Below are 72,089 nucleotides of genomic sequence, written 5' to 3'. Positions count from 1 at the left end.
TTTGATATGTGAAGTGAAAAAAAGTCCAAAGCATGCAGCATTAACGTGTTCAATCTTCAAGGTGTTTGATTGACAAATGGCTGTGACAGATGGATAGAGTAAAGAATCACCACCAATGCAAAACACTTTTTATTTTGTATTGTAAAATATCAAGAATATTCTGAGCCAATCAGAGTGCTCCTTCCGCATTTGCCGAATATTCGCAATTATTTTGTATTGTAAAATATCAAGAATATTCTGAGCCAATCAGAGTGCTCCTTCCGCATTTGCCGAATATTCGCAATTATTTTGTATTGTAAAATATCACGAATATTCTGAGCCAATCAGAGTGCTCCTACAGCATTTGTCGAAATTGCGCAATAAATATCGCATTCGCATGTTGCGATATTTCGATAAAATATCACGAATATTCTGAGCCAATCAGAGCGCTCCTCCAGCATTTCTCGAAAAATCGCAATTATTTTCGCATTCGCAATAGCGAAAAAATCGCAATCATTTAATTTCGATAAAATATCACGAATATTCGAATTTAGCGAATATATCTCGAATATTCGAATATATATTCGAGATATATCGCGAAATCGAATATGGCATATTCTGCTCAACACTAATTTGTACCCATTGTACAATGTCTTATAGGTTATTGCAGCAACTGCCTGAGTTATAGGTGAATATTAGCCATGGGTATGCCAATGGAGGTGCAATATAATACAGTTCATGATTTGGGAATTGTTGAGTACATCCTAGGCTTAGTATTTTCTATATAAAATGATACTTGTAATGTACCATAGGTTGTTTAGATAAAGTTGTTGGGGTAATAAACATTAAATAATTCAAGATCAGCTAAAAAGTATAACCTAAAAAAAAGTATTGTGTTTGTATCAAAACATCAGGGAAAGAACAGTAAGTGCACTGATGCATAGTAAACACCCCTAAGGAGGGGGAACTCAAAAAGAGGCACCAGACCAGAAAAATAAAAAATAAATGGAAAGGGTGGGCGGTATAGGTCTCTCTAAGGTGCTGCTCTCCTCTCGAACTTGACTCAAAGGCCTCATATTAGTATATTCAGAGCTCTATTTACTTTGTCAAAGATATGAGGTAAAATCCATAAAGTACCTGAAATAGAGCCCTGTGGACCATTGAAACTTTCTACCTTATCTTTTTTTTTATCCGTTAGGGCGGCCTGCGATTGCGGTCGGCAAAGGCTTGTAAACAGGGCATTCTCCTCTTCTGCCTAGTGACTTGTCACTGATCTACTGCTCCCTGTGATCGGGAACAGTGATCAGTGACATGTCACTGGTAGCTCCTCCCCCTAACAGTTAGAATCACTCCCTAGGACACACTTAACCCCTTCAGCGCCACCTAGTGGTTAACCCCTTTACTGCCAGTGTCATTTTTACAGTAATCAGTGCATTTTTATAGCACTAATCGCTGTAAAAATTACAATAATCCCAAAAATGTGTCAAAAGTGTCCGATGTGTCCGCCATAAAGTCACAGTCATGATAAAAATCACAGATCGCCGTCATCACTAGTAAAAAAAATAATAATAAAAATGCCATAAAACTATCCCCTATTTTGTAGGCGCTATAACTTTTGCGCAAACCAATCAATATACGTTTATTGTGATTTTTTTAACCAAAAATATGTAGAAGAATACATATCGGCCTAAGCTGAGAAAAAAATTTCTTTAAAAAAAAAATTGGGGATATTTATTATAGCAAAAAGTACAAAATATTGCTTTTTTTCTCAAAATTGTCGCTGTATTTTTGTTTATAGCGCAAAAAATAAAAACCACAGAGGTGATCAAATACCACCAAAAGAAAGCTCTATTTGTGGGGAAAAAAAGACGTCCATTTTGTTTGGTAGCCACGTCACGCTTCATTGTCAGTTAAAGCGACGCAGTGCCGAATCACAAAACGTGGCCTGGTCTTTGGCGAGCCAACTGGTCTGGGGCTTAAGTTGTTATAGTTGCTTGAGTATCCCACAGTTACCCTGCACCCATCCAAATTCGAATACCCCTAGACTGATTACTGAGCCAAAAGAGTGACTTTGACCGTGTGCCTAGCTGTGGGTGCAACTACTGGGAGAGAGCCTAGGCACCTTATCAGTGGGCTCCTATGGGGGTGAGCACTACATGATGCACCCGGCAAATATTGAGAAATAGAAAGTGATGGGTATGTGGTAAATGTACAGTTGTGAGCTGCTGATCTAGATGAATCCTGATTGTTTTCTATAGACGGACAGCCACTGGAACAAATGGCATTCATGCAGATTTGAGTGGCAAATTCAGATTGAGGAATTGAGTGGGTGGTGGTCTTTGTCCATGTCTACACTTCCTTCACTTTTTGGGCAATGACAAAGAACGATTTCTCGACATCTACAAGATCCTTTGCAGTTTTCCTCTCCACATTGTCGTACTGTAAAATTTTGAAGCCTCCATCAGTTAAAGCCTTCTTTACAAAATCCTCATCATGTGTCAAGAGATGGTATTTGTGCTCCCCAGTGGTAAAAAAAGTCACGTTGATATCACCATAGATCATGAGATATCCTCCCAGCTTAATGTAGGAGGAGAACGTCTTTAGGTAAGCCTCGTGGTCTTTGCTGAAGGCTTGTAGTGCCCACATGCTGAGGAGACAGTCAGCTTTCGGCAATACCAGTGACCCTGTGGGCTTTTCTTCTGTGAAGTCACATTTACTGACGTGTGCCAGTTTAGCTCTTAACATTTCCTCTCTGGCTTGCCAGCTATCCCTGAAAAATAAAATCAGTAATAACATCATCATAAAAATCATTAAAGTAGAACTCTGGGCAAAACTTTTATTTTCATTTTGGATAGAGCCATCTGTGTTTCATTGCAGAGATTTTCCTTCACTTTGTGGCCCATAGCCAAACAGGAAGTGAGAGGAATTTCCTGCAAATTAATTGGTCACCAGGTCACCAGAACTAGTGTCCCTATTGGAAGATTCCCCCTCTCTTACCTTTCTGGGGACAACCCAAAATTTGGGATTTTCTTTTACTTTCACTTTTAATGATAATGGTAAATAGGACAAATAGAGAGGACGAATCTCCCTAATGGGGGCACAGACATAAATAAAAACGCCAATTACAGCGTTGCCGCTGTGTCTAAGCGCTGATAATGGTTGTCATTATTACCCAACTCAATGGTACTCATTTTACCGACCTCAGAAGGATGAAAGGCTGAGTGGACCCCGCCGGGATCGAACCTGCAACCCTTGGGACACAGGCAATCACAGACTGCTGCAAAAGAGGCATGCATGTATTTTATTGTAATTTTATGTGATAGACCAACACAAAGTGGCACATAATTGTAATGTGTAAGGGAAATAAAAAAACGTTTTTCATTTTTTTTTTTTTTTACAAATAAATATGTGAAAAGTGTGGCGTGCATTTGTATTCAGCCTCCTTTACTCTGATACCCCTGACTAAAATCTAGGGGAACCAATTGCCTCCAGAAGTCACCTAATTAGTAAATATAGTCCACCTGTGTACAATTTAATCCTTGCTTAAATACAACTGTCCTGTGAAGCCCTCAGAGGTTTGTTAGAGAACCGTAGTAAACAAACAGCATCATGAAGGCCAAGGAACACACCAGACAGGTCAGGAATAAAGTTGTGGAAAAGTTAGGCCCCATACACACGAGAGGATTTATCCGCGAATACGGTCCAGCGGACCGTTTCCGCGGATAAATCCTCTCGAGGATTTCTGCGGATTTTCATGCGATGGAGTGTACTCACCATCGCATTGAAATCCGCGCCGAAATCCTCTGGCGATGACGTGTCTTGCCGTCGCCGCGATTATGACGCGGCGACGCTGTCATATAAGGAATTCCACGCATGCGTCGAATCATTACAACGCATGCGGGGGATCCCTTCGGACGGATGGATCCGGTGAGTCTATACAGACCAGCGGATCCATCCGTTGGGATGGATTCCAGCAGATAGATTTGTTTAGCATGTCAGCAAATATTTTATCTGCTGGAATCCATCCCAGGGGATAAATATCCGCGGAAACAGATCCGCTGGAGTGTACACACCATAGGATCTATCCGCTGAAACCCATTCGCTGGGATTTTTCAGCGGATGGATTCTATCGTGTGTATGGGGCCTTAGGGTTAGGGTATAGAAAAAAATATTCCAAGCTTTGAATGTCTCACGGCGCACTGTTCAATCCAGCATCCGAAAATGGAAAGAGCATGACACAACTGCAAACCTACCAAGACATGGCCGTCCACCTAAACTGACAGGCCGGGCAAGAAGAGCATTAATAAGAGAAGCAGCCAAGAGGCCCATGGTAACTCTGGAGGAGCTGCAGAGATCCACAGCTCAGGTGGGAGAATCTGTCCACAGGACAACTATCAGTCGTGCTCTCCACAAATCTGCCCTTTATGGAAGAGTGGTGTAGCACCCTGGTGTTTAGGCAGGATTTCTCCTAAATTTACCTTCCAGGTGTAGTTACCTTGGCTCATTGTTAGGGATCAATTGATTTCTCCCCAAGTCTGGAATTGCTGCAATTTTCTCTTCTGTCGCTAGGTGGCCGGGTGCCTGGTGCCACTAGGTCCGAGAAGGGCAATGCAAGGTCAGATTAGGAGTATATGGGGTATCTCAGGCAATGGGCAGGGGTTTTCCTAAATCCCTTGGCCTGCTGGGAGAACCTAGATATTTGGGTGGAGTCAGGTAATCGGGATTCTGCCCAACCTGGACGGCTGTCTGGGTGGACGTGTGTTGCATTGCCTGGGCGGCTAGGCTGGAGTTTGGGCCTATCCCGGGCACATCTGGCTGCTAGGCTGTCTGAGGGCCTATCCAGAAGAAAAAGAGCAGCACAGGGTTGGGATTGTGGCTGGCACTACAACCAGAATTGACGGATCTGCAAGTCGGAGAACCTGTCATGGTCAAAGGTAGAGGGGAAGCTGTTGCCACTAAGGGACCAACCACCTTATTACCAGGGACCACAGTGAGTCGCTGAAGAAAGTACCAGAGCAGTATTTTCACCAATCGTGGACGGTGAAGAGTCAGGAAACTTCAGCAGGTGTCAAGCCAGGGACCCAGCCACCGGAGGTGATGCTTGCAGAGCATCCTTGTGTGTCAAGCCAGGGACTGGCAGGCCAGTGGGGTGAAGCTTGAGAAGTATCTGGAGTCAGGGCCGATCCGCCCTATAGGCTCACTATGCAAGCCGCTTAGGGCTCTGCAAAGCTGCGGAGGGCCCCCCAAATTACTAGAGGCCCTGCCTGGTGAGAAGTCATTTTTGGCCCCTCATCACGCTTCTCAACTTGCTGGCTGCATGGGAGAAGAGGTAAGAAGTCAGCACCCCCCCACTTCTCACTTTAATGTAAGATGCCATTTCTGACAGCAGAACAGCCCCTCCCTCGCTTCTCAACTTTAATCTTTAATGTGACATGACACTGCCGGCAGCACACCCCGCCCCCCCCCCCCCTCGCTTCTCAACTTTAATGAGACATGTCATTTTGCTTAGGGCCACAAGGAGATCAGGATCGGCACTGTCTGGAGTGACAAGCTAGGGACCCAGCAGGGAAGCAGGGATGATGCTTGAGGAAGATACTGAAAATGAGGATTGAAAAAGCTCGGAGCATCTGGTGGCAGTGCATCAGCAAGTCTAGTGAGAGAGATCAGGAGCTCAGTTGAATAAAGACCTAAAAGGAGTGATTGTAGGGGAAGTGAAGGAACTGTTACAATTTGCGTTAGAAACTGTTAGGGGCTGTTGCCATAGGAGACAGCAAATCCTGCACATGCAGATGTGGCGTCTTGCTGGATGCTTCCCTGCATGGCTGTCTACCTGTAGAAGTCTCAAATGACATTTCAACTACCTAAGGGTGTCCTGGCCCTAACCCTCTCTCCCAAAGTTCTGTTTAAGAGAAATAAAATATTTTTTTTCATTCAAGAAGTGTCTGGCGCCCATGAATCTAACTTGCATTACACGCACCATGCCTCACAACCCATCATATACAGAAGGATGTCAGCTATTGCTGGCCCTGGAGGTTCTCATTAGACTGAAGGAGGTCGAAGACCTTGCTCAAGCAGCAAGAGGAAAGCCATTATTGAAAGAAAGCCAATTGCAGTTTGTGAGAAACCATGTGGGGGACACAACAAACATGTGGAAGAAGGTGCTTTGGTTAGATGAGACGAGAATTGGTTTTGGCCTAAACGCAAAACGCTATGTGTGACAGAAAACTAACACTGCACATCACCCTGATCACACCATCCCCACCGTGAAACATGGTGGTGGCAGCATCATGTTGTAGGGATGCTTTTGTTCAGCTGGGACATGGAAGCTGGTCAGAGTTGATGGGAAGATGGATGAAGCCAAATACAGGGCAATCTTAGAAGAAAAGCTGTTAAAATCTGCAAAAAGACTTGAGACTGGGGTGGAGGTTCACCTTCCAGAAGTACAACAACCCTAAACATACAGCCGGAGCTACAGTGGAATGGTTTAGATCAAAGCATATTCATGTGTTAGAATGGCCCAGTCAAAGTCAAGACCGAAATCCAATTCAGAATCTGTGGCAAGACTTGAAAATTGCTGTTCACAGAAGCTCTCCATCCAATCTGACAGGGCTTGAGATATTTTGCAAAGAAGAATGGGCAAAAATGTCACTCTCTAGATGTGCCAAGCTGGTAGAGACATCCCCAAAAAAAGACTTGCAGCTGTAATTGCAGTGAAAGGCGGTTCTACAAAGTATTGACTCAGAGGGGCTGAATACAAATGCACTCCACACTTTTCACATATTTATTTGTAAAAAAAATTGAAAACCATTTATCATTTTCCTTCCACTTCACAATTTTGTGTCACTTTGTGTTGGTCCATCACATAAAATTCCAATAAAATAGATTTAAGTTTTTGGATATAACATGACAAAATGTGGAAAATGTAAAGGGGTATGAATACTTTTTCAAGGCACTGTATTCTTCTCCATCCATCCAAAACTAAAAAAAAAAGTGTTGCCTTTAGTTATACTTTAACTGCATTAACATTATCAATATATCGTATATACTTGAGTATAAGCCGAGTTTTTCAGCCCTTTTTAGGGCTGAAAATACCCCTCTCGGCTTATACATGAGTCAGTGTACCTTGGGCGTCCATTTTTTAAAACTCGCAGCTTCCTCCTGGTCCCGTCCCTTTCCGTGATAAGCGTTTGACACTGTGTTCAGTGTTCCGCCTATCGAGGACCTTCTCTTGCCTGAGGATGAAAGAACGTCCATGATTGGCGGAACACTGAACTTAGTGTCTAATGGGAAACTGAGTCAGAGAATGAAAGAATGTTCATGATAGGCGGAACACTGAACACAGTATCAAACGCCTATCACGGGACGGGACCAGGAGGAAGCCGCGAGTTTTAAAAAATGGACGCCCGCAGCGCAGCCTGTCAAGAATTTCAGGTATGCTGCAATGGGCACAGTGAGGATGGGCACAGCAGTGAGGATGGGCACAGTAAGGTAATGGGCACAGTGAGGTTGCAATGGGCACAGTGAGACGTGCAGGTAAAGGACCTGGCCCCTTTTTGCGATTCGGCACTGCGTTGCTTTAACTGAAATTTGAGCGGTCATGCGACGTGGCTCTTAAACAAAATGGAGGTCCTTTTTTTCCCACAAATAGAACTTTCTTTTGGTGGTATTTGATCACCTCTGCGGTTTTTATTTTTTGCTCTATAAACAAAAAAACAATTTTGAAAAAAATTCAATATTTTTGACTTTTCGCTATAATAAATATTCCCAAAAAAGATATAAAAAAAAAACATTTTTTTCCCTCAGTTTAGGCCGATATGTATTCTTCTACATATTTTTGGTTAAAAAATCGCAATAAGCGATTATTGATTGGTTTGTGCAATAGTGAATAGTTTTATGGCATTTTTATTAATATTTTTTTTTTTTTTTTTTTACTACTAATGGCGACGATCAGTGATTTGTTTCGTGACTGTGACATTTTGGTGGACACATCGGACACTTTTGACACATTTTTGGGACCATTGTCATTTTCACTGCGAAAAGTGCTATAAAAATGCACTGTGAAAATGACACTGGCAGTGAAGGGGTTAACCAGGAGGGGGCGCTGAAGGGGTCAAGTGTGCCCTAAGAGAGTGATTACTACTGTGGGTGGGGCGTGGCTGTGCGTGTGATGTCACTGATCGTTGTTCCCTAACACAGGGAACAGACGATCAGTCACAGCCACACTAGGAAGAACGGGGAAGGTTTGTTTACACTCACCTCTCCCCGTTCTTCCTTTCTGTGACCCGATCGCGGGACACCGGCGGCAATCGGATCCATGGGTTCCACGGGCGTGGCCAAGGAGAACAGGACCAGGTCGCGAGCGCGCGCCGACCCACGGCTGGGCTCTTAAAGGCGACGTACAGGTACGTGCCTGTGCCCAGCCGTGCCCTTCTGCCGACGTATATCGGCGTGAAGCGGTCTTTAAGTGGTTAAAGTGATACTAAAGTCTTGTTTTTTTTTCTTTCCAAATGACAAACATGTTATAATTACCTGCTCTGTGTAGTGGTTTTGCACAGAGCAGCCCAGATCCTCCTCTTCTCGGGTCGCTCGCTGGCACTCCTGGCCCCTCCCTCCTGTCGAGTGTCCCCACAGAAAACAGCTTGCTATGGGGGCACCCGAGCCAATCCACAGCAGCCTGTGTCCATTCAGACACGGAGCCGCGGATCTGCCCCATCTCTCTCCTGATTGGCTTACTGACTTTGATTGACAGCAGCGGGAGCCAATGGCGCCACTGCTGTGTCTTAGCCAATCAGGAGAAAGAGTCCTGGATGGCTGAGGCACTCGTGCAACATTGCTGAAGAGAGATGGGGCTTAGGTAAGTATTAGGGGGGGCTGGTGCGCAGGGGTCAAGTCCTGGGGAAAAAAGTGTGGGAACTCCCACCCAAGATCCACTCCCCCACCAAAAAAAAATAAAAAATTATACCCTCATATGCATAATTACTAAAACGCAATTTTTTTTTTTTTTAAGCAAGTTCTTTCTAAATCCTGCGATAACTCGAGGCAGATCTCTGCAAAGTCTCCTGGGAACAATGCCAAAAGCTCCCAGGAGACATTGAGGAAGTGATGGAATACCCGCACACTACCCGATGAATCCATATACAGGAAGCGGCCAGTAACATAAAGGATTACTAAGGTTCGCCTGCCCCTGACAGTGACTCGAGCTGGGCATCGCTGCTTAGTGAAGAATCGGCTCGGCTGCTCTAGTCCTACAAAGGGAACTGCGTTCCTGCTGTGAAAAAAGTGCAGGAACTCTGTTCCCACGCGTTCCCGCGGGACTTGAGCCCTGCTGGGGCGGCTACTACATACAGAAGGTTTTTTTTATCTTAATACATAGAATGCAGTAAGATAAAAAAAAAAATATCTGCCTTTACAACCACTTTAAATCCAACAAAATGTTACTTTAGATAAATACAGTGCAGAGAATGGATTTCCCCTTTTTGGAAGTGTAAGAATACAATGACTGTCCTAAGCTCTGCCTTTGCAAAGTACTACGATTCCTGATCTGTGTTTAAAATGCATTGGGTTCGGCATCTGCTGCAGGTGCCAGTACATCGTTAACGGCTCCCCAAACACAAATCACAAACGCAGTGCGTTTGCCTGTACCCAATCACAGGGTATCACAGTTCCTGTGTAATTCAGTTGTGCACAAAGCAAACTCCATAAAGTCATGGATGAGCGAGTTTGGCATGGACAGAACATCTTTAGGGTAAATTATAGCAGGGACTACTCATCCAACAGGCTTTCTCATCCAACATCAGTGCCTGACCTCACAAATGCGCTTCTGGAAGAATGGTCAAACATTCCCATAGACACACTCCTAAACCTTGTGGACAGCCTTCCCAGAAGAGTTGAAGCTGTTATAGCTGAAAAGGGGGGCCAACTCAATATTGAACCCTACGGACTAATAGCTGGATTCATAGAGAGAGTTACATTGGCGTATCAGTAGATACGCCGTCGTAACTCTGAATCTACGCCGGCGTTAATTTAAGCGTATTCTGGAAACCAGATACGCTTAAATTAGGCTAAGATACGAGCGGCGTAAGTCTCCTACACCGTCGTATCTTAAAGTGTAATTTTTAGGCTGGCCGCTAGGTGGTGCTTCCATTGAGTTCTGCGTAGAATATGTAAATGACTAGATACGCCGATTCACGAACGTACGTGCGCCCGTCGCAGTAAAGATACGCCGTTTCCGTAAGAGATACGCCGCGTAAAGATAAAGCTGCCCCCTAGGAGGCGTAGTCAATGTTAAGTATGGCCGTCGTTCCAGCGTCGAAATTTGAAAATTTTACGTTGTTTGCGTAAGTCGTCTGTGAATAGGGCTGGACGTAATTTACGTTCACGTCGAAAACCAATACGTCCTTGCGGCGTACTTTGGAGCAATGCACACTGGGATATGTACACGGACGGCGCATGCGCCGTTCGTAAAAAACGTCAATCACGTCGGGTCACGAGTAATTTACATAAAACACGCCCCCCATCCTCATTTGAATTAGGCTCGCTTACGCCGGCCACATTTACGCTACGCCGCCGTAAGTTAGGAGGCAAGTACTTTGTGAATACAGGGCCATATTCTGAGTAAGGATACGATGGAGTATCTCAGGATACTCCATCGTATCTCTCTTTTTTGGCCCGTGTATCTATGCGACTGATTCTTAGAATCATTTTCGCATAGATACACTTAAGATCCGCCATGTGTAAGTCACTTACACTGTCGGATCTTAAATGTAATTACTCCGCCCGCCGCTAGATGGCGTTTACGTTCAGGTCTCATTTGTTTATGCAAATGAGCCTGATACGCCGATTCCCGAACGAATTTGCGTCGCGTAACCGTCGCTAACGTCGTTTGCGTAAGCGTAAACTTACCCCTGCTATATGAGGGGTAAGTTTACGCAAGTCCCACGTAGGCCATGTTAAGTATGGCGTCGGGTCCGCGTCGTGTTTTTCCGTCGGCTACGTCGTTTCCCTAAGTCGTTCTTGAATACGACTTTACGTCAATGACGCACACGTCAGCGTCATTGACGTTTTACGCCGAGAACTGGAGCATGCGCACTGGGCTATTTTAAGCCCGGCGCATGCGCAGTTCGTTAGAATCGGGGGCGCGCTTAATTTAAATAGAAGCCGCCCCTTGGAGATACGCGTGGCTATGCCGGGGCATTTACACTCCGCCGCCCCAAACTACGGAGCAAGTGTTTGGGGAATACAGCACTTGCTCCTGTAGGTTGGGGCGGCGGAGTGTAAATGGCTTACGCGCCGCCCGCGGGAAATCTAGGAGAATATGGCCCACAGTACTTGCCTCTCTGACTTAAGGCGGCGTAGCGTAAATACGATACGATACGCCGCCTTAAAGATGCGGCGCTCTACTTGAATCTGGCCATAAGACTGAAATGCCGTTAAAGTTTATGTGAGTGTAAAGACAGGTGTCCCAATACTTTTGGCAGTATAGTGTAGATGGATGAGTGTGTTTGCTTTGAATATTAAAAATGAATTAAGTAGTGTTTTTGGTTTGTGGTGCTCAGATGCAGGGTAGTTCTGTAAACCGTTAATAAAAAATGACTAATAAATGAGGTTTGATACAAAACCTGCTGTCGGTTATCTCCTTCATAACCTTTGAGACGTGTGACCAATCATGGGCATCTGGTTGTTTATGTAACAATTTCTCCAGTTCCTTGACACAAGCATCATTCATTTCTAGAACAGTAATTTCTTCCAAGAACTCGCATATTGCTGCCAGGTGATGGATGGTGGGGCCAAGGCTAACGTCAATCAAATGTTTCCCTTTAACCAAACCTATAAAGAGAGATCAATGCATGAATTACATTTGTAAAATGACCTAAAAATATGTAAAACGTATTTCTGTGAAATCCTTCATTAGCAACAAAACCTCCATTGTCAAAGAAATGAATAAGACAGCGGTGTCTCAGATAAAGAGTCATATAAAATGGCTACGACCAGTGTCCAAAGCTTGTATAAACAGGGTGGGGTTCCACTATAATGTCTAGCAGAGGGTCAGGTCAGGGCCATCTTTAAGGCAGGGCAAAAAGGGCAGCCAGCCTGGGCCCTGTCAGTGTTGTGGGGCCCAAAGAAGCTGCCTCATACTTGTCAACTATCCCAGTTTAAATTCCCTTGTCCCTTGAAGATTTAGTCCTGTGCTTTGTCCTGATATCTCAGTGTGAAGTGCTGCTACAAATGCTGTCCAGCTCTGCCCTATTGTTGTGTACAAATGACTCACCTGCAGACCCTGTGTTTACATATAAACAACTTCCATTCATATGTAAATAACAACAGCATACATATGTAAATAACTGGAACATTCATATGTAAATAACTGGAACATTCATATGTAAATAACGGGTGCATTCATATGTAAATAACGGGAACATTCATATGTAAATAACAGGGACATTCATATGTAAATAACAGGAACCTTCATATGTAAATAACGGATGCATTCATATGTAAATAACAGGAACATTCATATGTAAATAACAGGAACATTCATATGTAAATAACAGGAACATTCATATGTAAATAACAGGAACATTCATATGTAAATAACGGGTGCATTCATATGTAAATAACGGATGCATTCATATGTAAATAACGGGAACATTCATATGTAAATAACAGGTGCATTCATATGTAAATAACATGAACATTCATATGTAAATAACGGGTGCATTCATATGTAAATAACAGGAACATTCATATGTAAATAACGGATGCATTCATATGTAAATAACATGAACATTCATATGTAAATAACGGGTGCATTCATATGTAAATAACGGGTGCATTCATATGTAAATAACAGGGACATTCATATGTAAATAACGGGTGCATTCATATGTAAATAACAGGGACATTCATATGTAAATAACAGGAACATTCATATGTAAATAACAGGAACATTCATATGTAAATAACGGATGCATTCATATGTAAATAACAGGAACATTCATATGTAAATAACGGATGCATTCATATGTAAATAACGGATGCATTCATATGTAAATAACGGGTGCATTCATATGTAAATAACATGAACATTCATATGTAAATAACGGATGCATTCATATGTAAATAACGGGTGCATTCATATGTAAATAACATGAACATTCATATGTAAATAACGGATGCATTCATATGTAAATAACAGGAACATTCATATGTAAATAACGGATGCATTCATATGTAAATAACGGATGCATTCATATGTAAATAACGGATGCATTCATATGTAAATAACATGAACATTCATATGTAAATAACAGGAACATTCATATGTAAATAACAGGAACATTCATATGTAAATAACGAGTGCATTCATATGTAAATAACAGGAACATTCATATGTAAATAACAGGAACATTCATATGTAAATAACGGATGCATTCATATGTAAATAACAGGAACATTCATATGTAAATAACGAGTGCATTCATATGTAAATAACAGGAACATTCATATGTAAATAACAGGAACATTCATATGTAAATAACTGGAACATTCATATGTAAATAACGGGAGCATTCATATGTAAATAACAACAGCATACATATGTGAATAGCTGAGGCCATTCATATGTACATCATGTCCCTCTGCAGTAAAGAGATGATGTGCTGTAACCTCTAACAACCAATCAGTGAGCAGTTTTACTGTACAGTAATCTCTAGATCAATCAACAAGAAGAAATCATGTGCTGTAACCTCTAGCAACTAATCAGTGAGCCGTAATGTGTGCTGTAACCTCTAGCAACCAGTCAGTAAGTAGGAACAAACATTTTCTCTGGACAGCCGCACTCTGAACAAATTGTAGCCTTTTATTAATAGAAGGACAGCACTACAAGTCACAGCAAAATAAAAACTGACGCGTTTCGCACTGAAACTAGTGCTTAGACCAGGGGTATGCAATTAGCGGACCTCCAGCTGTTGTAAAACTACAAGTCCCATCATGCTTTTGCCTCTGTGTGTCAGGCTTGTGGCTGTCAGAGTCCCTCTATGCCTCATGGGAATTGTAGTTCTGCAACAGCTGGAGGTCCGCTAATTGCATATCCCTGGCTTAGACTAAGCACTAGTTTCAGCATGAAACGCGTCAGCAGTCAGGTTTTATTTTATTTTGCTGTGACTTGTAGTGCTGTCCTTCTTTTAATAAAGGCTACAATTTTTTCAGAGTGCGGCTGTCCAGAGACAATCTTTGTTCCTGCTTTGCTAAGTGCATTGCCTGCACCCGAGTTGTCTGCATCGTCGGATATTCATCTGGGTTCCCACCTGGAGCGGCTACTCCCCTTTTCCCCAACCAGTCAGTAAGTGGTAATGATATGCTGTAACCTCTGGCAACCAATTACAATTACTGCCTGATCTGATACAGTAAACTCTATAGAATTCTATCCCCTATTTTGTAGTCACTATAACTTTTGCGCAAACCAATCACTATACGCTTATTGCTATTTTTTTTTTTACCAAAAATATGTAGAATACATATCGGCCTAAACTGAGAAAAAAAAAATATATATTTTTTAAAAAAATGGGATATTTATTATAGCAAAAAGTAAAAAAAAATGTGTTTTTTTTTCAAAATGTTCGCTCTTTTTTTGTTTATAGCGCCAAAAAATAAAAACCGCAGAGGTGATCAAATACCACTAAAAGAGATCTCTATTTGTGGGAAAAAAAGGATGTCAATTTTGTTTGGGAGCCACGTCGTAGTGCTGAAAGCTGAAATTTTCGCCTGGGCAGGAAGGGGGTATATGTGCCCAGTAAGCAAGTGGTTAACAACAACACGTATACAACATACAGTACATGCAGGCAGATCTATTTAAAACACATACCTGACTTAAAAGCCTTGTGAAGAGCGGTCATAATAAATTCACTGCTCGCATAAAAAAGCAGGTTTGGAGTTCTTGGTGAGAAGTAGGTTTCCAGTAGAGTTTTTGGATCAAGCAAGTGATCAGAGTAAAGTTTTTTGGTGGTGGACTTCATGGTGGTGGACTCCATTCCTTGTATCTTCTCTGATAGATAACTTTAGCAGTTAGGATCACTGGAACTGCTGTAAACGGTTCAGCGGCTCTTATATTCCAAGATGACACAACAGAGTCTATGACACACGGAGCACATGAAAAGGATCAGTGTGTAAAACTGGAAGAAAGAAACCTCCATCTTTTATATATTTTCAGTTCCAATAAAGTCTATAGATCAGGGGTGGGCAATTATTTTTTCGATGGGGCCACATGAGAAACTAAAAATATTTTGGAGGGCCGGGCCAAAAGGCTAAACTCAATACTGCATAAAACCAATTGTATTTCTTTATAAAAAGCAGTAAATATCATTGTTGGACAACTGGTACGAGTACTTGTTATAGTTAACCAGGGCCGGAGTGGGACTCATTTTCAGCCCTGGAGTTTAATGCCTTAGACCAGCCCACTTTTGTTCACGACATTACGCTTAGGAGTGCGTTACGTACAGAGTGCGTGGTTCAGGAGTGCATTACGTACAGAGTGCGTGGTTCAGGAGTGCGTTACGTACAGAGTGCGTGGTTCAGGAGTGCGTTACGTACAGAGTGCGTGGTTCAGGAGTGCGTTACGTACAGAGTGCGTGGTTCAGGAGTGCGTTACGTACAGAGTGCGTGGTTCAGGAGTGCGTTACGTACAGAGTGCGTGGTTCAGGATTGCCTTACATGCAGAGTGAAGGGTTCAGGTTTGCTTATGTACAGCATGGAGGTGTGCATAAATCACAGGCCAGTTTATAACTTCCCTGTACCAAGCTCTGTCCCCAAATTTCTGACCCCCCCCCCCCCCCCAGTGCAGAGCGCCCCTCTCTCTCTTTTCCCAACCTTTCTCCTCCTCCCTGTCTAGTGCACAGCAGAAGAGAAGGACTGTACCTTACCTTACCCCATGTCAGGCTGCCGGCGCAGGCTTCGGGAGATGCTGGAGTGTGCATACCCCATCCAGGGGCGTTGCTAGGTGGCAATGTCCTACATACACTGACACATCAGGAGGCTTAGCAGCCGAGGAGGAGAGAAGGAGAGGAGAGCCGCTAAGCAGGGAGCAGGGATTTGGCGTGGCGAGAGTGAGAGAGGGGGGGTCAGAGTGAGAGAGGGGGGGTCAGAGTGAGAGAGGGGGGGTCATAGTGAGAGAGGGGGGGTCATAGTAAGAGAGGGAGGTCAGAGTAAGAGAGGGAGGTCAGAGTAAGAGAGCGGGGGGGTGAGAGTGAGAGAGGGGGGGTGAGAGTGAGAGAGGGGGGGTCAGAGTGAGAGAGGGGGGTCAGACTGAGAGAGGGGGCGTCAGACTGAGAGGGGGGGTCAGAGTGAGAGAGGGGGGGTCAGAGTGAGAGTCAAAGAGAAAGGGGGGGTCACAGGCAGAGAGAGGGAGCAGGGTCTGGTCGGTGAACATGCTCACTGGTTCATTCAGCAGTCAGTGTGGATGTTTGTTTTTAATCTTCCCGCCCACCTCCCCTTCTTCACCGACGAGCACACAGGAGGGACGGGACTCAGGAGAAGTGAAACACTCACACTGAAGCTCAAGCTGTTTGGGACTTGGGAGATTGGATGGAGCACACATGAGGGGCGGGACTTGGGAGAACGGAGAGTGATTGGTGGACACTGGACAGTGAGTACACATAGCAGAGCGCCCTGCTGGAGGGGGGGCCAGGTGATTTCTGAAGACATATAGAGCAGAGAGCTGCACGAGGGGGGGCTTTTCTTGTTCTGCACCACGGTCCCTGCTCGGCACTCGGGGCTCGTAATAGAACACTACATGTCTGAGCGAACCCCTAACGACGCACCTGACCCCGCCCCTCCTTCTCTGACGCCCACATTAAGCGTCCGGTGATTGGCCAGACCGGGTGCATGTCATACCAGAGGCGGAGCCTTCGCCTCTGGTATGACATGCACCCGGTCTGGCCAATCACCGGCCGTTTAATGCGGGCGTCAGTCGCTCCCTCCCCCTGGCCAAGTACGTGTACGCCCCATGTATGTAGCGTAAGTGCAACGCTACAGGTCGCCGCGCCGGGGGCTAAATTATAAGGGAGCCGGAAGCCGGCCCGCAACCCGACCAGCCGGCGCCAGCTACTACATTGCCGTAACTAGCGCTCCGCCCGGGGGCCGGATTAAAAGGTCAGCCGGGCCGTAGTTTGCCCAGGTCTGCTATAGATGGACGAAGTCCATCCTCTTACATAATCAGCTTGGCCCAAAAGACTTTTAAAGTGGTGCCAATCCTGTTTTGAGGACTGAGTGTTATTTTCATCTTCTCATTTTTATTCATTCCATAAAATTTGAGATTTTCCTAGCTTGTGATGGAAAATATTGATTATATGATGACAGGAGGCGAGTATCTTGTGCATTAATCTTCCTTTATTAATGCTCACAGCAGAATACATTTCTACTAACTTAATGTAAAAAACTTTTTAAAACAGAGTACCCCCTCAGTAGTCCATACAATCCTCTAACCACGCCCCTAATAGTGACCCCATAAAAGGGGCTGTCTGTGAGTGTTCCTCCTCTTTCTTGATGCGATAATCTTCATATAAAAAATGGTACCAGAAAGAAGGATCGGAGCGTGTCCTTGGAGCGAAGACCGGCCGGTCGACCTCTGAATGACTTCCAACGGGAAGTGCACCACCAACCATGACCCAACAGGGGTTTCAGGAACAATGAATCCAAAACGAGGATTTTCAAGCGAGCTGCATTCCAACGAGGAGGCAGAGTTCAATCATTCTCCAAACCGGATTACCCGTCTGTAAGTCCCAGATCGGCCTTCAGTAACCTGCGAAAAGTGAAAACAATCGTAATAGGGAGGGTCGGGAGGGAAGATACTCGCCTCCTGTCATCATATAATCAATATTTTCCGTCACAAGCTAGGAAAATCTCAAATTATATATCAGACAGGAGGCTCATATCTTGTGCAAGTTCAAAGCTCAAATTTTACATATACAGATATGATTAAAACACAAGTCATAAATCTAAGGGAGGACCGATAGGGAGATATGGTCCTGAGGTCTGAAATAGAATTGACGGAACGTGGTCTCGGAAGACCAATCCGCCGCTCTCAAGAGATCAGAGAGAGAGCCTCCTGAAGTGACTACTTTAGTAGCCATGGCGCCCCTGGTGGAGTGAGCTCCGAACAGGGTAACGTCGATCCCCGCCATCTCCATGGCGGTTCTCACCCATCGTGCCAGGGAGGCAGACGAGACAGGAAGGTGGGGATTGACATAGGATATAAGGAGTTGAGAAGAACCCGCAGGGCGTAAATTAGCCGTGAGGGATTCGTATGTCTGAAGACACCGAACGACACAGAGGAGGGGGTGAGCAGGAAAAGAAGGATAGAAGACTGAGTGAATACCAGTCTTGGTCCTGCGCACAATGGAAAATTCAATGCCGTGTGGCGAAAATTGTCTTCTGGAGATGTCAAGAGCTCTAACATCTGACACCCTCTTAATGGAAATTAGACAAAGAAGGACCGTCAATTTCATAGATAAAAGTCTCAGGGATAGGTCCGAATTGTCCCCCCAACTGGCGAACATATCAAGTACCTTGGAAACATCCCAGGTCACTTGGTATCTAGGCCTAGGGGGACGTTGAAATTTTATGCCTCGTAACAGCCGGCATACCAAAGGATGTCTGCCAACCGGTAAGGAATCCACGGGGCAATGATAGGCTGAAATAGCTGAGCGATAGATGTTAATAGAACTGTATGCCCTGCCGGATTCGAAAGACTCTGCCAGGTAATTAGCTACTAGCGAAACAGGGGCCTGTATGGGATCAACCTGTCGTTGATCACACCAACGAACCCAGAGTCCCCAGGCTGATCGATATGCCGATCTAGTCCCGGGGGCCCAGGCCAGGGTGAGGAGATTCTGAGCCGAGACTGAAAGGCCTCTATCTGTGGTCGGGATCCCGAGACTAGCCACGCTAGAAGTGGCAGGTTGTTCTCCAGAACCATGGGGTGAGGATCCCCGGTCGGATTGGTGAGGAGGTGAGGGGAGTAGGGAATCAGTCTGGGAAAGTCTATAGTCATTCCCAGTAGCAGAGGAAACCATGGTTGGGTCGGCCACCATGGAGTAACTAAGACCACTGTCGCTCCCAGGTTGGTTATCCGTAGGAGAAGTCTGGGGATTATTTGAAAGGGGGGGAACGCGTAGTGCGTCCCCTCTGGCCAAGGTTGGCGGAGAGCGTCCACCGCATGTGCCTCCGGATCTGGCCTCGAGCTGAAGAAACGAGGTAGCTGGCGATTGAGGCGTGAGGCAAAGAGATCGAAAGATAGCGGACCCCAAAGTTGTTGCAAGTGAAGAAAAATTGATCGATCCAGCTTCCAATCGCTGGAATCCCGGAGATATCGAGAATTCCAGTCGGCTACCGAATTGGATACCCCCGGGATGTATTCCGCTATAGGGGTAATGTCGTGAGATAGGCAGAAGTGCCAGAAGTCTCTCGCGATGTATGCCAACGTCTTGGATTTGGTGCCTCCCAGTCGATTGACATATTGCACCGCTGCCACATTGTCCATGCGAAATAGAATACAGCATGTGGACGTATGAGGCATAAAACTCTTGACGGCGAACAGAGCTGCCAAAAGTTCCAGTGCATTGATATGCAGGGAGGTTTCCGTAGCGGACCACGTCCCTCCTGTGGAGGACGTCCCGCACCGGGCACCCCAGCCCCTGCGACTGGCGTCTGATTCTATCACGACGTCCGGGGAGGGGTTGAAGATGGTCTTGCCGTTCCATTCCACGGCATTATGAAGCCACCATCTCAGTTCCTCGATAGTCTCTTGACATAGGGGAATCTCGTCTGAATACCTGAGGCCTTGTCTCAGGTGCATAATTTTGAGCCGTTGGAGGGCTCTGTAATGTAGTGGGGCCGGGAAGATGGCCTGGATGGAGGCCGCGAGCAGGCCCACCAACCGTGCTAGAGTGCGGAGGGATAGAAAACCTCTGTTCAGTGCTGCTCGAATCTCTTTGCGGATGAGCGTTTTGTTTTGGGTAGACTGAGGGTTGACTGGACGGTGTCTACCGTAAAGCCCAGGAACTCTATTTGTTGGGCTGGGGTTAGACTGGACTTTTCGTAGTTGATTACGAAGCCCAGTTCTTGGAGTAGGGAAATTGTCCAAGACATGTGTAGGAGGGCCTGATTTCGGGAATAGGCCATGATGAGGATGTCGTCGAGATAGATAATCAGACAAACTCCTCTGCTCCTCAAAGCTGCCACCACTGGTTTCATAAGTTTGGTAAAACACCATGGGGCCGACGACAGGCCGAACGGAAGGCAAGTGAACTGCCACATTCTGCCTTTCCATGGGAAGCGAAGTAAATGTTGTGAGTCGGGGTGTATGGGAACCGTAAGATATGCATCTTTTAGGTCCACCTTCACCAGCCAATCGCTGGGGTGGAGAAGGTCTCGGAGGAAGTGGATGCCTTCCATCTTGAAATGCCGGTATTCGACATATTGGTTCAAGCCCCTCAGGTTTATTACCGGGCGGAAGCCTCCCCCTTTCTTGCTTACTAGAAACAGGTTGCTTATGAAACCTGGGGAAGAGGGATCTACTTCCATAATTGCCCGTTTTGTGACCAGATCTTGAATCTCTTTGTCTATGAGGCGTTCTTTTTGCTTTGCAAACCGAATGGGTGGGGGAATCATATTGAGGATCGGTGGGAATTGCAGGTCTATGACAAACCCCGTGACGGAGTGTAGGATCCATGCGTCTGCCGTAATCGCAGACCAATTTTGGGAAAAATACTTCAGACGTCCCCCCACGGGAGTGTAATTGAGTGTGGTGTAAGGTATGCTCACCGGTAGGAGGTCGGGATCGTGGATAGCCGCGTCCACCACGTCCGCGCCAGGGTCTGCCTCGAGGAGGAAAGAACGGTGCAGGTTGTGCCATCGGGGTGGCATAGGACGGAGCCTGGTACTGATATTGGGCAGGGGATCTGCCCTGTGGCCTGAAGAAGGTAGAGCGGCCGGCAGAACGGCCTCTATTTCTGCCGGCCCTGTTAAAAACCTTGTTGGTTCCCGTTTTTCTTAGGGAATTCTGGGCCTTATCCAGACTGGAGAACAGTCCAACAAATGTATTAATATCCTTGATGACCATGTCACCAAAGAGCATGCCTTCGGCTGCCGGGCCGGGCTCGGACTCCGCCAGGTGGGATAACTGGGGGTCTAAACGCATAAGGATCGACCTGCGTCTTTCTACTGAGCATGCCGTGTTGGCGGTGCCAGCCAGGCACAGGGCTCTCTGTGCCCAACCTCTAAGCTGTGGAAGGTCAACTGGTTGCCCAGAAGCCACAGCCTGCTCTGAGAGGTTGAGTATTTTGGTTAACGGGCCCATCAGGTCCAGGACGCGGTCCTGTATGGCTCGGAAGGACCGTTCAATGCCCTTCTTTTGAAATTTTCCTGTTTTTAACAGGTATTTTGTTAAAACCGGATCCACTTCCGGGGTGGCTACCACTTTTTTGGGAATGGAGGGTCTGGGGCATTCGGCCCTCAATTTATTGCGGCTACCCTTGTCTAAGGACTTTCTTGCCCATAGTTCCACGTATTGTGAAACGTGCGGTAAAGGAGTCCACTCTCCAGAACGCGGGTGTGTTATGGCGTCTGGGTGGAAGAAGGGTTCCCCGAGGGCGTCCAGGAGGACTTTGTCCTGCGTGGCAGGATTGGCTGCTGTATTAAGAGCCGTAGCCCCAGCATCTTGAATATCTGAATCGGAGTCAGATCCGTCCGATCCCTCTAAAGGGTCGGCAGAGTCCTCCTCAGAGGAATCCACGTAAGAGTCAGGTTTTGCTCTTCTGGTGGCATTAAGTCCCTTTTTCTGGGTCTCCCTGAGGTTCAGGGGTCGAGATGTATCTGATTGATGCTGGGGTTGGTAGACCGTGGTGGGTGCTACCTGTAACAGATTATTTACTTCCCCTGCCGGGGATTCATGGACCGCAAGGGTGTGCTTCCTTTTTTGTAAGGATTTTCCCTTCTTAGTGGGCGGTTCACCGCACTGAAGCGGGATAGGTGCAACATCCGTGGGTTGTAGTGCCCAGGGGGATGGGGTAGTGGAGGCTAGGGCAGCCTGAATAGACATTTGTATGATGTCCTGGAGTTGGGAGGCACTCAGGGTGTGTGAGGTGCCTGTGGTTTGTATTTCCCCACTGGGGTTCAGTGGATTGGTATCAGACATCTTGACAAGTGACCCTTAAGGCAGTACACTAGAGCAATAAATTTTAGATTAGTTGCTCAGACTGGTAAGTATATATATATTTTGATTCTCTGTTAATTATGGGTATTTCAATGAAGGTATTTAAATTAAGGTGACTGAGGCTAGCCAGCGCTGGGAAGTATCTATTCTCAGGGAAAATCCACTGTACTTAGCTGTTTGGGGAACAGTGTAAGCAGGCTCCTGTCCTATCCTCTCCGTAGGCTCCGAGTGGCTACAGAGAAGAGGGGAGCCTCAGAACTGCAGCGGCCCGAGAACGAAGTCTCGCGAGATTTCGTCCGGTGCGCGCTGATTGGTTGAGCGGCGCACGAGGGCGGAGCCGCCCCCTAAGAGCGCGCGAGTGTCGTGAGGGAGAAGAGGACACTAATGGCGCTGTGCCAGGTATGTCAGCTGTGCAGGATGTCGGGAGGAGACGCGCTCCCGACACCTTGCTGACTGAGTGCCGCGCTGTACAATACAAATAGAATCCGTTGAACAGCGAATGTACAGCAAAAACAGTTAAAGATACAGGCACAGTAAAAATCCTGGAACACAGGACAGACTGAAAAAAACATGTATAATCTATACCAATATCAGAAGAGATTATATATAATAAGGGAAACACATATATATATATATGCAAATCATTAACATAGGAAAAAACAGGAGAGAATCTCTCTAGTAGTCCTATAAAACAAGAAACACACTAATAATGAGTACTTATCTGATCTGTGAGCAGAAAGAAAGAGGAGGAACACTCACAGACAGCCCCTTTTATGGGGTCACTATTAGGGGCGTGGTTAGAGGATTGTATGGACTACTGAGGGGGTACTCTGTTTTAAAACGTTTTTTACATTAAGTTAGTAGAAATGTATTCTGCTGTGAGCATTAATAAAGGAAGATTAATGCACAAGATATGAGCCTCCTGTCTGATATATAATCTTTAGTGATACATCTTTGAAGTCTGGAGCCAGTTCTGGGCATGCAGCCGACATTTGTTAAAAATTACATTTTATAATTTTATAATTTAGTAAAGCTACACAAGTTAAAGTAACCCAAAATAGTTGTGGTTTAAAGGAATCTCTTTATGAAAGAAACATGGAGCCAGCTATTCCTTTTTCTATAATAATCTAGATGCCTGTTTTTTATGTTTGCCATATGGTAACGCTGTATCCTGGCCTAGGCCGACAAGGCCCAGGTCTAGGGCAGCACTTTGCAGGAGAGCAGCACAAAAAGAGTCCCCACCGGCTGGCGCTACACTGTTAGTGTAGCGCCAGTCTTATGGGGCAGACTGGGCTGAAAGGCAAATTAGTCTAGCACCCCCATAAAGCGGCCGCACTGCTTCCGGTATGCGGGTGGCTGGTGTTCCGCAAATGTGTGGGGGGGGGGGGTGCAGCTTCTAATTTTGACTGTTCAATCATTCTGGACCACAAACCTTCCTCACTGTGCTATATGTTTTCTGCTGTACCATTGGCATGGTTATATCTTCTTAGTCCTCTCCATAAAATTATCAGAAATTTGTGCTTAGAGTAGAACTATAGGCAACACACATTTTTTTCTTTGTGGATAGAGTAAGGGAGGGTTATAGCTCCTATCAGTTTATTTTTTACCATCCCCATCCCATTGCAGAGATTTCCCTTCACTTCCTGCCCCATAGCCAAACAGGAAGTGAGAGGAAATCTATGCAAATCCCCCCCAGGCCCTTAGAACTAGTGTACCCTCTCGAAAAGTTCAGGGCGGGTCTTAAACAGCAAGGGGTGTGGCCTTGACAGGAAGGGGTGGGTCATATCTAAATTAGGGGGTGCACGAGTTTAGTCAGGCCTAGGGCAGCACAAAACCTAAATACACTACTGCAATATGGGTTTGATACTATGCGTGTCTAAACCGATACAAGTATACGCATAAGGACTTTTGACTACTTGGTATCTCCTGTTCTGCATACTTCTGTATTAGGGGAACACAAACTTGTGAATCTGCCTGGGTTTGATTTGCTGGGGGTACATTGAATCCTGTTTGAAATTAGTCAAATCCGAACTTAGCAGTGACACCCATCGTAATCTAGGGGAGCAAATTCTGATACTGATCTGACCATTTTTAAGGCTAATGGGCAAGCTATTGCCAGAGAAGCTCATGGGGGAGATGGACGCTCCCACATGGGGATATTTAACAAAAAAAATTTTTTGATGCAAGTTTAAGGATGGCATGGAAAAAACAGCAATTCTTTAAGACTCCTTTCACACTGAAGGCATTTTTCAGGCGCTTTAGAGCTAAAAATAGCGCCTGAAAAATGCCTCATCTGCAGTCCCAGTGTGAAAGCCAGAGTGCTTTCACATTGGGGCGCTGCGATGGCAGAACATTAAAAAAAGTCATGCAAGCAGCATCTTTGGGGCACTTTAAGAGCGGTGTATACACCACTCCTAAAGCGCCCCTGTCCATTGAAATCAATGGGCGGCAGCGGCGCTTTGCGGGGGAGCTTTTAACCCTTTATTCGGCCACTACGGGGGGTTAAAAGCGACCCGTTAGTGGCCAAAAAACTCCTCTAAAATTGCAGTAAAGCGCCGCTAAAACTGACGGTGCTTTACCGCCAACGCGGCCACGCTGTCAGTGTGAAAGGGCTCTTAATTGCATGCTTGGCATATGTCCCGATACCGAGCATTTGCACGAGAACTTGTACTCGTGCAAATGCTGGCGATGCCCTGTCTGATACTTGTCTATTGACAAGAGAGCGGAGGGCGAAGAGCAGGGCGGAGAGTGGGCGGGGGCGGAGAGCAGGGCGGAGAGCAGAGCAGTCCTCAGGCAGGTAATAAGCGGCTGTAATAAGTTCTTACTGTCCTCTCTCATGTCGTGCTGTTCCCGGAGGCACCTCCCCTCCTCTCCTCTCGTTGTATGCTTGTGACATCATCTGAGATGGACGAGAGGAGAGGAGGGGCCGCCAGGGAATAGCGCAACATGATAGAGGATAGTAAGGACTTATTACAGATGTGAGCCGCTTCCTGCGCTACTCTGCTTTTAAAGGAAACTGAAAGGAAAGTGTGCCCTGCTGTGCCCAGTACCCTAGTGCCCTGCTATGCCTAGTACCCTGATGTGCACAGTACCCCATGCCCTGCCTAGTACCCTGCTGTGCCCTGTGCCCTGCTGTGCCCAGTAGCCAGTACCCTGTGTCATGCCTAGTACCATGATGTGCCCAGTACCCTGTGCCCTGCCATGCCTAGTACCCTGATGTGCCCAGTATCCTGTGCCCTGCCATGCCTAGTACCCTGATTCGCCCAATACCCTGTGCCTTGCCATGCCTAGTACCCTGATGTGCCCAGTATCCTGTGCCCTGCCATGCCTAGTACCCTGTTGTGCCCAGTGCCCTGCCGTGCCCAGTACCCTGATGTGCCCAGTACCCTGTGACCTGCTGTGCCCAGTACCTTGATGTGCCCAGTGCCCTGCCATGCCTAGAACCCTGATGTGCCCTGCCATGCCTAGTACCCTGATTCGCCCAGTACCCTGTGCCCTGCCGTGCTCAGTACCCCAATGTGCCCAGTACCCTGTGCCCTGCCTAGTACCCTGATGTGCCCAGTGCCCTGCTGTGCCCAGTACCCTGTGCCCAGTACCCTGATGTGCCCCACATCCTGTGCCCAGTACTCTGATGTGCAACCATACCCTGTGCCCAGTACCCTGATGTGCCCTGTGACCTGCCCAAGTACCCTGATGTGCCCAGTACCCCACTGTGCCCTGTGCCCTGATGTGCCCAGTACCCTGATGTGCCCAGTACCCTGTGCCCTGCACCCTGATGTGCACCATACCATGTGCCCAGTATCCTTATGTGCCCCATACCCTGTGCCCAGTAACCTGATGTGCACCATACCCTGTGCCCAGTACCCTGATGTGCTCTGTGACCTGCCGTTCCCAAGTACCCTGATGAGTACTTGTACTCGCGCAAATGCTGCCGATGCCCTGTCCGATAATTCTCTATTGACAAGAGAGCGCCGGGCGGAGTGTGGGCGGGGGGTGGAGAGCAGGGCGGAGAACAGAGCAGTCCTCTGTACCCCGCTGTGCTCTGTGCCCTGATGAGACATGCACAATTGCACAGCAGACTTCCTTCCTCACTTGTTAGGATTTACGATCCAATGCTTGTTGCTTGTCTTTCTGCTGGTCGTGGTCACCCCGGAATTTTTGCTCCCTCTCTAATGTTTTTCGCTATCTGACTGTAAAGGGGCATTCTTCCCACTGACCACCAATGTAAGAGACATCCTTCCCACTGACCACCAATGTAAGAGACATCCTTCCCACTGACCACCAATGTAAGAGACATCCTTCCCACTGACCACCAATGTAAGAGACATCCTTCCCACTGACCACCAATGTAAGAGACATCCTTCCCACTGACCACCAATGTAAGAGACATCCTTCCCACTGACCACCAATGTAAGAGACATCCTTCCCACTGACCACCAATGTAAGAGACATTCCTAAATTTGAAAACTGTCACATGACATTAAAAAAAAGTATCGGTAATCTGTATCGGCGAGTACATGAAAAAAAGTATTGGTACTTGCAGGGCCGGCCTTAGGTGTTCAGGCGCCCTGTGCGAGCTAATCCTGTGGCGCCCCCCATCTTCACCCCTCGTCCCCTGGTCACCTAAACTGACTTACCTTTCGGTGGACGGTGCGGATTTTCATTTAAAAATGGCGCCGCCCGGCGCTTAGACGCCACTGCGCATGCGCCGTCTGCCCGAAAATAGCCGAGCGTTTTCTGGCTTTCCCGTGCAACGGCAATGCATGCCGGCAGCAGCCATTTTTTTCAGGTGCCACAACTGATGCATTGCTCTTTACCCAGTCCCAAGGCAGGGGGACCTGGCAGTGCGCAGGGAGACCTGGCAGCGCCTGCTGCTGTGACTCATTGGAGTCAGACTCATGTAATGATCATGTGAGTAACTGACTGCGACTCACATTCTGCAAGCTGTGATGGCTGCACGGCGCCCCTGTTGCCCATGGCGCCCTGTGCGGCCACACAGCTCGCACACCCCAAAGGCCGGCCCTGGGTACTTGTACTCGGTCCTAAAAAAGTGATATCGGGACAACCCTAGATTGCAGGCAGGCATGGGCCCTATAACCACCCTAATTTAAGGAAGGCCAAAATTATGAAAAAAGTGGTAAAAATTCTGAAGAGACATTTTGGGGTGAAAAGATCGAAGGAGCAGCTGAGGGAGCCGGAACAGTTAAGGAGCATTAAGAGAATGCTTGAAAAAAGTAAGTATTTCTCCGCTGTCCCTATCATTATTGTTTTTCTGAACTTTCATGTTGCTCCATGTTGTTTCTTTTGAATATAGGACCTTAGAAAATTACGGTAATTTCAGACACATTGTTCGGCCACTACATACAATGTTTTATGAAGATACAGGGTTAAAAATATTTTAATATGCCTGTTTATATTCAAGAAATATTTTTACATTGGTGTCTAGCTGATGTGTTTGTAACTAGAATTAAAATCAAAATTACATCAGTCTAAAGGAGAGGACACTCATCTGCACTCAAGAGCAGGGCTGTCTTAATGAGAGGGCACACCTGGGCACTGCCTGGGGGCCCCAGCTGCATGGGGGGCCCCTGCCCTTTCCCCAAAGCAGCTGGTCCTTGAGCCCGGGCTGCCCCGAAATTGGGGCAGCCCAGGCTGCCCCTCTACATCCCAGTTATCCCCCAGCACTCTGACCCCTCTACACCCTAGATATCCCCTACCTTCTACCTACTTGATTTCTGTTTACATGCACTGTCTCTATTGTAGGGGCCCCAGAGCATTACTTTGCCCAGGGGCCCATGATGCTATTAAGACGGCCCTGCTCAAGAGCACTAGTGTGGGCCACCAGAACAACCTTTTTAGGGTGACCCACACAGGTGCTCCTGTGCATTTTTGGGGTGTCTACATGTGTGAAACGTGCCCCAAAAAGGTGAGTAGTCAAGATTTGTGTTTGCAAAAATCATGGCTTCTGCTTGTAACTGCCCAAACAGACACTTGTACCCCACTTCCAAGCAATGTTTAATATTCCTAATTTTGCCCTCAAACATGTGTGTGCTAAGTGTACTTTTTGTTTAATTTTGTCCATCTGATCACCCCCCACATCTATTACCCTTTGTTCCACTTGACCCTCCCTTCTAGATTGTAAGCTCTAACGAGCAGGGCCCTCTGATCCCTCCTGTATTGAATTGTATTGTAACTGTACTGTCTTCCCTGATGTTGTAAAGCCCTGCCAAACTGTTGGCGCTATATAAATCCTGTATAATAATAATAATAATTCTCATAGGGGAGAGAACACTGGGAGGACACTGCGTAGCAAACTGTTAGGATTAAGTTCACCTGCTGGTGGCACTATCCTGCTCTGGGCTGTTTGCTGCAGTTCCAGTGTCCACCAGCAGGTGTCTCCCAGAAGCCAGCAGGTTCTGATCAGTCACACCTGGCTCCAGCTGCCAGGTGGATATTTAAGGCTGCTCTTCCCTTTCCCCAGTGCGCCACGACTCTGGTTCTTTCCTGTCTGCCTGCTACCAGCTTGTGCCTGATAACCTGCCCTTATCCTGATCCATCCTGCACCCTTCTTGCCTTGTTCTTTGCTCTTGTCCCCAGCCGTGTCCCTTTCCTTGCATCCCTGTTGCCTTTTCCCTTATGTTGTAGATATTGTATATAGATAGCTGTTAGGTTTATTAGTTATTCTTATTTGCTGGAGTGGTTTATGTTTTCACTGGTTGCTGTGTATGTTTATTGGTGTATGTTCACTGTAAATAAATATCACTTAATACATATATCCTTTGTTTGGTCTCAGTTCCTCTGTGTAGCTACGTGTCTGGTCACCTTAGCTGCTGATCCTGATACAAACTCTGATGCCACAGTCTGCCATTCCTGTGGCGTGGAAGGAAGCTGTGGAATCAAACAAGATAAAATAAATTAGTACTTTTGCACATAACATTGCAAGAAGATTATACAAAAACATTATTGGCCAACATCATTATGACATTTATTTTAAGGAGCATTTAAATACAAAAATATGAGGCCCAAGTCTCACATTCCTCACCCCCTCTGATGGCCCATTGTAGGAATTTTAGGGGGGGGGGACTAGATGAGTTTGGGACCTAAAAAAAAAAGGTGAAGCTATACTTCAAAACACATTTCTTGGGGGGGGGGGGGGGGATAAAGCACTACAATAGATCTTACAAAATACATTTGGAAGTGACTGATGATGTAAAGCGCTGCGCAAACTGTTGGCGCTATATAAATCCTGTATAATAATAATTCTCATGGGGGAGAGAAGACTGGGAGGACACTACTCCTCAGAGCCCAGGAAACCCAAACCTCTCCAACCACCTCGCCAGGAACCCAGACCTCACCAACCACCTCGCCTGGAACCTAGACCTCAGGATGTGGAGGAAGGAGAGGTGGAGGAAGGAGAAGTGGAGGACGTGGTGGAAATTATCACAACAGGTCAAAAGTGTGGCTATTTTTCTCAAATCCCCTATAACTTTTTGTTGTGTTTAGTTTTGGTGTTACCAGTGAAATGGTTGTAAGTTCATAATGAAAATACACTTGACACTACAAGTAGTACACTAGGAAAAACTAGGAGATAGCTAAAATCAACACAAGCAAGACATCAAAAATTTAATTTAAACAGATTTCTTTATGTTTTTCCTTAAAATAATGAATGAAAATACATATTGGCTGGCATTGCAATGGCCCCTCTACCCGTGAAATATTGCACATATTTATCCCGGACCGCACGGGCACTTTGGGGGGGCAAGCCAGTACGGGCATGTTCTAGACCCGGCAAGGTGATTTCACCTGAGGTAAGTCCGGACTCGGCCCAACTGTGGCGATATAAGTTGGAGACTTTCTCCTTAAAAAATGATGGAGAACACAGCAACAAAAAATGAAATAGTTCCATTTATATTCCCACATGTGCATCAAAGTTAAAAATAGGCCGAACTGGCTGGCCATTTTCCTGAAGGCGTTCTCCACAACTCTTCGGGCTCTGGCCAGCCGGTAGTTGAACACCTTCTTCTCTGGGGTGAGGGTCCACTGGGGGAATGGCCTCAGATGCTGTCCCAGGCCAAAGGCTTCATCAGCCAGAAACACAAAGGGGAGTCCTTCCACATTCTCTGCATCTGGTGGCAATGCAAGGTCATCACTCTGGAGATGAAGAGCAAACTCTGTCTGCCTGCAGGCTCCCCCATCCGACATCCGGCCGTTCTTCCTCACGTCAACACCACTGCCATCAGCACAATGCTATGAAACCCCTTGTAGTTATAGTAATGGGAACCCGAACAGGGTGGTGGCACGATGCGGATGTGTTTCCAGTCAATGGCTCCACCGCAGTTGGGGAAGTCCCACTGCGTAGCAAACTCTGATGCCACAGTCTGCCATTCCTGTGGCGTGGAAGGAAGCTGTGGAATCAAACAAGATAAAATAAATTAGTACTTTTGCACACAACATTACAAGCAGATTATAGAAAAACATTATTGGCCAACATCATTATAACATTTATTTTAAGGAGCATTTAAATACAAAAGTATGAGGCCCAATTCTCACATTCCTCACCACCTCTGATGGCCCATTGTAAAACAATTAGGGGGGGGGACAGATGAGTTTGGGACCTCAAAAAAAAAAGAAAAGGTGAAGCTATACCTTAAAACACATTTTAGGGGGGGGGGGTGATAAAGCACTACAATTGATCTTACAAAATACATTTGGAAGTGACTAGGCTAGGTGTGTTTGGGCCCAGGATAGAATGCTGGAGAGGTTAGTGAAGGGAAATATGCATGTAGGCCAAAAAAGGAGCATTAAAAACTTACAGCATGCATGGGGGCAAAGGGGACATTCACAGCATATTACAATCATGGTAATTAGGGAGGGAGGAAATAAATACAATACATTAGCATACATTAAATACATTGAATGTGATATTAAAGGAGAAAACTTACCCTCATATAGTCCTCCTGCAGGACTTGTATAATGGCAGAACAGGTGTCTGGGATTATGAGGCCCAGAGCCTGGGGGGAGAAGCTTCTCCCAGTTGCCAGATAGCGTAACGTGGCAACTAGCCTCTGCTCAGCGCTGATGGCTTTCCGCATAACGGTATCCTGCCTGGTGACACCAAAGCCAAGAGCTGCTGAAAAACGGGGTCAGACATCCTAAGGAAATTCCTGTAATCATCAGGATTATTCTCCTGGATCTCCTGCAGCAGAGGCATATGGCAGGCATATGACAGGCATATGACAGAATTGGTCCCTATGGAGCAACCAATTATTGGTCCATGAACACCTCCTCACCCTGTTCATGGCATCGTCTTGGTCTAAAACAATAGGACCAACACACACACTGCACAACATGAACTCTACGACGAGCAGGTGCCTGCAACATGGCTAGAAAACGAACGTATAATCAGAACGAACAAACTAAACAGAACGCACTGAAGAACAGCAAGTCCTATGAAGAACAACCTGAAAATCAGAAACAAGCGGACAGGAACGCACTGTAAAACAAATACGACCTGACTACACTCCCTGAAAGACAACATATGAACCCACAAGCACAAACTGAACCGCAGAAAACGATCTGAAAGCACGAAGACTGAAAAGCGCGAATCGTCTCTCACCAAACTTTTACTAACACGCGGTAACACGAGATTAGCAAAAGCAGTCCAAAGGGTGGCGCCAGTGGAATCGAACTTCCCCTTTATAGTGCCGTCGTACGTGTTGTACGTCACCACGTTTGAGAACGACGATATTTTGTCTCGACAGTGTGTATGCAAGGAAAGCTTGACAAGAACCTTGTCGAGGAAAACCAATCTCTATTTGTTCTCTTTACCTTTTTCACTGAAAGCGATAGTAAAAGAAAACCCCAAATTTTGGGGTGTCCCCAGAAAAGTAAAAGAGGGGTAATCTTCCAATGGGGATACTAGTTCTGGTGACATAGGGGTCCCCAATGAATTCCCTTAATTTGAATGGATTCCCTGTCACTTCATGCTTTGGCTATAGGACAGGAAGTGACAGGAAATATCCCCAATGGCATACATATGGCAAAAAAAACTGACAGGGCTTATGCCCCTCCCTTACTCTATCCAAGCTGAAAAAAAAGTATACTTATACTGTATCTTTTTTTTTGTATAATCTTTATTTGTGAATGGCAAAGTAGTACAACACACGTTGTCAGGAGCATTTGCAGCAGATAGGAAGCCATTCAGTATTCAACATAACATAAAAACAAAGTGGACATTGAAAACAGAGATACACATGTAAACACATCGGGACCCAGTATCTTAGTGGGCATAACTTAAACTTATAGACCAGGCAGCGAGCCGGGGGTGGAGTTTCCCCCTCCTTATAAAACACTTTAGCCAAAAAACAAAGCGTGAGGAAGACACATTTCGAGCCTCTCATCGACTGATAGAGATGGGTGCTCGCTGAAGAGGGGCAAGAACCGGAGGTCAAGCCGGCCGGTCAACTGGACAACAATTGGTACATTAAATAATGTGCAGATTAGAGGGTAAGCCAGCCAAGCGCGCACAAGGGGAGGGGGGCTCCATAGTCCTCCAGCTTACCTCCCCGCATGCAACGACTTTGACCGACCTCCACAGTGATCGAGATACCAGCCCCAAGGTGGCAAAGCAAGTGCCTGACCCCGAAGGGGGCCAAGCTGCCCCTCGGCAATGGGATCCCAAGTCCGTCCGACCGGCCCACACCCCCAATGCTCACCCCCCTCCCGGTGCATCAGCAACCAGGTCACTCAATGTCAGAAGGTTACTAGAAGGAAGGCAGAGAAAAATAGGGCAAATAAGACGAGAGAGAGAGAGAGAAAGAGAGAAAAGAAGAGAAGAGGGGGGGGATTAGAATCAGTAGGAACATACCTGAGGTCAAACGTCCAGCTCCTCCCCCGCACCACTTGCCTCCACCACCTCGCAATCTATTAGTAGCTGAAAATGAAATTTGCCCCAACTCCCCTCCTCCTCTGGCTGCCTAATGAGGACAAAACAGTGTAACCGAGGGCTCTGTACTAGTCTAGGTGGCCCGGGGTCTTTGCTTAAGGGAAGGGTCTGCTCCAACAATGCCACATCCAAACTGGAAGTGACATATCCTGGATCCGAGACGTACGTTGCCCAGGCAGACCAGATGTTGGAAAAGCGCTCTCGAGTATTCCTGCAGGTGGCGATCCAGTCCTCCGCATCCCATATTTCACCAACCTTGCGGATCCATTCCTCCCTGCTGGGAACCTGTGGACGTTCCCAATATATCGGAAATAGCTGCTTCGCTGCGTTCAGTAGGTGGGGCAGTACACTGCGTCTGTACTGGCTCACCGGCAGGGGAGGAATGTGCAACAGAAAGTGAATCGGGGAGAGAGGGACGTCCAGGTCCAGAATAGCCTTGATCTGGGACTGTACGTCCACCCAATAAGGTCTGATCACTGGACAATCCCACCAGATATGCAGGAGTGTACCCCTGTGGCCACACCCCCTCCAGCACCAGTCTGACATGGACGGGTAGATCCTAGCCAGGTCTGCTGGCACCCAGTACCAGCGCGACAATAGTTTATAATTTGTTTCCTGGGTTTTGGAGTCAATGGAGATAGATCGGGTGAATTGATACAGTTGCGTCAGTTGGCTGGGGGTAAAAACCGTTTCCAAATCCCTCTCCCAGGCCCGAACGAAAGTGGGTTTCCGTGTAGAGGTCGCAAAGCTAAGTAAGCGGTGAAGTTCAGAGATCATATGTGGGATCGGTTCCTCTAAAAAAAAGTATACTCATATCTTAAGTAAGGTGACAGTACAGTAGTGATCTTATCTCCCTGCAACTATAACTGTACCTCAAGGTTTCTTTGTAAAAAAAAGAAAAAGAAAATTATGTAATTGGCTGGTCATGTTGCTCACATGAATGGGAATTGTAATGATTGGTTTGAGAATGGCAGATGTGTGCTTCTAATTATGAAATTAAATCTACATTAACCACTTGCTGACAGCCTGACATAGGAGTACGGTGGCAGAGCGGCTCTCCTGCACTTGATGTACTAGACATGTAATCCAGCACTTTTGGATAGGGGCCACGGCCCCGGTATGCCTACGTGACAGTTTACATTATACAGTATCAACAGACCCCTCAGGCATACTGTATCATACCAAGCAGAACTGTTTATGTTCTTCTAACAGTATTATTATTAGGGATTTGATTGTAAAGTGTGATGTTGTTCTTTTAATTTTAATACATTTTTATTGAGATTTTCAATAGGGTTACAGCACTTGCATAAACATCCAAAGTAACAAGAGCCCTCAGGGGCGATTCACACCATTTTGCGAGTAAGTCAAAAAATTACAAAGAAAACAATAATGACCAATCTCGGTCAAATAAAATAAATCTTAGAACTATCTGAAAAGAGGTCCAATGAGGGTACATTAAATATCTAACAGTTTTGTGGCATCTAAACCCTGTAGGGAAGAAACCGGGCCTAAGGGTAGTCCGGAGCCCAAACCCTCAACACCCCACTTGGGATCCTGCTGTGTCCCAATCTCGCACCACTCTCACTAATGCGGGTAAGACATATAAAGCAACCTCAGAATAACAGAGGGAATATCAAATAAAAATATATATATATTTTTATTAACTGAGAACCATAACCCCATAATAAACACTGAAGTAGGTAATTATTAATACTTTACCCAATAGGGATATAAAAGGAGATAGAGAAAGCAGGAAAGAAGAACAAGAAGAAAAGGGAAAGGGATAAGGTGAGGGGAGGGAATATAATGCCTAGCTTAACGAAAGGGTTCAGTCAAAATTAATCGGGTACAGGAGCGAGGTGAATACCAACGTAGTCAGCCCAGGGAGCCCAGGTCTCATGAAAAACTTCGGAAGAGTTAGACAGTATGCTGGATAACTTTTCTTGAACCATGATCCAAGAGATTTTTTGTTTAACTACCGATATAAGCGGCCTGGGCTGTTTCCAAGCTTTGGCAACAGCAATTTTGGTACCAAGTAAAATAAAGTGGATCAACTTTTGTGTGGATCTAGAGAGCTGTGTGATATGGGCATTCAGAAGGGCAACATTGGGAGTCTTAGGGATCCGGTACCCTGTTACTTTGTAGATCATGTTGAAAATGATTCTCCAAAAGGAGCGGATTCTAGGACATTCCCACCAAATGTGGGCCATGGTACCCCGAAGCTGACACCCCCTAAAACAAAGGGGATCAACATTAGGGAACATGGTGGCCAATCTGGATGGAGTAAGGTACCATCTGGTGATAACCTTAAACATTTGCCTCCATTAAGGAGATTCCCTGAATACCCCGAAATGATCTGAAGAAAAATTTGTGCCAAGTCTCCAAGCTAATGTTGCTTTGAAAATCAAACTCCCAAGCCTCCATATAAGATGTTTTAACCGTTGGGTGAGTGAGGGCCGAGTAGATCACAGAGATACCTCCTCCCCGCCCCATGGCTTGTCCGCACCAAATTTCATATGAGGTGAAGTTAGGGGGAAGGGGTCTGGACTTCCAGATGCTGTGTAGAAATTGTGAAATTTGTTTAAAGTGGACCCTCTCTGAATCAGGAAGTTTTAGAGTATGAATACAGTAGTCTAGGGAGATGGGACCACTAGAGGTAAAATACTGTCCTATCCGATATAGCCCCTTGTCCAACCACCATTTAAACTCTGAGGATCGTAATCCTGGTGGGAAATCAGTGTTGTTGAAAATATGAGCTAAGGGACGGGCAGATGATGTTAGACAGGTATTATGTCTTAGGCGATCCCATAAGGCAAAAGATTGAGATAGCACTGGGGAGAGGATAGGTGGACGGGCTCTGATGGGGGACCATAGGAGATAGTCCAGGGGAGTATCAGGAATAGCTTGCTTTTCAATATTGATCCAGTCCGGTTTATTGAATTTGGAGTATAAAGTGGAGAATTGTGCTAATCTAGCCGAGATATAGTATTTGTGGAGGTCTGGTAGTCCCAGTCCCCCCTTGCTTCTATGACGAAAAAGCATGTCCTGCGGTATACGATATCCCGATGTACCCCAGACGAACTTGAGTATTTTACTTTGGAAAGATTTTAGGTGATTTCTCCGTATTGGGATAGGGAGGGAGCGAAATAAATATAAAATTCTTGGGAACAGAGTCATTTTAATTGAGTTGATTTTTCCCAACCACGAGAGATTACATTTAGACCATGTATTGAGATCAGGATGTTGTTCTTTTATATCATCTGACAGCCTGCAAGTCAGCTGCTTTCTAGAATCAGAATTTTTTACTGAAACAATCTACCTTTTGGTAATCCATAAAGTACAAAGTAGTGGTAAGTACCTTCATATTTGTTGTTGTATTTATATACATTCATATATGATTCACTAAATGGGGCATTAGAGTAATCTAAAAGCCCACCATACCTTACATTAATGCATTGCCTATTTTCACTTAAATGTCAGTTTCTGTACAGGTGTGATAACTTTTACATACTTAAATGTTAGCAGTATCTCTATAAATTATGCATATACTGATTTATACAGTGTGACTTTAAAGAAGACTAGCATTTTAAATGGTATAAATTTGTTTGCTCTTTTATTTATAGCAGGGGAACTTTCCTTTTCATAAGTTCCCCTGTCACACTGCTCATCATCTCAAGTTAATCACATTTTTTTATGTAATTTATGGACTAACAATGAATCAGAACATAACGGAGAACTAAAGGCAGATTTTATTTCTTCATTTGGATAAAGTAAGGGAGGGTTATAGGGCCAGATCCTCAAAAGGGATATGCCGTCGTATCCCTGTTTCTATCTTTGAAACTGATCCACAGAATCAGTTTCCAAGAGATAGACAGAAGATCCGACATGTGTAAGGGACTTACACTGCCGGATCTTAGGATGCAGTACCGCATCCGCCGCTGGGGGCATTTCGCGTCGAAATGCCGCCTCGGGTATGCAAATTAGCACTTACGGAGATCCACGAAGCTTTTCAGCTTCGTTTTTTCTCCGTAAGTTTTAGTTTGCAATCGTAAAATTAGGGCTGCTTTTACAAAGTGTAAACTGTTTACACCTTGTAAAAGCAGACCCTTCTGTCCAGCGACGCGTTTTTTTTTTTTTTTTTTTTTTGCCGTATCTTTTTTTTTTCCCGACACAACTTTATTGACCCGGCGCGATCCACAAAGCTCGGCGTAACGTAATTTCGCGCTATGCACGTCGGGAAAATGACGTCACGAGCATGCGCAGTACGGCCGGCGCGGGAGCGCGCCTAATTTAAATGGGAATCGCCCCCATTTGAAGAGGAACGCCTTGCGCCGGCGGAATTTAAGTTACACAGCCGAAAATTTCTAGGTAAGTGCTTTGTGGATCGGGCACTTAGGTAGAAATTTTAAGGCAGTGTAACTTAAATGGGAATTTTTATGTTACGCCGGCTCTTTGTGGATCTGGCCCATAATTCCTGTCAATTTTCTTGCCATCTGTGTCCCATTGGGGAGATTTTCCTTTATTTACTGTTTCATTGCCAAAACAGAAAGTGAGAAGAAATTAGTTCATCACCCGAACTAATCTCCCCATTGGAAGATTTCCCCTTTATTCCTATTCTGTCCTATTTTTTTTTTCACCTTCAGTAATAATGATAAATAGGACAAATAACGTGGGTGAATCTCCCTAATGGTGGCACAGGCATTAAAAGAAACTGAGAGGTGTTCTAATCCCTCTCCACTCAACAACATTTTTTTGCTCTTTATACTTTAACCCTCCTGGCGGTAATCCCGAGTGTGGCTAGGGGTTAAATCTCAGTACCATTAGCGGTTCCCTGAGCCACACTCGGGATTGCATCTCAGGATCCTGGTGCAGTATACTTACCTTGTCCCCAGGATCCTGCAATGTCCCCCCACTGTGTCTATGGGCTGTGTCCTCCGTCCGATTCCTCTGTGTGCCCGGCTCTGTTCCCTGAAAGCAACGCAACACATAGGGGGGCGCAGCCCGGAGGCAAAATCAAAAAGCACAAAATTCATAACACATACAGTACACTGTAATCTTACAGATTACATTACTGTATGAAATCATTTCACATCCCTTTTGTCCCTAATGCTTTGTCCAGTGCCCTGCATGCACTTTTATATTATACAGTATATACCGTTCTTTCTGCCTGGAAACTTGAGATTGTTCATGGCATCCAAAAAGGGTCCCTTTACGTTAAAATGCAGTTTTAGACCAGCTAGAAAACAGCGATAGTAAATTAAAACACTTGCAGAATTGAGCGATAGTGAATAGTGGGGAAATTAACTTTATTATTATTATTATTATTATTATTATTTATAGTTATTTATTATATTATCATTTATGATTATGTTTAAAACTTTATCATACCCAGGATGTCTACCAAACTCTTGTTTGGACAGATTTAAGTATGTTATTACTAAGAATTACAGGCCTACAATATAAAACGCCAAATTTCTATGCAAAACAATTGTACCGCTTTGAGATGCAAAAATCTGACATAGTCATACCGCCAGGGTGGTTAAACAAGGCTAAGAATCCCCCCTACTCCTTGTGATAGCATTCCCTTTAACCACTTCCTGTCCGACACCTGTACACTCCGTATAGACCAAAGCACATTTTACATTTATGCTATGGGCCTATTTATTCGGCAATAGCCTTGTCATTTCCTAAAAGAGAAGTGCGGGTTTACAAAAAATAAACATACACCTAGATAGCTGCAGCATCAATCCAATGCTGAAGCTGTCCCCTGCCAGCTCTACACCAAGAAATGATCAACCAAAGACTGCTGATCACTTATTTCTCAGTTTTCAGCGAGCAGAGAGGCGCTGGCTATCATCCAAAGTAAACTGTTTTTGAAAAGAAGACACTCCAAGGTATTTGCTAAGGGGCATGGTGAGTATTTTGCAGATCTCTTTTTTTGTCACAACGTTTTAAAATATGAACAAATAAAATAAAACATTTTTTTTTGTTTTTTTTCTTCATTTTCCAAAAACTTGTGGCAGCAAATGAGATCTGCAAAATACACACTATGACCCTTAGCAAATACCGTGGAGTGTCTACTTTCCAGAAAAGGGTCATTTGGGGGGTGTTTGTACTATCCTGGCATTTCAGGACCTCTGAAACCATGATAGGTAGTCAGGAAATGATATGTGCAAGTTACACCCTTTAAAAGCCTGAAGGAGGTCATTGGATTTTGGGCCCCTGTACGCGGCCATAAAGTGTTACACATGTGGTATCCCCATACTTAGTAGAAGTAGCAGAATGTGTTTTGGGGTGTAATGCCACATATACCCATGACACGTTTGAGAAATATCTCATTAAAGTGACAACTTTGTGTGAAAAGACGTTTGTTTTTTGGCAATTTTCCCCCAAAATTTGTGGCAAAAATAAAATCTTCCAAAGACTCAACATGCCATTCAGCAAATACTTTGGGATGTCTACTTTTCAAAAAGTGGTCATTTGGGAGTATTTCTACTGTCTTGGCATTTTAGGGCCTTCCGAAAATATGATAGGTAGTCAGGAAATTGATTCCCCTTGAGAGCCTGAAGGTGGTCATTGGATTTTGGGCCCCTGTAGGTGTCTAGTCTGCCAAAAAGTCTCACACATGTGGTATCCCTATACTCGGGAGAAGTAGCAAAATGTGTAATTCCATGTATACCATGTGTAAGAAATACTTTATCTCATTAAAGTGACAACTATGTCTAAAAAAGAATATGGTTTTGGGCATTTTCCAAAAACTTGTGGCAAAAAATAAAATCTTCCATCTTCCATTTGTTGGTGGAATATGAGGATTGCACATTAATCAATCAATTTGCATGAATTAATTAGGATATGAATAACATGTTTGGCACGTTTATATATCAGCACCAATACTTTGAGCCACACAAAGGAGGACTACACAGTACTTACTAATCAACTAATGACATTCATTTGTAAAGTAGGACATGCATGTCATATGCATGTTATTTAAGTGAATATTTTATTATTGGAATTTATTTTGATGTTGGTTTTGTCATGTCTGTTATGATCACACATCATAAGACAGTACTGAGATAACGGTATATTTTAATATAGAAGAGCAATTGTTTTCTGAAATAAAGCAGCTTATGAGAGAAACTGAGTTTTTAGTTTAGCAAAGTTTTAGTAATGCGTAATTTTACAGCAAACTCAATGGCCCGGATTCACGTAGAGCGGCGCATCTTTGTGCCGGCGTAGCGCATCTCATATGCGCTACGCCGACGTAACTCTGAGAGGCAAGAGCAGTATTCACAAAGCACTCGCTCCCTACGTTGCGCCAGCGTAACGTAAATTGTCCGGCACCAGCCCGCCTAATTCAAAGTAGGAAGGTAGTGGGCGTGATCCATTTAAATGAAGCTTGACCCCATGCAAATGAAGGGCCGAACGAACGGCGCATGCGCGCACATGCTCAGAATCACGTCAAATTTACTCCCTAAGATACGACGGCTCAATGCCTACGACGTGAACATAACCTACGCCCAGCCCCATTCACGTATGACTTACGTAAATGACGTAAAATCCGACGGCTGTTCCGTCGTCCATACCTTTTGCATTTGCTTTCCAGAATCACATGGCAAGCTTAATTGTATTTGTGTAGGCTACACTGAAAAAAAAAAAAATATATATATATATATATATATAGAGCTTATGTATCCAAAACAGCCACATTGATTCATTTTTCAAAAGCAACAGTCTCCATGGGAATGACTTCATACACAAAGCATGGCAAGCCTTCCTTGAAACCACCAAATGATGGGCAAACACTAAAACGGAATGACAGGGACTGCCAAACACAAATAAGCATTGTGGACAAATAGGGATGAGCTTCTTGTTCGACTCGAACATTGCCTGTTCGCCCGTTTGCTGAACTATTTGGGGTGTTCGCGGCAAATTCGAAAAGCCGCAGAACACCCTGTAAAAGTCTATGGGAGAAATCTAAAGTGCTAATTTTAAAGGCTTATATGCAAGTTAATGTCATAAAAAGTGTTCGGGGACCCGGGTCCTGCCCCAGGGTACATGTATCAATGCAAAAAAAAGTTTTAAAAACGTCAGTTTTTTCGGGAGCAGTGATTTCAATAATGCTTAAAGTGAAACAATAAAAGTGAAATATTCCTTTAAATGTTGTACCTAGGGGGTGTGTATAATATGCCTGTAAAGTAGCGCTTGTTTCCCGTGCTTAGAACTGTCCCTGCACAAAATGTAATTTCTGAAGGAAAAAAAGTAATTTAAAAGTACTTGTGGCTATAATGAATTGTCGGCTCCCGGCAATACAGAGAAAGGTAATTGAAAGTAATTGATAAAAAAAAATTGCGTGGGGGGCCCCTAAATTCAATTACCAGGTCCTTCAGGTCTGGTATGGATATTAAGGGGAAGCCTGCGTCAAATTTAAAAAAAAATTATGTGGGGTTCCCCCCAAATATCCATACTAGACCCTTCAGGTCTGATATGGATTTTAAGGAGAACTCCACCCCAAAAAATAAAATAAAAAAATGGCGTGGAGTTCCCCCCCAAAAAACATACCAGACCCTTTATCCGAGCATGCAACCTGGCAGGCCGCAGGAAAAGAGGGGGGGACGAGAGAGCAGCCCCCCTCCTGAACCCTATCAGGCAACATTCCCTCAACATGGGAAGAATGCTTTGGGGGTTTGTGACCCCTCAAAGCACCATGTCCCCATGTTGATGGGGGACAAGGGCCTCATCCCCACAACCCTTGCCCCGGTGGTTGTGGGGGTCTGCGGGCGGGGGGCTTATCGGAATCTGAAAGACCCCTTTAACAAAGGGGACCCTCAGTACCCAGCCCCCCTATGTGAATTGGTAAAGGGGTACATTGTACCCCTATGATTTCACAAAGAAAGTGTAAAAAAAAAAACACACAGACACCGTTGGGATAAGTTCTTAATTAAAAAAAAATAAAAAATTCCAGAGGTGGTAATCCACTCTCGGTCTCCACTCCAACGCTGCTGGTATCCTGCGATGGATGCTCTCCTCTCCGGGCTCCAGCGATGGATGATCTCCTCTCCATCCAGGTCCAGGCTCCAGCGATGAGATGTCCAGCGTAGCTCATCCTGTTTCCACCGGAGACACCCCAGAAATATCGTTGCCGCAGCCTGACAGGTCTTATGTAGCCGGTGGAAACAGGATGCGCTGCTCTGGACATCTCATCGCTGGAGCCTGGACCTGGATGGAGTAAGATCATCCATCGCTGGCCCCCGGAGAGGAGAGCATCCATCGCAGGATACCGACAGCGTTGGAGTGGAGGCCGAGAGTGGATTACCACCGCTGGAATCTTTTTTTTATTTTTATTATTTTATTTTTAATAAAGGACTTACCCCTACGGTGTCTGTGTGTTTTTTTTAATTCATTTTTACACTTGCTTTGTGAAATGGTAGGGGTACAATGTACCCCTTCCCAATTCACATAGGGGGGGCGGGATCTGGGGGTCTACTTTGTTAGGGGTCTTCCAGATTCCGATAAGCCCCCCGCCCGCAGACCCCCACAACCACCTGGCAAGGGTTGAGGGGATGAGGCCCTTGTCCCCATCAACATGGGGACCCCAAAAGTATCCTCCCCATGTTGAGGGCATGTGGCCTGGTATGGTTCAGGAAGGGGGGGCGCTCTCTCGCCCCCCCTCTTTTCCTGCGGCCTGCCAGGTTGTGTGCTCGGATAAAGGGTCTGGTATGGATTATTTATTTTTACTCCCACATGTCTGCTCTGTCATTTTATAATGTTATACTGAATTTGAGGTTTCTGCTATATTTTTTATTTTCATAGGAGGAGATTAAAATGAGAATGTCTGCGAGATTCTTCCTACTTTTTCTGCTTGTTTCTCTAGGTATGTCTTACTAACCAAATGATTTAGTTGCAGGGAATGTCAAATGTAAAAGCAAAGACTAAAGCATATATGGGTCTGTGCCTTTAAAACTTATATTTATTTGTGTCCAATTTTGGAAAATTAGAAAAAAAGTTTAGTGTTTAACAGGACTAGCCTGAATTTATGATCATATGTAGAAGGGCTGATGTGTGTAAGAGAAATGATGTGACTGTGGGCTGTTCAAACATCCCATTTTATAAAAAAAAGCTGAATACATTTTGGGCTGCAGACCCAATGGTTGTGTTTAGGGAAAGCAATGTCAGTGCATAAATGAAATACATATGCATGCATTGGCATCAATAGAAATAGAAAAGTGTAACCACATGAACAATTGTGGGCTGGTATTCTTAACCACTAGGGGCCCGTGCTGGGAGGATGTCAATAGACGTCCCCCGAGGCGGTGAGACTCGGGTGATCACATACCTGAGTAAGGGGCTGGTCCAGGCCCCTTACCAAATGATCAGCTGTCAGCCAATGACAGCTGATCACGTGATGTAAACAAAGCTCTGTAATATTTTTCTTTTCTCCTCACACTGACAGCGTGAGGAGAAAAAAAAGACGATCACGTCTCCTGTGTAAGGGAAATCGGTCCCCAGTGGAAGAAGCACATCAGCCTCATTAGTGCCCACCAGTACCGCCCACCAGTGCCACCTGTCAGTGCCCATCACTGCCACCTATCAATGCCCACCAGTGGTGCCAGTCAGTGCCTCATCAGTGTCACCTAGCAGTGCTGTCTTTCAGTATCACCTATCAGTGCACATCACTGCCACCTATCAGTGCCCATCACTGGCACCTATCAGTGCCAATTATCAGTACTAGGGTTGTCCCGATACCGATACCAGTATCAATATCGGGACCGATACCGAGTATTAGCGGGAGTACGAGTACTCCCGCTAATACCCCCGATGCCAAAATAGAATTTACAGTAGGTACGGGGGACATGGCTGGATATGGGGGGGACATGGCTGGATATGGGGGGGACATGGCTGCATGTGGGGGACATGGCTGGATATCTGGGGGACATGGCTGCAATATGTTTGGGGACATGGCTGCGTATATGGGGGACATGGCTGGATATGTTTGGGGACATGGCTGCATATGTTGGATACATGGCTGCATATGTGGGGGACATGGCTGCATATGTGGGGGACATGGCTGCATATGTGGGGGACATGGCTGCATATGTTTGGGGACATGGCTGCATATGTTTGGGGACATGGCTGGATATGTTTGGGGACATGGCTGGATATGTTTGGGGACATGGCTGGATATGTTTGGGGACATGGCTGGATATGTTTGGGGACATGGCTGGATATGTGGGGGACATCCGTGCCCATCACTGCCACCTATCAGTGCCAATTATCAGTACTAGGGTTGTCCCGATACCAGTATCGGTATCGGGACCGATACCGAGTATTAGCGGGAGTACTCGTACTCCCGCTAATATCCCTGATGCCAAAATAGAATTTACAGTAGGTTTACAGACATGGCTGCATATGTTGGGGACATGGCTGCATATGTGGGAGACATGGCTGCATATGTGGGAGACATGGCTGCATATGTGGGAGACATGGCTGCATGTGGGGGGACATGGCTGCATGTGGGGGGACATGGCTGGATATTTTTGGGGACATGGCTGCATATGTTGGGGACATGGCTGCATATGTGGGGGACATGGCTGCATGTGGGGGGACATGGCTGGATATGTTTGGGGACATGGCTGCATATGTGGGGGACATGGCTGGATATGTGGGGGACATGGTTGGATATGTGGGGGACATGGTTGGATATGTTTGGGGACATGGCTGCATATGTTGGGGACATGGCTGGATATGTTTGGGGACATGGCTGCATATGTGGGGGACATGGCTGCATATGTTTGGGGACATGGCTGGATATGTTTGGGGACATGGCTGCATATGTGGGGGACATGGCTGGATATGTTTGGGGACATGGCTGGATATGTTTGGGGACATGGCTGCATATGTTTGGGGACATGGCTGCATATGTTTGGGGACATGGCTGGATATGTTTGGGGACATGGCTGCATATGTGGGGGACATGGCTGCATATGTTGGGGACATGGCTGCATATGTTGGGGACATGGCTGCATATGTTGGGGACATGGCTGCATATGTTGGGGACATGGCTGCATATGTTGGGGACATGGCTGCATGTGGGGGGACATGGCTGGATATTTTTGGGGACATGGCTGCATATGTTGGGGACATGGCTGCATATGTGGGGGACATGGCTGCATGTGGGGGGACATGGTTGGATATGTTTGGGGACATGGCTGCGTATATGGGGGACATGGCTGGATATGTGGGGGACATGGCTGGATATGTTTGGGGACATGGCTGCATATGTTGGGGACATGGCTGGATATGTTTGGGGACATGGCTGCATATGTGGGGGACATGGCTGCATATGTTTGGGGACATGGCTGGATATGTTTGGGGACATGGCTGCATATGTGGGGGACATGGCTGGATATGTTTGGGGACATGGCTGGATATGTTTGGGGACATGGCTGCATATGTTTGGGGACATGGCTGGATATGTTTGGGGACATGGCTGGATATGTTTGGGGACATGGCTGCATATGTGGGGGACATGGCTGCATATGTTGGGGACATGGCTGCATATGTTGGGGACATGGCTGCATATGTTGGGGACATGGCTGCATATGTTGGGGACATGGCTGCATATGTTGGGGACATGGCTGCGTATATGGGGGACATGGCTGGATATGTTTGGGGACATGGCTGCATATGTTGGGGACATGGCTGCATATGTGGGGGACGTGGCTGCATGTTTGGGGACATGGCTGCATATGGGGGGACATGGCTGGATATGTGGGGGACATGGCTGCAATATGTTTGGGGACATGGCTGCGTATATGGGGGACATGGCTGCATATGTTTGGGGACATGGCTGGATATGTTTGGGGACATGGCTGCATATGTGGGGGACATGGCTGCATTTGGGGACACATTTAAAAAAAAGTATCGGTATTCAGTATCGGCGAGTACATAAAAAAAGTATCGGTACTTGTACTCAGTCCTAAAAAAGTGGTATCAGGACAACCCTAATTAGTACCCACCAGTGCCACCTATGAATGCTCTTCAGTGCCACCCATCAGTGCCACCTCTCAGTGTCACCACTCAGTGCTCACCATTACCGCCTATCAGGGCCCACCAGTGCCGCCTATCAGTGCCCACCAGTACCGCCTTATCGGTGCCCATTAGTGCCCATCAGTGCAGCCTCATCAGCATACATCAATGAAGGAGAAAAAATACCTGTTTGCAACATTTTATAACAAAACATAAAATGGTTTTGTATTATTTATTTTTTAAGTTCGGTCTTTTTTTTTTTTTTTTTTAAAAAACATAAAAACCGCAGAGGTGATCAAATACCACCAAAAGAAATCTCAACTTGTGGGAAAAAAATGATAAAAATTTCATTTGACCACGCAATTGTCATTCAAAGAGTGAGAGCGCTGAAAGCTGAAAATTGGTCTGGGTAGGAGGGGGGTTGAAGTGCCCAGTAAGCAAGTGGTTAAAGTGACACTAAGGCTACTTTCACACTGAGATGCTATAGTGCTAAAAATAGCGCCTGCAAAGCGCCTGTACAGCGCCTCTCCTGTCACTCCCTCAGGCTTTCACACTGGAGCGGTGCACTGGCAGGACGCTAAAAAAAAGTCTTTGAGGTGCTTTAGGAGTTTTCCAGCTGGCTCACTGTGTTGCGGAGAGTGACTGACTGGGACCTGTGACCCTGTGATGTGAGGCGGGGAGTGGATCACTGATGAGGTGGATGGGCATGGAGCTGGCAGTGCTGAGTCTGAGCTCAGTGTAGCTGAGGTGAGTGATGGGATCGGAGGTGACAGTAATTTGCATGTGAGTGGGAGAGCCAGGAATAGAGAGCCAGTGGATGGCAGTCTGTGCTGGAGAAATGAGAGAACGTAAGGTAGATATAAGGGGAGGAGGAGGCAGTCTGAGCCGAGCAAGCAGCTGGAGGGAGTTAAAGCGACGCAATTGTCAGTTAAAGCGACGCAGTAAAAAATGGCCTAGTCATTAAGGGCGAAAATCTTCCAGGACTGAAGTGGTTAATGTAGCGCATCCCCAGTAGGAGCCGCTGGTGAAATGGGATCCCCCCCAACCTGCATAGCCAGGCACACCAAATTTCACAGGCACGCTCAGGCCTCGTACACACGACCGGACATGTCCGCTGAAACTGGTCCGCGGATAAGTTTCCGCGGACATGTCCGACCGTGTGTAGGGCCTACCGGACAGTTTTCCGGCCTAGCGGACAGGTTTCCAGCGGACAAAAGTTTCTTAGCATGCTAAGAAACTTGTCCGGTGGAAACCTGTCCGTCGGACATGTCCGATGGTTAGTACACCTAACCATCGGACCGAAATCCCCCGCATGCGTCGAAGTGATTTGACGCATGCGTGGAAGCATTGAACTTCCTGGTTCACGCACGTCGCCGCATCATCGTCGCCGCCACGTCACTGCGTTTTCTGTCCGCGGGGATTTTGGTCTGATGGTGTGTTTCTCGGCCGCCATACCTCGCATGCGTCGAAGTGATTCGACGCATGCGTGGAAGCATTAAACTTCCAGGGCCGCGCACGTCGCCGTGTCAACGTCGCGGCGACGGCGTGGCCACGTCACCACGTATCGTGTACGCGCGGATTTCTGTCTGATGGTGTGTACAACCATAAGACAGAAATCTCCGGGCGGACATGTCCGCTGAAAACGGTCCGGCGGACTGTTTTCAGCGGACAGTCCGTCCGTCTGTATGAGGCCTTAGAGTCAGTGAACAGTCCAGCGCTTAGTTTTTTTTGTGTTTTTATTGAGGGAATAGAACTTGGATAGGGATGAGGAAATATATGGGATACCCACTTGACTTTAGAACTCTTCAGGGACAACTTAGATATTTACAGTCTATATACACATCTCTGCTTCCTCCTGCACAATCTTGCTTGCAGAACCTCAGTGGTTTCCCCCTCAGCAAAAAGTTTTGTAGCAATGACCCTTTACAAAGGCCATCAATTTTGTTTGGGTACAGCGTCTGTTCGGTACAGAGGCAGAACGGTGGTATGTAAACAAGGCAGATTGCCGCTCTGTCACTACAGAAGAAATGGATCCTGTGTCTCAGCTAAGCAGAGGCACCAATCCATGCCTTCTCCTAGTATAAGCACCTCCCCCACAGTAGTAAAGCAATGGTCAGGCACACATTTAAACCTTTGATCGTCCCTGATGTTAACCCCTTCCCTGCCAGTGTCATTAGTACAGTGTCAGTGCATGTTTTCTTAGCACTGATCACTGTATTAGTGTCACTGGTCCCCCAAAAAGGGTCAGTGTCCTGACTGCTCACCGCAATTTTGCAGTTCCGCTATAAATCGCCGCCATTATGAGTAAAATAAATACATAAAAATATCCCATAGTTTGTAGACGCTATAAATTTTGTGAAAACCAGTCAATATACGCTTAATGGGATTTTTGTTTTTACCAAAAATATGTAGCAATTCAATATGAAACCAATTCAAATTGGCCTAAACTGATGAAGAAATTCGATTTTTTTTATTGGGTGTGTATTATAGCAGAAAGTAAAAAATATTGTGTTTTTTTTTTTCAAAATTGTTGGTCTTTTTTTTTTTAAATAAAAATAAAAACCACAGCAGTGATCAAATACCACCAAAAGAAAACTATATTGTATCTGATCTGTAGGTTTTCTCTTTACATAGGCGGTATTGTGAAATGATATAAAACTTGAACTGACTCAGTAATAGAAGTATTTACCTCCGTTATGTCTGTATTTATTATTTGTCAGGTAAATCAAATAATATAATGGGTTTATTTTTTAGGATCCCCTGGACATATTAGAATGGCTAAGACTCCAAATGTCATCTCTACATCACCAAAAGAGACAATCTCCCTCTCCTGTAAAGCTGTAAATGATGCAAATCTGAAGTCCCATGCCGTAGCCTGGAACCATCAGAAACCGGAACAATCTCCATCTCCAATTATATATCATGCCTATCGCCAAAATACCGGGGTTCCAGACCGATTCAGTAGGACTGTATCTATACCTGATGTCGTTCTTAAAATGTTCAACTCTGAAATGCTGGATGACGGTGACTATTACTGCCACCAGCCCATAGAACATCCGAGCACACAGTGATACGGAGCAGTACAAAAACCTTCTGCATGTGTGTATTAGTATGCATGAAATCTGTATATACTTCCTAAATCTAAGGCCGCGTACACACAATCGGTTAAACCGATGAGAGCGGTCTGATGGACCGTTTTCATCGGTCCAAACCGATCGTGTGTGGGCGCCGTCGGTTATTTGTCCATCCTAACCAATAGAAAAAAAAAACGATCGTTAGTATGCACAACCATCGGTTAAAAATCCACGCATTCTCAGAATCAAGTCGACGCATGCTTCGTTTTTTTCAGCACGTCGTGTGTTTTACGTCACCGCGTTCTGACACGATTGGTTCTGACACGATGGTGTGTAGGCACGACTGACCATCAGTCAGCTTCATCGGTTAACCGATGAAAACGGTCCATCAGACCGTTCTCATCGGATAAACCGATCGTGTGTACGCGGCTTAAGGATCTTCATCTTACAGTTATCTATCTAGAATGAAATGGAAGGTGATCCCTGGACCATACAGAGAAGTGAAGCTATACTGGAGACCATGACCCCAACGTATCGCCTCCAACTCCAAATTAAAGAAAGGCATACTTTTGAAACTGTATTTTCTCTGTATTTTTATTTTATCTGCCAGGTCTGTACTATGTGAGCTACCACTTTATGAGACAAGAAGGTTTAGAACAAACCTTTCATCAGTAAGTACATAGAAACTAGCCAATCACCTAATCTCACTGTATAACCACTACCCTCAGCGACCATAATAAACCTTTAGGCATTGCAATTAGAGAGTCATTTATATCCAGAATTTTGGTGGAAGGGGTCCCCGGGGGTGAGGTATGTTTCGAACATGCTCTATTTTTTCATGACATTTTTAACATTGTCGTTTTTAAGGTTGTAAAAAATGATCGTGTGTGGGCTTTAACGACGTGAAAAACCTGCGCATGCTCAGAAGCAAGTTATGAGACGGGAGCGCTCGTTCTGGTAAAACTACCATTCATAATGGAGTAAGCACATTCATCACGCAGTAACAGACTGAAAAGCGCAAATCGTCTTTTACTAACACAAAATCAGCTAAAGCAGCCCAAAGGCGAAAGGAACTTCCCCTTTATAGTGCCGTCGTACTTGTTGTACGTCACTGCGCTTTGCTAGAGCATTTTTTCGATCGTGTATAGGCAAGGCCGTTTTAATGATCGAGTTGAAAAAAACATAGTTTTTTTTTTTCTAGACCCTTAAAACTTAATTTTTTAGAACCCGAAAAACGGTCGTATGTACGCTGCATTACTCTCCGGGTCCCGGCTACTACTGGGTGGGGAGCGGAGGAAAGGCAAGGAGATAGGCAGGTGGCTGGCTGGGACTTGAGCCAAGGCAGAAGAACATGTGAGCGGAGCTGGATGGGCATGCACCCGAAACTGACTAAATATTCCCTCCACTCCGACCAGCACATGATCATCAGAAAGGGGCACAGATAATGGAAAAAATACACCCCCCTAAGCTAGTAGGAGCTGCGGTGCTGGGGTGTGTAATTCAGATTTTTTAAAATTAATTCTGCACTGAAGGTCCTTGAAATTGCCTGAGCCCCTGTTCAAATCCAATCCGGGGGACAGATTTGGTCCGGGGACAGTGTCCTCAATACGGGGACTGTCCCCAGAAACCGAGGATGTCTGGCCACCCTACTCCTGGTGATCTCTTTCTGTGGTACCTGGCAGTGTTGAAGTAACAATAATATTAATAATATTACACCCTCTTAAATAGGTTGCTGGTCAGTGGCGGCTGGTGCGAAACATTTTTTGGGGGGTGACAAACAAACCACCCCAGGTCTGCATTCACCCCTCCAGCAGTCACGGACCACCATCGACCAGCAAGATAGGTTCACAGGCAGTCACCCTATCAGATGACAAAGGCTCACCTGAGGTGCAGAGTCTAAGTACTTACCAGAGGATCAACATACACCTGTTGCCAGTTAAGTCCTGTTAGGAACTTTAAAGAGAGGTATCAATGCGTTCAATAGACACACACTAAAGCAATTAACCTGCAAGGGCAGGTAAGCTATGGGTTCAAAACAAGTCCTTTTAGGAAAACATCTTAAATCATTTGGGATGATGTTAAATCCACATAGATTATATATAGTCCGTTCCCCTGTTCGGAATAATACATATATGAGATCCTTTTGATTGTATAGATGCGATGTATATCCTCAGCAACACACTCCAATCAGACTTTTGCGAGAGAAAAAAAGAATAACTGGGTACTCTTACCAGAACACGATGACCCACTGCTCATCGTACGATGGGTGGGTCTCCAAAGTTTGTATGGGCCGATTGCCCTCTCTGGTTACCCTTGCGATGTTGTTCTCTCAAGGCCTCTCCAACCTTATGTAGTCTCCGGATAGTGGTTGGTGCAAGATTATACTCACAGTCAAAAGGATGCAGGTGTTCTCCAAAAAAGGCAGGTGGTGGAGTCAATAGTTGATCACAACAGAGTATGTGAAAAAACAAAAAAAGGAGAAAGGCTCCACATAGTGTAAAAAAGTTACAGTTTTAATGAAAAACTTTAAACTTGTGTCACTTGAAAGGTGAACACTCTGGATAAAAACAACACTTTGAACAGGATTTTCAAAAAAAGTGTTCAGCAGTAAAAATCAGAAATCCAACAGAAAATCAAATAAATCCAAAAAATCCAAAAAAAACATGCAGCAAACAAAAAACTTTCCAATCCAATGAACAGGACAGAAAATATATCCACAGATAATGCAGGTGATGGCGGTATGACCTGTGTACACAGGTCATACCGCCATCACCTGCATTATCTGTGGATATATTTTGTGGATATATTTCGTGGATATATTTTGTGGATATATTTTGTGGATATATTTCTCTGGGATTCACATCAATATTCACACAGGAACACTTGTCTCACAGATTTTTCTGTCTTGTAGGTGTATATTCCCAGCTTATAAGTTTTTTTATTTTGGGATATCACAAAATACTCAATTACACATAATTGTCACCACACTTCACGGTGTTAAGTACACATTTGGATTATTTCCAATTTTACATTATCTCTCTCCTTTTGGGCTCTCACCTAAGTGGAGCTGAGTTATATTGGCGCTACACTTTTCTCTACATATTATCTTTACAAATACTTTTTGTGTGTTGGCTGCCCACCTTTTTCACTTCCTTACAAGTTTGCGCAATATTTTCACATATACTAAGTACTTACCAGTTTTCACCAGAGCTCCTGATGGTGGAGATGGATTCAGCTGTGTGCTAATACTAGGTTGCGGTCCTCGTTTGCCCCACAAAGGTTCTTTCCTCTGGCAGCGGGGGGGAAACAGCCTGGCTGTGGCAAAATGGGATCCTCTATTCCCCCATTGCTATTGCACCTAGCATCCTCCCGTACTGCACTCTGTCAGTCTGGGGCAGAGATGGAGAACCAAGATGAGGCCAACTGGAGATGTTCTGCTGTACTGCTTCAAGGGCCAACAGCCAGGCTAACCTGAGATATAAAAATTTTCAGCTCTGTTTTCAATGATTTTTAATTGGAATTGCATTTATTAAAAGTCCTCAAGTGACCTTTTCCTTAGGAAACAATTGTTTTTCTTCAGTCCCGGAAATCAGGAACTAAACAAGAAAAAGAATTTTTTTTTTTTTACTATGATTTAGCTTCATATACTTGTAATCCTTCTTTAAAATAGATTCTGTAATAATTTGGCAAATTCTTTTTTGCATTTTTTTTTTTACTTGTTTCTATGTAATCTTTTTTTTACAATTAACCATTTATTACAGGTTACAGTCATGGATATGTATGGATTTTTGTGCGTCGGAATTTAGTACAGATGATTGGAATTTCCGACAAGAACTTTTCCCGTCTGAAAATTTGAGAACCAGCTCAATTGCTAAATAAAAAAGATTTATTGATTACAGAAGGATAAAAAAGTTTTTTGGTTCAAACCATATAGGCAGTACAATGGAAACGTGGGAGCAAAACAACGAGATACAGGCCATCGGTCAGGTCTTCCCGACTAGTTTCGCCCAAACTTGGCTTTATCAGGGGATTTATGACATGACCATCTCAGTGAGTGGCTCTGAAGGGATGAAACAAAGGATTATTTATCAATTTATTCAAATCCATTAGATACATGTACAAGGTTTATTCGACAATATTTAACATATATTGTTTGGCTGGGAAATATGGCAGAGCAGCAAAGGCCAAGGCACCACAGTAAGGTCCAAAGAAAACCCCCCCATGCTCCCAGAAACCCCCCATATAGTGCATGGTGGCACAAACAACCCTGTAGGGCAGGAAAAAGATTGAAACCTACCCAATGCTCCCTATGCGAACCAATCCGGAAAATCACCTGAAAACAGGTAGGATCCTAAGGTCCCCAGCAGTGGCTATTAAGAAATAATACAAATAGTCACATTAAGGGAAAGCCCTTCACCAATAATCATAAAAATAGAAATCATTATACTGAATATAATATATAAGGCAACACTGATGAGTGGTGAAAACCTACCTGAAGGAAATGGCAATTAAAATAAAAAGAATTTAAAAATGAAGGGACGCTGAAATAGTTACGGGTACAAATATATCTAGAAATAAAAGAAAATAAACAATACTCAATCAGAGGATAATATGTAAAAGTGTGATTAACACACTTATTGACACAAATGCAGGCTCAAAAGAAAAAAGCCTTGTAACTAAAAAGTGGTAGAAAAGAATTACAAAATAATTCCAGATGAACTGGATAGATGAGAGAGCCCAAATATAAATTGAGAATTATTCAGCGATTGGCAAATGAATTGCCCAGCTGTAAGAGAAAAAAAGATTATGGGAATTAGCAAGAAATAAAGTGAATAGTTGAATATTGGAATGACTTGTAATCCTTCTTTTAATTATTATTCTTTTTTGCATTTTTTTTTACTTGTTTCTATGTAATCTTTTTTTTTTTTTACAATTAAGCATTTATTACAGGTTACAGTCATGGATTTGAATTGTTAATAAGAAAGTCGGAAATCGGAATTTCCGACAAGAAAACCGTGGATTTTTTTCCGACGGAATGTTGGCTCAAATTTGTGTTGCATACACACGGTCACACAAATGTTGTCGGAAATTCCGAACGTCAAGAACGCGGTGACGTACAACACTACGACGAGCCGAGAAAAATTAAGTTCAATGATTCCAAACATATGTAGGATTTTTCCCGTCTGAAAATTTGAGAACCAGCTCAATTGCTGAGTGCTTGATAGTCCTGGCACCCGGCGTATGTAGCAGGCGATTATATAAAGGGTAATCGGCCCTGAACGGATATGCCCCTGTATTGGCGTCCTGGTGCACGATTCCCGGGTGTATTTGGTTGGGCGGAAGTAACACGATGACGCAATATTACCTCAACGTTTCGGCTAATATAAAAGCCATCATCCGGAAGTAGTTATTCCGCCATATTGGTTGAGGGCATTTATACCCTTACTAACAATCTGATTGGTTGACTGATTGGGACAGTAATAACCCCTCTTCCTGCCTCTCCACCCTAAACAATAACCCCTCTTCTTGCCTCTCCACCCTAAACAATAACCACTCTTCCTGCCTCTCCACCCTAAACAATAACCCCTCTTCCTGCCTCTCCACCCTAAACAATAACCCCTCTTCCTGCCTCTCCACCCTAAACAATAACCCCTCTTCCTGCCTCTCCACCCTAAACAATAACCCCCCTTCCTGCCTCTCCACCCTAAACAATAACCCCCCTTCCTGCCTCTCCACCCTAAACAATAACCCCTCTTCCTGCCTCTCCACCCTAAACAATAACCCCCCTTCCTGCCTCTCCACCCTAAACAATAACCCCCCTTCCTGCCTCTCCACCCTAAACAATAACAATGTGTATAGTGTTCTCTGTGTAAAGTGTGCGCTCTGTGTATAGTGTTCTCTGTGTATAGTGTGCGCTCTGTGTATAGTGTGCGCTCTGTGTATAGTGTGCGCTCTGTGTATAGTGTGCGCTCGGTGTATTGTGTTCTCTGTGTATAGTGTGTTCTCTGTGTATAGTGTGTTCCCTGTGTATTGTGTGCGCTCTGTGTATAGTGTGCGCTCTGTGTATAGTGTGCGCTCTGTGTATAGTGTAGGCTCTGTGTATAATATATAGTGTGCGCTCTGTGTATAGTGTGCTATGTGTATAATATATAGGCCCGGATTCATGTAGAGCGGCGTATATTTGTGTGGGCGTAGCGCATCTCATATGCGCTACGCCGACGTAACATTGAGAGGCAAGAACAGTATTCACAAAGCACTCGCTCCCAACGTTGCGCCGGCGTAACGTAAATTGTCCGGCGTAAGCCCGCCTAATTCAATGTAGGAATGAAGTGGGCGTGATCCATTTAAATGAAGCGTGACCCCATGTGTAGCGCTACCCTCGAAGGAGCCGCTGGTTGTTTTTGGGATCTACTCTTTTGATTTGGCTCACCCCTATTTAACTAGCTCGAACCCTCCCATGACACATTAGCAGTCTGGAGGGTGTATTGTGACCCCTGCTGGGCTGGGGGGGGGGGCACAATTACAGGCATACAGTGTTCAATGACAATGTAATAGTAGTATTACCTGAATTATGGATAGTCCCTCCAGATAAGAAATGCACTTCACACAGTAGTATATTTAAATCAAAAGAATGAGTTTACTTTATATGAACTCAAAGAGAAACAAGCGTAAGTTTAAATCATTAAATGGATAATTGTTATGCAACAACACAATATGATTTCGCAAACAGCTGAAGTCACATTGCGGCCGGGTGGTGCATGTTGAATTTATAATCCACAAGTGGTAAATAATAAGGGAAGATTGATTAAACAAAGTATCCTGAACAGCAATGTTGGTGAGCCGATCGCTAGCCAGCATCAGTCACTTCAGTATAATAACTATGAACAGTGAAAGGGCCTCTCAACCTCAGCTGAAGGCCCTACACGTGTCTCTGGCCTGTGGGGTGGCACTAGGTTAACTGTCTAAAGGGAGAGTTTCAAGCTGAGCATGTGCTCTCTCACCCGACAGGCCGATCCGCCTGAGTTCTTCTCAGAAGGTGTGTTGATGAATCACGGGCGGCTCCACAGCACAAGGATCCTGGATGAGGGTTCTCCACTGTTTCAGTTGTCAGCTGGGTTGCCTCTCCGATTTCCGGGAACACGGCTGGATGCTGGAGTCTTGATTTCCGGATGTCTGGTCTCTCTGTAAATTTAGGCCCAGGCTTCTGGCCTAGCAGCATGGCTGTGCTCCTCAGCAGCTCTGCCCAGGAGAAGTTGCAGATTCCAAGAGAGTGAGAGCAGCCCCTCCCTTTCCTTAAATAGCCTCTCACTATCCTTCTGAGTGGCTGAGCAGAGTTGTCACATGTTCCAATAACAAAGGGCATTGTGAGAAGTGTAGTCTGTTTCTCCTAAGAGTCAATGGAGTCCATATCTCCTGCTACTTGTAGTCCCACAATGCATAACTTTCTCACAATGTCTAACATATTTACAAATGTGGATAAAGTTCCAGCGGGGATGACCTGTCGTAAGACTCAGACAGGGTGACCCCGCTACACATGCAAATGATGGGCCGAACGAACGGCGCATGCGCGCGCATGATCAAAATCACGTCAAATTTACTCCCTAAGATACGACGACTCAATGCCTACGACGTGAACGTAACCTACGCCCAGCCCCATTCACATACGACTTACGTAAACAATGTAAAATACGACGGCTGTTCCGAAGTCCATACCTTTGCATGGGATGCACCTCCTTATATGTGGAATGACTTTACGTCGGACGTACGCCTTATGTAAACGGCGTAGATTACTGCGACGGGCGCAAGTACGTTCATGAATCAGCGTTTCTAGGTCATTTACATATTCGACGCATAAATCAATGGAAGCGCCCCTTGCGGCCAGCGTAAATATGCGCCCAAGATACGACGGCGTAGGAAACTTACGTCGGTCGGAGGAAGCCACATTTCAGGCATATCTTACTTGCAGAATCAGGCGCAGAGATACGACGGCGCATTCGGGGAGTTGCGCGGCGTATCAGTAGATACGTCGGCGTAAGTCTTTCTGAATCCGGGCCATAGTGTTTTGCAATTTATGGGACAGGCGCTGCAATTTATAGGGAGAGAGGCTACATTTGATGGGACACAGGGCTGCATGTAAGGAGGGACTCCGCTGGGGACACCTGATAGCATCTGGTGGCAGGCGACGTGTCAGGCGACACGCTCGGGGCTCCCACTGATTCTGCATTATGGTGAGTTGAATGATTTCATTTTATATTACAATGTAATAATAGAAATAATGCACTTCAATCATCCTGACACCATAACAACCATGGTGCCGTGATGATTGAAGTATCTAGCTGATTGTTAAACTTTCTAGAATGCACATATTTATATTGTTGTGTAGGATCTGGGCCTGCTGTCCCTCCCTCTATCCCTCGTTCATCTCAGATGCTAACCACACCACCTTAGAGCTACGCCCACTATTTCGATGAAACCACGCCCATTTCCGCCACGTGGGAGGGGTCAAAAAGGAAGGGCGGGGTCTGGCGCCCCCCCATCCTAAAACTTCACCAGCCGGCACTGCAGTTAACCGGCTTCTGTTAGAGGGACATCAAGTGCTGCTAATCAGTGCCATCTATCAGTGCCCATCAGTACTGCTAATCAGTGCCCACCAGTGTCACCTGTTAGTGCCCTTCACTGTTGCCAATCAGTGCCCATCAGTGCCTCATCATCACTGTCACCTACCAGTGCCCATCAGTGTCACTCATCAGTGCCATTAGTGACACCTATCAGTGCCACCTCTCTGTGCTGCCTATCAGTGCCCATCAGTGCCACCTATCAGTGCCCATCAGTGCCGCCTCATCAGCGCACATCAGTGAAGGAGAAAAATTACCTGTTTGCTAAATTTTATAACGAAATCTTCAGTCTTTTTTTGTTTGTTTAGCAAAAAATAAAAACCCCAGTGGTGATTAACCACTTGATCACTGGGCACGTAAACCCCCTTAATAACCAGACGAATTTTCAGCTTTCGGTGCTCTCACAATTTGAATGACAATTACTCAGTCATACAACACTGTACCCAAATGAAATTTCTGTCCTTTTTTTCACACAAATAGAGCTTTCTTTTGGTGGTATTTAATATTTTATTTTTTTATTTTTTGCGCTATAAGAGAAAAAAGACTGAAAATTCTGTAAAAAAAATGAATTTTTCGTTGTTTCTGTTATAAAATTTAGCAAATTTAGTATTTTTTCTTCATTCTTTTGCATAAATGTGAAAGTTGAAGTTACGCCGAGTAAATAGATACCCAACATGTCACCCTTCAAAATTGCACACGCTCGTGGAATGGCACCAAACTTCGCTACTTAAAAATCCCCGCAGGCGACGTTGCAGGGTATTGTGGGGTATTGCAGAGTATTATGGGGTATTGCAGAGTAGTGTGGGGTATTGCAGAGTAGTGTGGGGTATTGCAGAGTAGTGTGGGGTATTGCAGAGTATTGCACAGTATTGGTATTGTGTATTGCACAGTACGGGGCAGGGATGGCTGAGCAGGGATGGATGGCTGGCTGGATCTGTGACTGCATGTGTCACAGATCCAGCCCACAGCACTCGTGCTGCATCTGCTCTCTCCCCTCTCCTCTCACACTGTACCGTTCGGTACAGAGAGGGGTTGGAGGAACCGGCGTCATCACATGACGCCGGTTTGTTTACAAGTGATCGCTCCGTCATTGGACGGAGCGATCACATGGTAAACCGCCGCTATCAGCGGCGATTTACCATGATCCGTGATGCGGACCCGGCGGTCACGGACTTTCGCGCTCCCGCTCGCCCCAGAGGGCGAGCGGGAGCGCGATTCTAGGAGGACGTCCATGGATGTCCTCCCAGAGTTAAGCAACCGCTTTGCAGCCATATTTCAACTGCAGGCGGTGATTAAGTGGTTAAATGCAACCAAAAGAAAGCTATATTTGTGTAAAAAATATATAAAAATTTCATATGGGTACATTCAAAATGTGACAGCACTAAAAGCTGAAAATTGGCCTGGGCAGGAAATTGACTTTACATATATTATTTATATCATAATTTGTTCTTGTGGCACAAACTATTTATAAGATATTTTCATATTTCCTGTTTTATGAAGTTATGTGATAAAAACTGTTTGTCCTGTGATCTGTGACTGAGACGACTCAGGGATATCAACATGGTTCCTCTGACATGCCTGTTCTGTGTCTTATATCTCTATGTACAAGGTACACTGCTTTTTTTTTTTTCATTGTTAATAGACTGTACATGTGTATAATTAGCTCTCAAATAAATTGCATTGTTATGTTTTATAATTGGAGCTACTAATAAAATGATTGTCTTCTTTTATAGTCTCTTCCGGAGAGATTGTGCTGACTCAGACTCCGGAATATATCTCAGTGTTTCCAGGAGAGAATGTAAATCCAGTTCTGATGTTACTACCAAGAATGGCATCAGTTCCATATACTGGTTTCAGAAGAAAAGAGATCAGCCACCGACACGTTTAACCACTTCCATACTGGGCACTTAAACAACCTCTTGACCAGACCAATTTTCAGCTTTCAGTGCTCTCACACTTTGAATGACAATTACTCAGTCATGCAACACTGTACCCAAATGATTTTTTTGTCCTTTTTTCCCCCACAAATAGAGCTTTCTTTTGGTGGTATTTGATCACCTCTGGGTTTTTTATTTTTTGCGCTATTAATGAAAAATCTTTTTCTTAGTTTCTGTGATAAAATTTTGCAAAATATTAACTTTTCTTCATAAATTTTGGCCACAATTTATACTGCTACATGTCTTTGATAAAAATAACCCAAATTTTTGGGAAATTATTTGGTCTGTGTGAAAGTTTTAGAGTCTATAAGCTATAGTGCAAATCATAATAAATTATCACATATGATCACACCTGATATACTGAAGGCCTATCTCATTTCTTGAGACCCTAACAAGCCAGAAAAGTACAAATGCCCCCCAAATAACCCCTTTTTGGAAAGTAGACATTCCAAGGTATTTAGTAAGAGGCATGGTGAGTTATTTGAAGTTGTAATTTTTTCCCGAAACACTTTGCAAAATTACGATTTTTTTTTTTTATTTAAAAAAATTCTCAAAAGTGTCATTGTAATAGCTTATTTCTCTCACATGGCATGTGCATGCCACAAATGACACCCCAAAATACATTCTGCTACTCCTCCTGAGTAAAACGATACCCCATGTGTGAGACTTTTTCACTGCCTGGCCACATACGGAGGCCCAACATGCAGGAAGCGCCATCGGGGGTTTTAGGAGCATAAATTGCACATCTAACTAGTTGACTACCTATTACACTTTTGAAGGCCCTGGAACACCAGGACAATGGAATTACCCACAAAATGACCCCATTTTGGAAAGCTAACACCCTAACGTATAATCTATGAGGCATAATGAGTCTTTTGAACGGTTCATTTTTTTCCAGAAGTTTTTGGAATATGTGGAAAAAAAATGAAAACGCATTTTTTTTACACAAAGTTGTCCATTGATAAGATATTTCCAACACATAGCATGTACATAGCAAAAATGACACCCCAAAATACATTCTGCTACTCCTGAGTAAAACGATACCCCATGTGTGAGACTTTTTCACTGCCTGGCCACATACAGATGCCCAACATGCAGGGAGCGCCATCAGGGGTTTTAGGAGCATAAATTGCACATCTAACTAGTTGACAACCTATTACACTTTTGAAGGCCCTGGAACACCAGGACAATGGAATTACCCACAAAATGACCCCATTTTGGAAAGCTAACACCCCAACGTATAATCTATGAGGCATAATGAGTCTTTTGAACGGTTAATTTTTTTCCTGAATTTTTTTAAATATGTGGAAAAAAAATGAAAATGCATTTTTTTTACACAAAGTTGTCCATTGATAAGATATTTCCAACACATAGCATGTACATAGCAAAAATGACACCCCAAAATACATTCTGCTACTCCTCCTGAGTAAAACGATATGTGTGAGACTTCTACACAGCCTGACCACATATAGAGATCCAACATGCAAGGAACACCGTCAGGTGTTCCAGAGACACATAGCATGCACATACCAAGAATTACACCCCAAAATACATTATGCTGAGCAAAGCGTAAACAAAAGATTACCTGTGGTAATAGTAGCGCAGTTCTACACAGCAGGATAGCACTGGTCCAGGCAGCAGGCAGGGACTTGGTCAGCAACGGCATACACAATTGTCCAGGCAGGGATACTGCAGGTGGTCAGTTCATGCAACAGGCAGAGGCATGATGGCATAGGTCCTACAGGCAGCAGGCAGAAGGAGGGCCTCGTTCAGGACAGAATGGGGACAGGGGTAGAGGCTTCTCCCACCCAAATCTCTTTGAAGCCTCCGGGCAACCAGACCCTAATCTAGGATGAAAAAACAAAAAAATTGTTTTCTTCATCTAGAAAAACTTTTCTGGAGCCCCTTACATATGTGAGACCCCTGTGTTCCCACTAGTCCAGTAGCAGGGTACAAGATCAGTCCATGAGGCAGGCAAAAACATGGTCAAACAGTCCGAGGTCAGTTCCAGATCAGGCAGAGGCAGTACAGAATCGTTAGGAAGAAGAATGGTCGAAAAAACAGTCCAGGGTCAATTCCAAATTGGGCAGAGGTATTACAAAATCGTTGGGCAGAAGAATGGTCGAAAAACAGTCCAGGGTCAATTCCACATCAGGCAGAGATATTACAAAATCATTAGGCAGAAGCGTGGTCCAATAACAAGCCGGGGTCAGTTACAAAAGCAGGCAATGGCATAAGGGGTGAGAAGGCAGGAACGGAGGATTACGTTTACCATACTAAACTAATACTTTAGTTTAGTATGGTAACGTTTGAAACAGTCAGTTACACAGAGGCCTGGTTGTGAAGGACACTCTGCACAATAATAAACTGTGTCTCGTCTGACTCCTCCACTGGCACACACTTTACATTTTTTTTGAGCTCGTCGGCCTGATGCTGTGGGAGGGACCTTATCCGGGAAGTGCCGTTCGGAGAGCCGACTTAGAACATCTGATCGGATGTTTTGGGGTAGGTTGGTCGGGAATATCAGGGTAGTGGTAATGTCCTCCAGGTAGCCACCCAAAACCCCCAGGTAGTACCAGGGGGTTTTGGGTGGATTTGCGGTAAATAATATGGGAGTTGTAGACGGCCAAATTAAAAAAATAAATTGCTACCTTTTTGTACCAATGGTACGTGCGTCTTGTGGCAAGGTACGGTTCCAACATTTGATCATTTAAGTCGACTCCCCCCATGAACAAATTGTAGTCCCGAATGCAGGTGGGTTTTTGGATGGTGGTGCCACGCCTTCTGCGGGTTTCAACAAAATAATCGTTGTGGATGGAGGACAACATATATACGTCTCTTCTGTCCCTCCACTTCACTGCCAGAACCTCCTTGTTGCGCATACTTGCCGATTCCCCTTTCTTCAGCTTTGTATTCACAAGGCTTTGCGGAAAGCCTTTCCAGTTCTTTCTGGCGGTGCCACATGCTGGCGTCTTCTTTCGGTGCAGGTTGTGGAACAGGGGAAGAGACGTATAAAAGTTGTCCACGTACAGGTGGTATCCTTTATCAAGGAGGGGGTTGATGAGTTGCCAGACAACTTTCCCACTTGATCCCAAGTAGTCTGGGCAATCGGGGGGATTCAGCTGGGTGTCCTTCCCTTGGTACACCAAAAAGGAATAAAGGTACCCTGTGGCTCGTTCGCAAAGTTTATAAACTTTCACCCCATAGCGGGCCCTTTTGCTGGGTATAAATTGTTTGATTTTAAGTCGGCCACAAAATTTTACTAGGGACTCGTCGACACATACGTTTTGTTCCGGGGTATATATTTGGGGGAATAATTGTGAAAAATAATCTAATAAGGGGCGAATTTTGAAAAGCATGTCAAAATTTGGGTCATTTCGGGGAAGGCACTTGGTATTATCATTGAAGTGGAGGAACCTCATGATTATAAAATATCGGGATCTGGGCATTGTTGCGGAGAAAATTGGCATGTGGTAAATGGGGCGTTTTGACCAAAAGGAATGTTTTTCATTTTTTGGGTTGAGTCCCATGCAAAAAGTGAGGCCTAAAAAAATCCTGAACTCATCAACTGTAAGGTCTCTCCACTGGAAGGGACGGGCATAGGACGATGTGGGGTTGTTGGTGATAAATTGTTGGGCATATAAGTTGCACTGGGCCACAATGCTAGAAAGCAGTTCCTCAGGGAAAAATAAATCGAAAAATTGAATTGGGGAAAAATTGTCCGTGTTTACCTGGACTCCTGGCTGGGCAGTGAAAGGGGGAATGTTGGCTTCTCCGGAATTTGGAGGAAGCCACAGGGGGTACTGAAGGGCATAGGGAAGGCTGGCATGGTTCCTTGGCCTTTGTTGCTGGGGTACTGCGGTGCTGGTGGATGGCAATTCGTTATAGGTGGATGGCACGACGGTACTGGTGGATGGCACTTCAGTATTGGTGGATGGCATGTCGGTGCTGGTGGATGGCATGTCGGTGCTGGTGGATGCCACTGCCTCCTCACCAGAGCGCCTTCTTTTGGCGGGCTGACCATCTTCCCCCTCTGAGCCTGTCGCTGTTCCACTGGTGTAGACTGGCTCATAGTCTACGTCCGAATCCGATTGGGAATCAGAAACAGGGAGCTCCACATTGCTCTCATCAGGTGCAGAAATAATCTGAAATGCCTCCTGTAAGGAATAACGACGTTTTGACATTGCTGGCGGTGTGTGTGGCACAGATGTACACTGAGGTGGCACAGATGGGCAGAGATGGGGACTGAGGTGGCAGAGATGGGGACTGAGGTGGCAGAGATGGGGACTGAGGTGGCAGAGATGGGGACTGAGGTGGTGGAACAGATGTACACCGATGAGGCAGCACAGATGTGTACTGATTGCACAGATGTGCACGGATGAGGCGGCACAGATGTGCGCTGAGGCGGCACAGATGGGCACTGAGGTGTTACAGATGGGCCCTGATCACAGGTGGGCACAGGCGGTACTGATGGCACAGGCGGTACTGATGGCACAGGCGGTACTGATGGCACAGGTGGTACTGATGGCACAGGCGGGCACAGGTGGTACTGTGGCATGGGCGGTACTGATGGCACGGGTGGTACTGATGGCACGGGCGGTACTGACGGCACGGGCGGTACTGACGGCACAGGCGGTACTGATGGCACAGGCGGTACTGATGGCACAGGCGGTATTGATGGCACAGGTGGTACTGATGGCACAGGCGGGCACAGGTGGTACTGATGGCACGGGCGGTACTGATGGCAGAGGCGGTACTGATGGCACGGGCGGTACTGATGGCACGGGGGTACTGACGGCACAGGTGGTACTGACAGCACGGGCGGTACTGATGGCACGGGCGGTACTGATGGCACGGGCTGTACTGAGGCACAGGTGGTACGGTGGTACTGTGGCACAGGTGGTACGGTGGTACTGTGGCACGGGCGGTACTGTGGCACGGGCGGTACTGTGGCACGGGCTGTACTTGTGGCACAGGTGGTACTTGTGGCACAGGTGGGCACAGGTGGTACTTGTGGCACAGGTGGGCACTGGTGGTACCAGGTGGTACCAGGTGGTATCAGGTGGGTACAGGTGGAACCAGGTGGGCACTGATTGGGCATGATTGGGCACGGATTGGGCGCTGATGGGCACTTTTATAACTTGTCACAATGTTTCACAATGTTTCACTCACTATCTCTCTCCACACACGCGGCGTCTGTGTGTGGAGAGAGAGACGGCAATGAGAGATGATCTCATATGTTTACATTTGAGATCATCAATCATTGGCTGTCCAGATCGCGCTGTAAATAGCCGCTGTGATTGGCTATTTACCGCGATCTGTGTGCGGCTGTATCCAGGGGACACGGCCAGCACAGTAGTTCCCCGCTGCGCGCTCGTGAGCGCGCGCGGGGAACGAGCAAAGAGGCGGCCGTAAAAAGACGGCCTGTTAGGGATTCAGAGCCGCGCTGCGGCCGTACAAAGTCGTACGGCCGTCAGCAACTGGTTAATCTATCAGGCAATCAATCGTCAGTCTGGAGTCCCGGAGAGGTTCAGTGGCAGTAGATCAGGATCTCCATACAATGGGCCAGATTCACAAAGAGATACGACGGTGTATCTACAGATACACCGTCGTATCTCTGACTTACACTGGTCCTATCTATGCGCCTGATTCATAGAATCAGGTACGCATATATATGGCTAAGATCCGACAGTGTTACACTGTGTTACACTGTCGGATCTTATTTTCAATTTGAAAATGGAGCCGGGGGCGTTCCCGCTGATTTACGTTGAATAATATGTAAATCAGCGAGATACGCAAATTCACGAACGTACGCGGACCCGACGCAGTGTTGTTACGACGTTTCCGTAGCGGCGTTCCCGGCGTATACTTACCCCTGCTTCTATGAGGCGCAGCCAATGTTAGGTATAGCCGTCGTTCCCGCGTCGCTTTAAAATTTTCTTACGTCGTTTGCGTACGCCGATTCAGAAACACGCGCGTCGCAAGTTACGCTCACGTCGAAACCACTGACGTCCTAGTGACGTCAGTGGGAGCAATGCACGCCGGGAAATTCCGCGGACGGCGCATGCTCATTTAAATCGGCGCGGGAACGCGTCTGATTTAAATAGTACACTCCCCCTAGCCGCGGAATTTGAATTCCGCTGGGGGATTTACGATCCGCCGCCGCAAGTTTGGAGGTAAGTGGTTTGTGAATTACCCACTTGCCTCGCAAACTTGCGGGAGCGGATCTTAAATCAGGTAGATCGAGCGGATCTAAAGATCCGCTGATCTACGTGAATCTGGCCCATAGACTTTACTCTTACAATTAGTGGAGCTGTGGCAGAAGATGAAGCAGAGTATTACTGTTGTCATTATTGGTTAGCTCCATTCACACAGTTACACAAAGACGTACAAAAACCTCCTTCCTCTGTTATTAATTTACTGTGCAGATCCGTTGACTGTGTGCATTATTTCTCTTTTTTTACTATGTGCAGTAAACAATAATGAATTCTGTAGAAGGAATTTGCAAAGGTTCACTAGATCAGAGGTTCTCAACCTTTTTAGTGCTGTGACCCCTTGATAAAATTTCCCAAGTTGTGGGGACCCCCAACAGTAAAATTATTTTCGTAGCGTGGGTTGTAAGCAACCAAGGCAAGACAAGTAATTTGCGCCCCTAACCCATGGACATTTAGTGCTTGCTGAGTCTTCAATTCGTACAGTATTAATAACACTTATGGTACATTTTAGGATTTACCACTCTTTTTGTTCTCTTTTCTTTCCCTTTTATCTCTTTCAATGCTAATTTCTTGTTTTATTTCCACATTCCTCTCTCTAGCCATCTAGTTTTCTTATTCTTTCTCTCCCTTTTTCTTTGTTCCTCCCCCTCTTTCCGTTTCCCTTCCATCTATTCTCTATTTTTATTTCTTCTCTCACTCATTGGTGGGGGGAATGGGATCAGTGGCAGTGCTAGCAGGGAGTTAAAAAGAGTGGCAATGCTGGGGGGGGGGGGGGGGGGGCTGCTCGTGATCAAGGTCATCTGCTGATCTGAGAACTGTAGTGGGGACTTTTAATGGCATCTATAATCACAGGTAGTGTTACTCTCTGTGTCTCTGCCTTTAGTGTGGTGTCTCGCAGCAGTGACACCTATGCCGAAATCAGGAGATAGGGTCTCCTCCAGCCCCTCCCACTTCACATTCCTCACTAGTCAGCTGGCCTCTAGACTCTGCCCCCCCCCAGCCAATGCCGTGAACTGAATGGGTGGCTCCAGGAACAGCCCTGCTGGGCAGCCGCGAAAAAGGCTGGGAGAGCAGTTCGGGCTTCAGGAACAGCCAAGGGATCGGTGACCCCTGGCAAATCCTCATTTGACCCCCAAGGGGGTCCCGACCCCCAGGTTGAGAACCACTGCACTAGATAATCTTCTCTACAGCATTGTAGTATCACTTAAAGCTGGACTCCAGGTACAACATCTCTCATTTGAATATTTTCCATGATAGCCACAAAGGATATAAATTCATTTTGTGTGCACCAAAAGCCTTTGAAAATCACATAATACCCTGAGAAAGTATCAGTGACACCATCATAGTGCTGTACATACCCTACCTTAAAGCGGGGGTTCACCCTTAGAGGGCACTTTTCCCCTTAGATGGATGCTCGTTTTTACTAGGGGAATCGGCTATTTATTTTAAAATATGTGCAGTACTTACCCGTTTACGAGATACATCCTCTCCGTCGCTTCCGGGTATGGGCTTCGGGAATGGGCGTTCCTTCTTGATTGACAGGCTTCCGAGAGGCTTCCGACGGTCGCATCCATCGCGTCACGATTTTCCGAAAGAAGCCGAACGTCGGTGTGCAGGCGCAGTATAGAGCCGCACCGACGTTCGGCTTCTTTCGGCTACGAGTGACGCGATGGATGCGACCGTCGGAAGCCTCTCGGAAGGCTGTCAATCAAGAAGGAACGCCCGCTCCCGAAGACCCATACCCGGAAGCGACGGAAGAAGATGCAGCTCGAAAACGGGTAAGTACTGCTCATATTTTAATACAAATAGCCGATTCCCCTAGACCGAACGAGCAGGAAGCTAAGGGGAGAAATTTTTTTTTTTTTACAAATGGGTGAACTCCCGCTTTAAGAACAGAGCTGTGGGAGGGACCCAGCAGCCCATCCACTACAGTATGCCTGCAAGAACATACAGGAGACGGTGGGGACAAGACCATTCACCCTGCACAGATTGAGAGAGCAGCAGAGGTCGGTCTTTATTACAGGAAGCTTCTGCCCTCAAGAGCTGGTTTTGGCCAGCTCAGTGGTTTGTTTTATAAAAGGCCTGGATTATTTCCTAAATGCACATAATATAACTGGATACTAACATCTATAGGTAACGTTGATTCAGGGAATATATGATTACCTCCTGAGAGATCAGGAAGCAATTTTTTCCCCTACTAGAGAAAATTCAATTATGATTCTTTATTTTTTTTGCCTTCCTCAGGATCAACTGTAAGAATAGGATAGTGTACAGTATATGGAGGTTTTCTATTTTTGTGTGTGTGTTTTTTGTTTCTGTTGGTTGAACTGGATGGACTTTTTCAATTTTCAAAGGAGAAGTAGAATCCCCCCCCCCCCCATAATACTTTCCTTGGTAGATGCAGCATCAGTCCAATGCTGCATCTGTCCCCTGGCATCTCTTCACTGAGAACCGAGCGATTGAACATCACCGATGGCTCGGTTCTCATTGCTCCTCTAGCGGAGAGCTGCTGACTATCAGTCACCAGCTCTTCGCTCTGCCCCCCAGCGCTCACTGGTGTGTCAGGATGTTGAGGAGCGGGGAGCACCTGTCTAAGTCTATCAGAGAGCTCAAAGTCGAGATGATGCAGTGCCTGGACTGATTCCAGTGATGACAGTAGAGAGCGGTCTTCAGTCCGCTCTGTGCTGAAAACGAGTCACAGGAGTGCAAAACGGATTGCACTCCTGTGACCTTCTTCTTTTAACTATGTAACTATGGATAGAGGTAAAGTTTTGGTCTGGATTAATGCACAGATCTAGAAGTAATATACAAAGCACACCAAGATTCAAGTAAAAATTCACATTATTTTTGCTTTCCCCGGGGTTCCGCTTCAAAGTGTAACTAAAGGCAATTTTTATTTTTATTTGGATTGAGTTTGGAGTGATTGGAACCCTTGCCAGACTTGTATTGCTGCTTATGTCCCTCTTAGGGGGATACAAACTCTCCAATTGTTCTAATTACCAATGTCACTAAGTATAAGTGATGGGAAACATCTTTGATTGGCCACCAAAACAGAAACAGAGGGGGAATCCTCCAATGGGACACGTGTTCTAATGATAACAGTGAAGATATCCCTCACATTGTAAAGATGTCCTCTTACGTCCTATTAAGTTTACAGGGTGGAAGTTAAGAGGAAAACAAAAAGTGACATTCATTTTAACACCCCTCCATCAAAAAAGATTAAATTGCCTGGCTGTCCCTTATGCCCCGTACACACAACCGGGTTTTCCAATGGGAAAACTGCGAGGAGAGCTTTTGGTCGGGAATCCCGGCCGTGTGTATGCTCCCTCGCAGTTTTTCAGACGGGAAAACTGCCAAACCCGCCAGACAAAAAAAGAGCTCTCTTTTTTCCCGCCGGGATTCCCGACTGACTTTTTCCCGTCAGAAAACCCAGCCACGTGTAGTAGAAACCGGCCATTTTTTGGCAGTTTTCCTGCCTCAGATTGAGGATAAACACGGTCGGGATTCCCGAAGAAAGGCTCTCATCAAAGTTTTCCAGACGGGAAAACGGATCGTCTATACGGGGGAAAAGTAGAGAGCAGGTTTTTGGTTTTCCCCTCGGGATTTCCACCGGCCCTTTTCCTGTCGGGAATCCCGGTCATGTGTACTAGGCATGAAAGTTGTTATACAGCCCTACACAATACATAATACTTAAAGGAACACTTCTTTCACACTATGGATTGTATGTCCGTTTTATAATATCCGTTACTACTGTTATTAACGGACGTTTATTAACGGATTTCATAACGGATACATACGGATAAATATTTTACCATTCTTCCTTTATTGAAAACGGATAATGTTTATCCGTATATATCCGTATACATCCGTTATATCATTCCTTTCTAACGTCCGTTAATAAAAACCATTTCACCCTTTCTTGAAGTCCAGCTCCAGAAGTCTTTACTGAGCATGCTCAGTAAAATTAACGTCCGTAAACATAACGGACATTTACGGAGACATTTACTAACGTCCGTGCGCCATAGACTTCAATGTTAAAATATAACGGACGTTAATATATCCGTTACTTGCAACGGACAAAAAATGGACAAAAAATAGTGCAAGACCCGTCACATATTCCGTTACAACTAACGTCCATACGTTATAACGGACTATTACGGATCTTTACGGAACATAAAAAAATCCCATAGACTTTAATGATATTTTATAAAGGACGTATAACTTCCGTTTTTTAACATTATCTGACGGATTTTAATACGGATTTATTTTGTAGTGTGAAAAGGGCCTAAAGGTTTTTTTTTTATTAGATCAATTGATTGCTGTAAGCTAGAGCATTTAAATATCACTTACCTCATTTTTCCTTTTGACCTCCAAAATACAGTAATCCAGGTTTGAAAATGCCATTTCCTGTCTCTCCTCTTCTTGCTTTCCACCAGCATCTGAGCCGTTTTGCATGGTGGAAAGCAGAATGTGCTCACCCCCTCCCTATGACTACAGCCCTGCGTGAAGATGCTCTCTTATCCCTCACAGGCATGGAGGCTAAGCCTAATGGGAACTGTAGTTCCCATTAGGCCGTGATGTAGCAAGAATGAATGCGCACCGCAAACCAGGAAGTCAGTGAGAATAATGATTCAGGAGTGACGGAGGTGAATAAAACAGCTCGATTTCAACAGGTATCAAACTAGTTATAATGCAAAACATTACTTTTTACTTTATCAGCTGCTGCCAGACTTTAATTTAAGAGGAAAATATTTTTGTCTTTACAACCCCTTTAATACCAACCATAAGAATAAATGCTTGTACTAAATTTTTGATCAGGAGTTAATCTTCTGGATAAAATGGCATGGCAGCAAGCATGCTCCTAGACCTGCACAGCTTGATGGGGCCCATGCTGCCCCCTCCACTTCTGGGCAGAATCTGAGAATAACCCAGCAGAGTCAGTGACCTTAACACATTGTTGCTGAGTTAACGGGCACTATTAGGACTCAAGTACCCATCATTCTTTGCAGTGACCTTTCCTACTCTTAAAAAACGTATTTTGTCTCCCATTACTCATGCTGTTTCAAAGAACAAAAACATTGAAACAAAACTCCACATTGACTTTGCTTTGTAGACTGGTCCAATGGTCCAAATCATTTGGTGAAGGGGGGATTATGGAGTGCAGTTTTTTTTTTCAGGGGTTGTGCTTGGCCGCTTAGTTCCAGTGAAGGGAACACTTATGGCGTCAGCATACCAAGACATTTTAGACCGTTTCATGCTCCCAACTTTGTAGGAACAGTTTGGGGATAGCCCCTTCCTGTTCCAACATGACTGCGCACCAGTGCACAAAGCAAGGTCCATAAAAACATGGATGAGTGGATTTGGGTTGGAGGAACTTGACTGGCCTGCACAGAATCCTGACCTCAACCCAATAAAACGCCTTTGGGATGACTTCTCGCACACATCAGTGCCTGACCTCACAAATGTGCTTCTGGAAGAATGGTCAAACATTCCCATAGACACACTCCTAAACATTTTGGACAGCCTTCCCAGAAGAGTTGACGCAGTTAAAGCTGCAAAGGGTTGGCCAACTCAATATTAAACCCTACGGACTAAGACTGGGATGTCATTAAAGTTCTTGTGCGTATAAAGGCAGGCTTCCCATTGCTTTGGAACTATGATAATTATATATATATATATATATATATATATATATATATATATATATATATATATATAGATATGTATATATATATATAGATATATATATATATATATATATATATATATAATATATATAAAATTATACATTGCTTGCTGAAGTTTTGCTTTTTAGGGTTTAGAATAGATTTTTTAGCATTGTTTTCTACAAAACATGGCCATAATTGGTCAAAGAGGCCACTGGGTGTAAACCATTAAGAGATTATATGGGATGGGCGCTCACAAGAGTTTGCAGGAGACTTCCTTATCTAGCTGGTGTTTTAATGAAACCAATCTTTCGGTGGTGCACAGTCCACCTTTGTCAAAACAAACTAGTTAAAGCGGAGGTCTGATAAAAATAAAATAAAAATTAAAAGTCAGCAGCTGCTAACACTGTAGCTGCTGACTTTTA

At 45.2% G+C, this 72,089-nt stretch overlaps 1 protein-coding gene and 1 long non-coding RNA gene across 2 annotated transcripts; one reads left to right on the top strand and one right to left on the bottom strand.

Annotated features, from left to right (window-relative positions):
• Positions 1-1,890: 1,890 nt before the first annotated feature.
• LOC120924518 (nicotinamide N-methyltransferase-like) lies at positions 1,891-15,160 on the bottom strand. Its single transcript, XM_040335475.1, has 3 exons — positions 14,843-15,160; positions 11,598-11,805; positions 1,891-2,749 (listed from the first exon to the last, which is right to left on the bottom strand). Exons 1-3 carry the CDS (start codon positions 15,006-15,008, stop codon positions 2,329-2,331), a joined length of 795 nt encoding a protein of 264 aa, XP_040191409.1. The 5' UTR covers positions 15,009-15,160; the 3' UTR covers positions 1,891-2,328.
• Positions 15,161-36,379: 21,219 nt separating this feature from the next.
• LOC120925051 lies at positions 36,380-49,370 on the top strand. Its single transcript, XR_005746531.1, has 3 exons — positions 36,380-36,481; positions 42,942-43,002; positions 48,912-49,370. It is a non-coding gene; the product is annotated as an uncharacterized LOC120925051 (long non-coding RNA).
• Positions 49,371-72,089: the final 22,719 nt, after the last annotated feature.

This window comes from Rana temporaria, chromosome 1 (genome assembly GCF_905171775.1).
Source record: "Rana temporaria chromosome 1, aRanTem1.1, whole genome shotgun sequence".
NCBI classification, from domain to species: Eukaryota; Metazoa; Chordata; class Amphibia; order Anura; family Ranidae; genus Rana; species Rana temporaria.
Note: the sequence above shows the minus strand (reverse complement) of the source record. Positions and strands in the feature narration are given on the sequence as shown.

Coding starts and splice junctions, on each gene's coding strand:
- LOC120924518 (XM_040335475.1), bottom strand. CDS start 15,008: ATGGAGTCCACCACCATGAAGTCCACCACCAAAAAACTTTACTCTGAT. Junction 11,806..14,842: donor TCACAAGGCTTTTAAGTCAG/GTATGTGTTTTA, acceptor CTCTCTTTATAG/GTTTGGTTAAAGGGAAACAT. Junction 2,750..11,597: donor AAGGAGATAACCGACAGCAG/GTTTTGTATCAA, acceptor TTTATTTTTCAG/GGATAGCTGGCAAGCCAGAG.